The sequence below is a fragment of the Salminus brasiliensis genome, chromosome 7, assembly GCF_030463535.1.
Source record: "Salminus brasiliensis chromosome 7, fSalBra1.hap2, whole genome shotgun sequence".
In the NCBI taxonomy this organism is placed as follows: Eukaryota; Metazoa; Chordata; class Actinopteri; order Characiformes; family Bryconidae; genus Salminus; species Salminus brasiliensis.
This window is the reverse complement of record NC_132884.1, coordinates 18,776,718-18,848,806: the sequence shown is the minus strand read 5'-3', so window position 1 is coordinate 18,848,806 and position 72,089 is coordinate 18,776,718.

Sequence of the window (72,089 nt, the reverse complement as noted above, 5' to 3'; positions counted from 1 at the left end):
GGAAAGACCCTTGGTTCATGCGGACCAAAAGAATTTTAAGACAAAAAAAGAAAGTCAACACATGTATAGAAACTGAATGATCACCTACGTGTTACACACTTGCAGACAGAAATTAGCGAGTCACACACAGTTGCAGATGCACAGACCCTTGGTTCATGCGGTCCGAAAAGCCTGCACGACAAAAAAAGAAAGTCAATACATGTATAGAAACTGAATGATCACCTACCTGTTACACACTTGCAGACAGATAGTAGCGAGTCACACACAGTTGCAGATGCACAGACCCTTGGTTCATGAGGTCCGAAAAACCTGTAAGACAAAAAAATTAAGTCAATACATGTATAGAAACTGAATGATCACCTACCTGTTATACACTTGCAAACAGATAGTAGCGAGTCACACACAGTTGCAGATGCACAGACCCTTGGTTCATGCGGTCCGACAAACCTGTAAGATAAAAAAAGAAAGTCAATACATGTATAGAACCTGAATGATCACCTACCTGTTACACACTTGCAGACAGATTGATAGCGAGCCACACACACAGTGGCAATGGAAAGACCCTTGGTTCATGCGGACCGAAAGAATTTTAAGACAAAAAAAGAAAGTCAATACATGTATAGAAACTGAATGATCACCTACCTGTTATACACTTGCAAACAGATAGTAGCGAGTCACACACAGTTGCAGATGCACAGACCCTTGGTTCATGCGGTCCGACAAACCTGTAAGATAAAAAAAGAAAGTCAATACATGTATAGAACCTGAATGATCAACTACCTGTTACACACTTGCAAACAGTTAGTAGCGAGCCACACACAGTTGCAGATGCACAGACCCTTGGTTCATGTGGTCCGAAAAACCTGTAAGACAAAAAAAGAAAGTCAAAATATGTATAGAAACTGAATGATCACCTACCTGTTACACACTTGCAGACAGATTGATAGCGAGCCACACACACAGTAGCAATGGAAAGACCCTTGGTTCATGCGGACCGAAAGAATTTTAAGACAAAAAAAGAAAGTCAACACATGTATAGAAACTGAATGATCACCTACGTGTTACACACTTGCAGACAGAAATTAGCGAGTCACACACAGTTGCAGATGCACAGACCCTTGGTTCACGCGGTCCGAAAAGCCTGCAAGACAAAAAAAGAAAGTCAATACATGTATAGAAACTGAATGATCACCTACCTGTTACACACTTGCAGACAGATAGTAGCGAGTCACACACAGTTGCAGATGCACAGACCCTTGGTTCATGCGGTCCGACAAACCTGTAAGATAAAAAAAGAAAGTCAATACATGTATAGAACCTGAATGATCACCTACCTGTTACACACTTGCAGACAGATTGATAGCGAGCCACACACACAGTGGCAATGGAAAGACCCTTGGTTCATGCGGACCGAAAGAATTTTAAGACAAAAAAAGAAAGTCAATACATGTATAGAAACTGAATGATCACCTACCTGTTATACACTTGCAAACAGATAGTAGCGAGTCACACACAGTTGCAGATGCACAGACCCTTGGTTCATGCGGTCCGACAAACCTGTAAGATAAAAAAAGAAAGTCAATACATGTATAGAACCTGAATGATCACCTACCTGTTACACACTTGCAAACAGATAGTAGCGAGCCACACACAGTTGCAGATGCACAGACCCTTGGTTCATGTGGTCCGAAAAACCTGTAAGACAAAAAAAGAAAGTCAAAATATGTATAGAAACTGAATGATCACCTACCTGTTACACACTTGCAGACAGATTGATAGCGAGCCACACACACAGTGGCAATGGAAAGACCCTTGGTTCATGCGGACCGAAAGAATTTTAAGACAAAAAAAGAAAGTCAACACATGTATAGAAACTGAATGATCACCTACGTGTTACACACTTGCAGACAGAAATTAGCGAGTCACACACAGTTGCAGATGCACAGACCCTTGGTTCACGCGGTCCGAAAAGCCTGCAAGACAAAAAAAGAAAGTCAATACATGTATAGAAACTGAATGATCACCTACCTGTTATACACTTGCAAACAGATAGTAGCGAGCCACACACAGTTGCAGATGCACAGACCCTTGGTTCATGCGGTCCGACAAACCTGTAAGATAAAAAAAGAAAGTCAATACATGTATAGAACCTGAATGATCACCTACCTGTTACACACTTGCAGACAGATTGATAGCGAGCCACACACACAGTGGCAATGGAAAGACCCTTGGTTCATGCGGACCAAAAGAATTTTAAGACAAAAAAAGAAAGTCAACACATGTATAGAAACTGAATGATCACCTACGTGTTACACACTTGCAGACAGAAATTAGCGAGTCACACACAGTTGCAGATGCACAGACCCTTGGTTCATGCGGTCCGAAAAGCCTGCACGACAAAAAAAGAAAGTCAATACATGTATAGAAACTGAATGATCACCTACCTGTTACACACTTGCAGACAGATAGTAGCGAGTCACACACAGTTGCAGATGCACAGACCCTTGGTTCATGAGGTCCGAAAAACCTGTAAGACAAAAAAATTAAGTCAATACATGTATAGAAACTGAATGATCACCTACCTGTTATACACTTGCAAACAGATAGTAGCGAGTCACACACAGTTGCAGATGCACAGACCCTTGGTTCATGCGGTCCGACAAACCTGTAAGATAAAAAAAGAAAGTCAATACATGTATAGAACCTGAATGATCACCTACCTGTTACACACTTGCAGACAGATTGATAGCGAGCCACACACACAGTGGCAATGGAAAGACCCTTGGTTCATGCGGACCGAAAGAATTTTAAGACAAAAAAAGAAAGTCAATACATGTATAGAAACTGAATGATCACCTACCTGTTATACACTTGCAAACAGATAGTAGCGAGTCACACACAGTTGCAGATGCACAGACCCTTGGTTCATGCGGTCCGACAAACCTGTAAGATAAAAAAAGAAAGTCAATACATGTATAGAACCTGAATGATCAACTACCTGTTACACACTTGCAAACAGTTAGTAGCGAGCCACACACAGTTGCAGATGCACAGACCCTTGGTTCATGTGGTCCGAAAAACCTGTAAGACAAAAAAAGAAAGTCAAAATATGTATAGAAACTGAATGATCACCTACCTGTTACACACTTGCAGACAGATTGATAGCGAGCCACACACACAGTAGCAATGGAAAGACCCTTGGTTCATGCGGACCGAAAGAATTTTAAGACAAAAAAAGAAAGTCAACACATGTATAGAAACTGAATGATCACCTACGTGTTACACACTTGCAGACAGAAATTAGCGAGTCACACACAGTTGCAGATGCACAGACCCTTGGTTCACGCGGTCCGAAAAGCCTGCAAGACAAAAAAAGAAAGTCAATACATGTATAGAAACTGAATGATCACCTACCTGTTACACACTTGCAGACAGATAGTAGCGAGTCACACACAGTTGCAGATGCACAGACCCTTGGTTCATGCGGTCCGACAAACCTGTAAGATAAAAAAAGAAAGTCAATACATGTATAGAACCTGAATGATCACCTACCTGTTACACACTTGCAGACAGATTGATAGCGAGCCACACACACAGTGGCAATGGAAAGACCCTTGGTTCATGCGGACCGAAAGAATTTTAAGACAAAAAAAGAAAGTCAATACATGTATAGAAACTGAATGATCACCTACCTGTTATACACTTGCAAACAGATAGTAGCGAGTCACACACAGTTGCAGATGCACAGACCCTTGGTTCATGCGGTCCGACAAACCTGTAAGATAAAAAAAGAAAGTCAATACATGTATAGAACCTGAATGATCACCTACCTGTTACACACTTGCAAACAGATAGTAGCGAGCCACACACAGTTGCAGATGCACAGACCCTTGGTTCATGTGGTCCGAAAAACCTGTAAGACAAAAAAAGAAAGTCAAAATATGTATAGAAACTGAATGATCACCTACCTGTTACACACTTGCAGACAGATTGATAGCGAGCCACACACACAGTGGCAATGGAAAGACCCTTGGTTCATGCGGACCGAAAGAATTTTAAGACAAAAAAAGAAAGTCAACACATGTATAGAAACTGAATGATCACCTACGTGTTACACACTTGCAGACAGAAATTAGCGAGTCACACACAGTTGCAGATGCACAGACCCTTGGTTCACGCGGTCCGAAAAGCCTGCAAGACAAAAAAAGAAAGTCAATACATGTATAGAAACTGAATGATCACCTACCTGTTACACACTTGCAGACAGATAGTAGCGAGTCACACACAGTTGCAGATGCACAGACCCTTGGTTCATGAGGTCCGAAAAACCTGTAAGACAAAAAAATTAAGTCAATACATGTATAGAAACTGAATGATCACCTACCTGTTATACACTTGCAAACAGATAGTAGCGAGCCACACACAGTTGCAGATGCACAGACCCTTGGTTCATGCGGTCCGACAAACCTGTAAGATAAAAAAAGAAAGTCAATACATGTATAGAACCTGAATGATCACCTACCTGTTACACACTTGCAGACAGATTGATAGCGAGCCACACACACAGTGGCAATGGAAAGACCCTTGGTTCATGCGGACCGAAAGAATTTTAAGACAAAAAAAGAAAGTCAATACATGTATAGAAACTGAATGATCACCTACCTGTTATACACTTGCAAACAGATAGTAGCGAGTCACACACAGTTGCAGATGCACAGACCCTTGGTTCATGCGGTCCGACAAACCTGTAAGATAAAAAAAGAAAGTCAATACATGTATAGAACCTGAATGATCACCTACCTGTTACACACTTGCAAACAGATAGTAGCGAGCCACACACAGTTGCAGATGCACAGACCCTTGGTTCATGTGGTCCGAAAAACCTGTAAGACAAAAAAAGAAAGTCAAAATATGTATAGAAACTGAATGATCACCTACCTGTTACACACTTGCAGACAGATTGATAGCGAGCCACACACACAGTGGCAATGGAAAGACCCTTGGTTCATGCGGACCGAAAGAATTTTAAGACAAAAAAAGAAAGTCAACACATGTATAGAAACTGAATGATCACCTACGTGTTACACACTTGCAGACAGAAATTAGCGAGTCACACACAGTTGCAGATGCACAGACCCTTGGTTCATGCGGTCCAAAAAGCCTGCAAGACAAAAAAAGAAAGTCAATACATGTATAGAAACTGAATGATCACCTACCTGTTACACACTTGCAGACAGATAGTAGCGAGTCACACACAGTTGCAGATGCACAGACCCTTGGTTCATGCGGTCCGACAAACCTGTAAGATAAAAAAAGAAAGTCAATACATGTATAGAACCTGAATGATCACCTACCTGTTACACACTTGCAAACAGATAGTAGCGAGCCACACACAGTTGCAGATGCACAGACCCTTGGTTCATGTGGTCCGAAAAACCTGTAAGACAAAAAAAGAAAGTCAATACATGTATAGAAACTGAATGATCACCTACCTGTTACACACTTGCAGACAGATAGTAGCGAGTCACACACAGTTGCAGATGCACAGACCCTTGGTTCATGAGGTCCGAAAAACCTGTAAGACAAAAAAATTAAGTCAATACATGTATAGAAACTGAATGATCACCTACCTGTTATACACTTGCAAACAGATAGTAGCGAGTCACACACAGTTGCAGATGCACAGACCCTTGGTTCATGCGGTCCGACAAACCTGTAAGATAAAAAAAGAAAGTCAATACATGTATAGAACCTGAATGATCACCTACCTGTTACACACTTGCAGACAGATTGATAGCGAGCCACACACACAGTGGCAATGGAAAGACCCTTGGTTCATGCGGACCGAAAGAATTTTAAGACAAAAAAAGAAAGTCAATACATGTATAGAAACTGAATGATCACCTACCTGTTATACACTTGCAAACAGATAGTAGCGAGTCACACACAGTTGCAGATGCACAGACCCTTGGTTCATGCGGTCCGAAAAACCTGTAAGATAAAAAAAGAAAGTCAATACATGTATAGAACCTGAATGATCACCTACCTGTTACACACTTGCAAACAGATAGTAGCGAGCCACACACAGTTGCAGATGCACAGACCCTTGGTTCATGTGGTCCGAAAAACCTGTAAGACAAAAAAAGAAAGTCAAAATATGTATAGAAACTGAATGATCACCTACCTGTTACACACTTGCAGACAGATTGATAGCGAGCCACACAAAGTGGCAGATGTACAGACTCTTGTTTCATGAGGTCCGAAAAACCTGTAAGACAAAAAAAGAAAGTCAATACATGTATAGAAACTGAATGATCACCTACCTGTTACACACTTGCAGACAGATAGTAGCGAGTCACACACAGTTGCAGATGCACAGACCCTTGGTTCATGAGGTCCGAAAAACCTGTAAGACAAAAAAATTAAGTCAATACATGTATAGAAACTGAATGATCACCTACCTGTTATACACTTGCAAACAGATAGTAGCGAGTCACACACAGTTGCAGATGCACAGACCCTTGGTTCATGCGGTCCGAAAAACCTGTAAGACAAAAAAAGAAAGTCAAAATATGTATAGAAACTGAATGATCACCTACCTGTTACACACTTGCAGACAGATTGATAGCGAGCCACACACACAGTGGCAATGGAAAGACCCTTGGTTCATGCGGACCGAAAGAATTTTAAGACAAAAAAAGAAAGTCAATACATGTATAGAAACTGAATGATCACCTACCTGTTATACACTTGCAAACAGATAGTAGCGAGTCACACACAGTTGCAGATGCACAGACCCTTGGTTCATGCGGTCCGACAAACCTGTAAGATAAAAAAAGAAAGTCAATACATGTATAGAACCTGAATGATCACCTACCTGTTACACACTTGCAAACTGATAGTAGCGAGCCACACACAGTTGCAGATGCACAGACCCTTGGTTCATGTGGTCCGAAAAACCTGTAAGACAAAAAAAGAAAGTCAAAATATGTATAGAAACTGAATGATCACCTACCTGTTACACACTTGCAGACAGATTGATAGCGAGCCACACACACAGTGGAAATGGAAAGACCCTTGGTTCATGCGGACCGAAAGAATTTTAAGACAAAAAAAGAAAGTCAATACATGTATAGAAACTGAATGATCACCTACGTGTTACACACTTGCAGACAGAAAGTAGCGAGTCACACACAGTTGCAGATGCACAGACCCTTGGTTCATGCGGTCCGACAAACCTGTAAGATAAAAAAAGAAAGTCAATACATGTATAGAACCTGAATGATCACCTACCTGTTACACACTTGCAAACAGATAGTAGCGAGCCACACACAGTTGCAGATGCACAGACCCTTGGTTCATGTGGTCCGAAAAACCTGTAAGACAAAAAAAGAAAGTCAAAATATGTATAGAAACTGAATGATCACCTACCTGTTACACACTTGCAGACAGATTGATAGCGAGCCACACACACAGTGGCAATGGAAAGACCCTTGGTTCATGCGGACCGAAAGAATTTTAAGACAAAAAAAGAAAGTCAATACATGTATAGAAACTGAATGATCACCTACCTGTTATACACTTGCAAACAGATAGTAGCGAGTCACACACAGTTGCAGATGCACAGACCCTTGGTTCATGCGGTCCGACAAACCTGTAAGATAAAAAAAGAAAGTCAATACATGTATAGAACCTGAATGATCACCTACCTGTTACACACTTGCAAACAGATAGTAGCGAGCCACACACAGTTGCAGATGCACAGACCCTTGGTTCATGTGGTCCGAAAAACCTGTAAGACAAAAAAAGAAAGTCAAAATATGTATAGAAACTGAATGATCACCTACCTGTTACACACTTGCAGACAGATTGATAGCGAGCCACACACACAGTGGCAATGGAAAGACCCTTGGTTCATGCGGACCGAAAGAATTTTAAGACAAAAAAAGAAAGTCAACACATGTATAGAAACTGAATGATCACCTACGTGTTTCACACTTGCAGACAGAAATTAGCGAGTCACACACAGTTGCAGATGCACAGACCCTTGGTTCATGCGGTCCGAAAAGCCTGCAAGACAAAAAAAGAAAGTCAATACATGTATAGAAACTGAATGATCACCTACCTGTTACACACTTGCAGACAGATAGTAGCGAGTCACACACAGTTGCAGATGCACAGACCCTTGGTTCATGAGGTCCGAAAAACCTGTAAGACAAAAAAAATTAAGTCAATACATGTATAGAAACTGAATGATCACCTACCTGTTATACACTTGCAAACAGATAGTAGCGAGTCACACACAGTTGCAGATGCACAGACCCTTGGTTCATGCGGTCCGACAAACCTGTAAGATAAAAAAAGAAAGTCAATACATGTATAGAACCTGAATGATCACCTACCTGTTACACACTTGCAGACAGATTGATAGCGAGCCACACACACAGTGGCAATGGAAAGACCCTTGGTTCATGCGGACCGAAAGAATTTTAAGACAAAAAAAGAAAGTCAATACATGTATAGAAACTGAATGATCACCTACCTGTTATACACTTGCAAACAGATAGTAGCGAGTCACACACAGTTGCAGATGCACAGACCCTTGGTTCATGCGGTCCGACAAACCTGTAAGATAAAAAAAGAAAGTCAATACATGTATAGAACCTGAATGATCACCTACCTGTTACACACTTGCAAACAGATAGTAGCGAGCCACACACAGTTGCAGATGCACAGACCCTTGGTTCATGTGGTCCGAAAAACCTGTAAGACAAAAAAAGAAAGTCAAAATATGTATAGAAACTGAATGATCACCTACCTGTAACACACTTGCAGACAGATTGATAGCGAGCCACACACACAGTGGCAATGGAAAGACCCTTGGTTCATGCGGACCGAAAGAATTTTAAGACAAAAAAAGAAAGTCAACACATGTATAGAAACTGAATGATCACCTACGTGATACACACTTGCAGACAGAAATTAGCGAGTCACACACAGTTGCAGATGCACAGACCCTTGGTTCATGCGGTCCGAAAAGACTGCAAGACAAAAAAAGAAAGTCAATACATGCATAGAAACTGAAGTATCACCTACCTGTTACACACTTGCAGACAGATAGTAGCGAGTCACACACAGTTGCAGATGCACAGACCCTTGGTTCATGAGGTCCGAAAAACCTGTAAGACAAAAAAATTAAGTTAATACATGTATAGAAACTGAATGATCACCTACCTGTTATACACTTGCAAACAGATAGTAGCGAGTCACACACAGTTGCAGATGCACAGACCCTTGGTTCATGCGGTCCGACAAACCTGTAAGATAAAAAAAGAAAGTCAATACATGTATAGAACCTGAATGATCACCTACCTGTTACACACTTGCAGACAGAAATTAGCGAGTCACACACAGTTGCAGATGCACAGACCCTTGGTTCATGTGGTCCGAAAAACCTGTAAGACAAAAAAAGAAAGTCAAAATATGTATAGAAACTGAATGATCACCTACCTGTTACACACTTGCAGACAGATTGATAGCGAGCCACACAGACAGTGGCAATGGAAAGACCCTTGGTTCATGCGGACCGAAAGAATTTTAAGACAAAAAAAGAAAGTCAATACATGTATAGAACCTGAATGATCACCTACCTATTACACACTTGCAAACAGATAGTAGCGAGCCACACACAGTTGCAGATGCACAGACCCTTGGTTCATGTGGTCCGAAAGACCTTTAAGACAAAAAAGAAAGTCAATACATGTATATAAACTGAATGATCACCTACCTGTTACACACTTGCAGACAGATTGATAGCGAGCCACACACACAGTGGCAATGGAAAGACCCTTGGTTCATTAGGTCCGAAAAACCTGTAAGACAAAAAAAGATAGTCAATACATGTATAGAAACTGAATGATCACCTACCTGTTACAGACTTGCAGACAGATAGTAGCGAGTCACACACAGTTGCAGATGCACAGACCCTTGGTTCATGCAGTCCGAAAAACCTGTAAGAAAAAAAAAGAAAGTCAAAACATGTATAGAAACTGAATGATCACCTACCTGTTACACACTTGCAGACAGATAGTAGCGAGTCACACACAGTTGCAGATGCACAGACCCTTGGTTCATGAGGTCCGAAAAACCTGTAAGATAAAAAAAGAAAGTCAATACATGTATAGAAACTGAATGATCACCTACCTGTTACACACTTGCAAACAGATAGTAGCGAGTCACACACAGTTGCAGATGCACAGACCCTTGGTTCATGCGGTCCGACAAACGTGTAAGATAAAAAAAGAAAGTCAATACATGTATAGAAACTGAATGATCCCCTAGCTGTTACACACTTGCAGACAGATAGTAGCGAGTCAATCACAGTTGGAGATGAACAGACCCTTGGTTCATGTGGTCCGAAAGACCTTTAAGACAAAAAAAGAAAGTCAATACATGTATAGAACCTGAATGATCACCTACCTGTTACACACTTGCAAACATATAGTAGCGAGCCACACACAGGTTTTTCGGACCGCATGAACCAAGGGTCTGTGCATCTGCAACTGTAAGACAAAAAAAGAAAGTCAAAACATGTATAAAAACTGAATGATCACCTACCTGTTACACACTTGCAGACAGATAGTAGCGAGCCACACACAGTTGCAGATGCACAGACCCTTGGTTCATGCGGTCCGAAAGACCTTTAAGACAAAAAAAAGAAATCAATACATGTATAGAAACTGAATGATCCCCTAGCTGTTACACACTTGCAAACAGATAGTAGCGAGTCACACACACAGTGGCAATGGAAAGACGCTTGGTTCATGCGGTCCGAAAAACCTGTAAGACAAAAAAAGAAAGTCAAAACATGTATAGAAACTGAATGAGCACCTACCTGTTACACACTTGCAGACAGATTGATAGCGAGCCACACACACAGTGGAAATAGAAAGACCCTTGTTGGCTGTATGCACTATCAGGAAGGGGGGAGCCATTGGTCCTGAAAGCCTGTAAGACAACGAAAAGGCAATACATGTATAGAAACTGAATGATCACCTACCTGTTACACACTTGCAGACAGAGAGTAGTGAGTCAAACACAGTTGCAGATGTACAGACCCTTGGTTCATGAGGTCCCAAAAACCTGTAAGACAAAAAAAGAAAGTCAATACATGTATAGAAACTGAATGATCACTTACATATTACAGAGTTGCAGAACACACAGTTCAGACAGTGAGCCACACAGTTGCCGATGAAAATACATTTGTTGAGTTGATGGGGTTCCTGAGAACCTGTAACACAAAAAAGAAAGTCAATACATGTATAGAAACTGAATATAGTGAGGCCCATGGGGTAGTCTTGGAAAGGAGATGGTGGGGGCTAATGATGATTCCTTATGGATGAAATGCAGACATCCTGCAAATAAGAACAGTCCAACAACATATGACGTATAGAAGGGTATAAAACATAAGGTATTCCTTTGTCTGGGAGAGAGAGAAGAGGGGACTCCCTCCACACTGTACTTTTGATTGGAATAAAATGTTTCATTGTTACAACTGAAAGACTGTGGTCACGAGTCTCCTTTCAAAAGAAGTCCTCCGAAGAAGAAGTAGAAGAACCATGACAAAGTTTATTGAGGTACCTGCTGGAACAGCCTGACAAAAGTGTGTTGCAATAATCTAACCGTGAGGTTAAGTGTTGTTATGGAAAATTATATTATAACCACATTATAATTTTATGTTGATTCATAATAGACTCATTTAAAATCCACTCATTTATTGTAATCATGCTTAGCCTGGTGATAGTGTGTGCTAACTACAATCATGTGTTGGCCTTGCAACTGCCTGTACGGCATATGTTAAATCGTTCTTCTTTTTCCATGAAACACTATTGTTTTTCCTAGCATAGATTACAGCTACATTGAGAGTGCACCTGACATATTTACAGCCTATCTTGACCTGCTAGTAACCTCTCGACCTGGACAATGTGTCCTCTCAGGCGCCAGCACTCTGATCTATGGGTCACAGCGACCTGAACAATGTATCTCTTCAGACGTCGGTGTGGCACGCACACCCTCTTCTCCTCCCTTTTCTCAACTCCCTAATCTATACTATAAATATGTACGTTAAGTGTTTTTACCTGAGTCTGCACTGTGGTTTCGAACTGCTAACAGACTCAATAAAACTTTGCTACTCAATGCATATTCTTGTCTGCCTTATTGATTCTTGACAGAATTCCACGACAGTGTGTACTAGCTTTTCTGCATCCTGTAGAGAAGGAATTTCTTAGTTTGGCAATGTAGGCTGTCCTAGTTATTTAGCTATATGTTGCTCAAATGATAGATCCGAATTAAATAAGACACCAAGATTTGTAGCTGCTGGACCCGGAATAATGCAAAAAAACAGCCAAAAAGAGAACCTATGTTTTGTTACTGTTAAGGAGAATGAAGTCATGTGGCATCCAGAGTACATCCTTCACACAGTCCTAAATTTTCTTTAATCTAGAGTTACTATCAGGTTTGGCTGATATATAGAGCAGTGTCGTCTGCATCTGTAAGTTAACATCCTGTCTGTGGTAACATCTATAATGTAAATAATAGATGCCCTTAAATAGAGCATTGTGGAACTCCATATCGGACATCTGTGTAATTTAGAAATACGGACTGATAGGGTTCGTTTAGATATGATTTGAACCACAATAGGGCTGTTTCTGTGATTCCAACCATGTTCTCTAATCTTTCAAAGAGAATAGTGTTATCTATAGTGTCAAAGGCTAAACTGAGGGCGAGTAGGGCTACGTAGCCTTGATCAGAGGCAAGAAAGAGATCGTTTGTAATCTTTACTTGGGCTGTCTGAATCCAGATTGGAATTTCTCATACATTTCATTTTTACTCTGGTATAAGCAGAGTTGTTGAGGCACAGCATTTTCTAATATCTTGGACAGAAATGTCAGGCTTGAGATGGGTCTGTAATTGACAGTACACCAGGACCAAGATTTAGTTTCTTAATTAAAGGTTTTATAACTGCAAATTAAAGGGATTTACATGTACATGTAACATGTACATGGCCTTAGGTAAGGGATGAATTTACTATTGTTAAAAGAGGTCTGATTATAATTGGGAGTAATTCTGTCAGTATTTTAAAGGGAATTGGGTCGGAGTGTACAGCCTGTATTGTAAAAAAATTATTATAAAAATATTACTGGTTAAGGTAGTAGGGATCTGGGGTTGAGAATCTGCCTGGCATACCTGACTTAGGTTGTATATTTAACAGTCTAAATTTAAATTTATTTGTGGAAGTTACTGGTACTGGTAAGAATTGATACGTAGGTTTCCTTTTTTCCCCTAAGACTGTTAAAACCAATTTTCTATTCTCAATATATGCTCGATACTGCAGGGTTTGTTTAAATGTGAGCAAGTGATACTAATATTACTTTTTTAATACAAGCAGAGAAAGGGAAGAACAAATGGTTTGAATATAGTAAATCATCACTTACCTGACAGATCTCAGGCAGCACAGGTGTAGCCTTTCTCGGTGGTAGAGGACAGAACGTCAAACCTGCAGTCAGCAGTGGAGCGCGAAGAGTCAGCTGAATGGCTTGCTTCCTCGATCCTGCCGTCTGTTTTCTTCCAAACGGTGTCTGGAATTTAGTGTACTAGAGGTCTTCCAGGCCACAGGTACCGCAGTATTACTCTTTGGGCCCGATATTTAATAGGGTCTTACAATAAAATCTCCAACAATGAGAACACCATCTGGAGTAGTTGCCCTCTCTGCTGGAGCATGCAGAGCCATAGACAAAGTTGATAAAGACCCAGTTGCTTCAGCGTTGAACAATATCTCTCTCAGCAAACCGCTCAAAGAAAAAAATAAATATACATCAGCTCCCACCTTAGGCCTTCCACTTTCTTTTTGTTTTTCTTTTTCCTGGCCCAGGGAGAAAAAGGAAATTGCGCAATATGCAGAGGTGGTCAGAGTTAGGGGACCTGTCAATAATAGGTGCCTTTCCCACACTTTTCTACATCTGTTGAAGAAAAAATTAAGAAAAATCTCATTAACTTGTTTACTGTAAATGCAGTGTCTTGTCTGCTAATGATACTGAACATGTATACATCACTCTGTATTTAAAAGTAAAAATTAATTAGAACATTTTTGTGTACGATGTAAGCTAATTACAAATAATGCTAATGGGTACAATACACACAGTGCAGCATACGGAATGATGAAGCATCTGGTGCTAAGGTAGTGGTATGGGGGCCCCAAATGAAAATCTGCTTAGGGCCCCATAAAGTCTTGGGCTGGCCCTGGTCACGCTGATGCTCCCAGTGCCTCTCCATGGCCACCATATTCCTCGAAAGTAAATACAGAAGTTAGTTAGTGAGATAATGTCTTAAAAGCTGTGAGGGAGAAAGGAGGTGCAGTGTGGAGTGGAAGCAACATTTCCTTGTTTCCATACATGTCGAAGAAGCTGGTTGAGAGGAGGAAAACGTTCTGATTGGCGAAACAGCAGTAGCCAAATGCTTTTGGCAGGAGACTTCAATTAGGTCTTAAATGGGATATTAGATAAAAGTAAATAATCAGGTACCTCAACGCCGAAGGATAGAGCTGCCATTCACATGCTGATGGTGGACAATGACCTGATTCAATCCTAGAAACCAGGAATGCACATTTTACTACCACTGCCATAATTCCTACCCAAGACTTGACCTTGATTTTAATCTCCCAGAGTCTAACCAATAATATCACTGATAGCACTATTAACGCTATTTCCCTGTCGGACCATGCACCTGTTTAGCTTTGTGTGAATATACATTCAGACAGGCCTAGAAGGGGTAGATGGAGAATGAATACATCTCTACTACAGACGTCTGAAAACCTGTATTAGACCTGATCAATATTTAGCACTAAATGAAGCCACCCCCGCAGGTTATATGTACATAGCCCTAGATTATCAGGCAGAGGAGGTGGAGTATGCATAATCTACCAGAAAACGCTTGATATTCAAAAACACTGTATCAAATTCACTTTGTTTGAGATTCTCTACATTAATATATCAAATCCAGCCACAAATAAAAATGCATTCACACTATTATTTGTAGGCCTTCAGCACCACACTCTGAATTTTTAAAAGAATTGAGTGATTTTGCTGCAGACTTGGCAGTGTGCAACAACAAAGTTATAATAGTAGGAGACTTTAATATTCATTTTGAAAAAGCAGACAATCCATTAACAAAGGCCCTTGCATCGATATTAGATAACTGTAACTGGACCCACACATTACTGTAATCATACCCTAGATTTAGTCCTGACCCTGGGTGTTAGCATTAAGCTTAGTAACATCAGACCATTATCTAATCTCCTATGAGCTACATCTTAGGCAAAATGTTAATTTGGCCCCTTGCCACTTTTTAAAGCATGCAAAAACCCAATGACCACTGTACAGTTTACGGAAAACCTCCCAGACCTACCGACCTTAGCTTACACTCCGTTAGATTAAACATAGCTAGATAGATTAACAAACGGTCTATAAAATACCCTTCAATTAACCGTAGACAAGGTGGCTCCACCCGCACAGTGGTACAGTTATCAAACTCGTACCTTAAAACAAACAGCGCAGAAACTAGAGCAAAAATGGCGGACGACCCAAGTGTCCCAAGATTCCAGCTTCTTTAACCAGTAATGTTTTTATGGACTATTTTAATAATAAAATAGAAAGCATTAAACAACAAATCCAACACTCCTTATTAAATCAAACATTTGACCTTAAATCAAAATTGCCTGGTATAGCTGCTTTAGAACATAACTTGGTTGTAGAATAAAGGCTGGAAGCCTTCTACCCACTTCCACAGCCAGAACTAAAAAAATTGCACAACCTGTACACTTGACCCAATTCCCTCTAAAATACTATACTATATGAAATACTCCCAATTATAATCAGACCTCTTTTAACAATAGTAAATTCATCCCTTAGCTTAGGGCATGTACCCAAAACCCTTAAATTAGCAGTCATGAAACCTTTAATTAAGAAACCAAATCTCCTAGTCCATCCATGAATAAGAAATTCCTATCTGGATTCAGACCCCATCATAGCACAGAGACAGCCCTAGTGAAGATTACAAAGATCTCTTTCTTGCCTCTGATCAAGGCTACGTATTCTTTATTAGCCCTACTAGGCCGCAGTGCAGCCTTTGATACAATAGTTCACACTATTCTACTAGAAAGATTAGAGAAAATGGTTGGAATCACAGGAACAGCCCTACCGTGGTTCAAATCATATCTAACTGAACACCATCAGTTTATAAAGATAAAAGATTTATCATCAAATTACACAAGTAAGATATGGAGTTCCACAATACTCTATTTTAGGACTGCTATTATTTACATTATACATGTTACCACTGGGCAGTTATAATTTCCATTGCCATTGCCAATGACACACAGCTCTATATATCAGCCCAACATGTTGATCAATTTAGATTAAAGAAAATGGAGGACTGTGTAAAGGATATAAAACTCTGGATGTCACATAACTTCTTTCTTCTTAACAGTAACAAAACAAAACTTCTCCTTTTAGGTCCAAAAGACACTAGAAATAAACTTTTTATTTAGACTTAATGTTAGATCAGCTGATTTTTCCATTATCCCTGGTCCAGCAACTAAAAATCATTTGACTGAATAAAGATTTGAATAAAGTAAACCATCACTTACCTGACTGGTGTGACTGGGTAAGGTCTTGGTGTAGCACCTTCTCAATGTTTCCGGAGAGCACAACAGATTCCAGGCAGCAGAGGTGAAGCCTTTCTCTGTGATAGAGGACCGGACATCATACCCAATTTCATCACTTTAACTGGTGGTACTATTTCCACATATTTCTCAGACTAGGAGAAGCTGCATTTGCAAACACTAGTAAATGAAACTTCACAGAAATTAATCGGGCTGTCTTACTAATGAGCTAAAAAACACAGTCACTTAAAATCCAAGCACATTTGAGTTTGAGAACCTTGAGTTTGGAAAGCTCAGTCAACTTAGTTTGATATTGGATCATTAGATATTCACTTTGCCCCTCCTCTCACTCACAAACAAATCCCTTAAAACCTCAAACATGACTAAAAAAACAATGGAGAACAGAGAAACTACACTCATTATATTTCCTCAACATTTCCAGTCTTTCCATTTGGACAAGGATATCTAATCAGAATAGCCAGAATTCCTGCAACAGGTGCTGTTGATGGTAAAAGACAAAATGTGCGGAAATCAAAAACTCTCAGAGATAAAGAGCTGCTGGTGTTACTTAAAGACAAACAAACCTACTGAAGAACAGAGAAGAAATTAAAATCAATGACAAACCTTAACTTCTTCAACAAACAGATTTTTTTTTGCACTTCAGAGATTCTAAACATGCTTGTAGCGCATTTTCATAATGAATAAATCACTACTGTGACACTGTTGTACAATATGCCTATTTTAACCATTTTTAATGTAATATAGTTCCAGTTAAACATCCATAAAGCATGTAAATCCAAAATCAGCTGTAGTGTAGAGAGACATCTGAAATATACTACTACCCTTAGAATAGCCAGATCACAATTTACAAAACAAGTACTTAAGAGAGCCTGCAGATTTCTTGTGGACTGCTCACTAGTGCTTGAAGGTAGGTAAAATTTTGTCTGTACTCACCCTCTTATTAACGGTACTTACTTGAAGTCCATAGAACCAACCCAAAACATAGGAGTTGGAAAGCTCTCACAAAGTGGTTTGTATTTCAGACATCCTTCTTTCTGATAACAGTTTATAATCCTGGATGTTTCCTTGTGAAAGGAAAGTCTGAACCATGGAAATCCCTGGTTTGAGTTGCTGAGAGTCAATTCAGGAGTGATACATTTGTCTTCTGTGTGTAAAGTCTATCCCAGTGTCTATAAGAAGAGCAAGTTAGTTGTAAGGACTGCAAATAGAGAAACAAACAAACAGAAAACAAGACAAAAGTGAAGCTTTCTGCAAAAGCACAACAGAACAAAACCTCATGAAGCCACATCTAAACCACCTTGCTGCTTCATAGTTCCCTCCCTTTTGGCTTGTAACCTGGCCTACTTCCAATATACTGCCACATAGTGGATGGAGTAGGAATTACCATGAAAAAAGGTCACAATACTGGAGTCAAACGAGTGTCAGCTATGGCTTCAAGTAGGCCTAAGTTTTAGGATTTTTTTTTTATGCCAATATAGAAAATAGACAATAGGCAAGTGGTTTAAAGATCCAACCACAACAGGCCCAATAAGACCTAAAGAACCAGCACAACAGGCCCAATGATAATGATCATTACAAATCAATACACATAACCAATCATCAAAATTATTGCATTTTCAACAACAAAAAAACATTCTGTTAATAGACATCTCATATGAAGACTTTTGTATCCTTTGAAAAGAACAAAATCTGGCATGTGTGACTGTCGTCTATAAATACTTATAAATAAATGAACACATTGTAAGGTGAATGCTGTGCCAAGCTCTCACAAAGTGGTTTGTATTCAAGACATCCTTCTTTCTGATAACAGTTTATAATCCTGGGTGTTTCCTTGTGAAAGGAAAGTCTAAACCATGGAAATCCCTGGTTTGAGTTGCTGAGAGTCAATTCAGGAGTGATACATTTGTCTTCTGTGTGTAAAGTTTATCCCAATGTCCATAAGAAGAGCAAGTTAGTTGTAAGGACTGCAAATAGAGAACAAGACAAAAGTGAAGCTTTCTGCAAAAACAGAACAGCACAAAACCTCATGAATAAAACATACACAAAGCTTGACTGAATATAGAAATAATTAAATGATAGCAAACTTACAGTGAGTGTTAGAACCTATAGTTCCACCAGTAAGGATCTTCATTACAGTGAGGCCTGAAGGGAGCCACATCTAAACCACCTTGCTGCTTCATAGTTCCCTCCCTTTTGGCTTGTAACCTGGCCTACTTCCAATATACTGCCACATAGTGGATGGAGTAGGAATTACCATGAAAAAAAACAGTCACAACACTGGAGTCACACGAGTGTCAGCTATGGCTTCAAGTAGGCCTAAGTTTTAGAATTTATTTATGCCAATATAGAAAAAAGACAATAGGCAAGTGGCTTAAAGTTCCAACCACAACAGGCCCAATGAGACCTAAAGAACCAGCACAACAGGCCCAATGATAATGATCATTACAAATCAATACACATAACCAATCATCAAAATTATTGCATTTTCAACTAAAAAAACATTCTGTTAATAGTCATATCTCATATGAAGACTTTTGTATCATTTGAAAAGAACTAAATCTGGCATGTGTGACTGTCTCCTATAAATACTTATAAATAAATGAACACATTGTAAGGTGAATGCTGTGCCAAGGTCCTGCACAATTGTTTCTTATTTTAGTGACAAATAAATAGCAATTTAATACATTTATAACTATTTTACAAAGTTAGTGAGATAATGTTTACATCAATCCTGATGCTTTAAATCTCTCCCACATGGTGAGGTATACAGTTGATTTATTTATCAATATTTATCAATAAGTTTATGTATTGGTATCGATTATATATGGTGTATCTGTAAATGTAACATATAGGAAACAGCATATGACAGCATTATTGTAAGGCATTTCTGGCAACTTCACTGGTTAATAGAATATGCCTACATTGATAAATAAATAAAGTTGCACCCTGATTGGTGAATGTTTAGCATGTCAAATGTATGCTTGAATGTGATTGGCTAATACCAACCACAATAATTGACATATCAAGTCCTCTGGTCAGACTATTATAGAACAGGCTAAAGATGCAGCATGTAAAATTGCAGGTTGACTGGATGAATGGTTTCTAAGAGTTATGTACTATTGGCCTCGCTTTCTTGTGACAAATGTCCACCAAACTTGACATACCCCCTCAAAATAATGTGCTGAACAGATTTTGTTAAAATGGGCTTGTTCAAAGTCAAAGTGTTCAAAATGTACAAGTTGACATTATTCATTATAATTATTATTAATTATAAATATTGCAGGTATTTTGCTACCAGATATGTGAGGATTGGTAAAAAAAAAAATCTTGAAGTAGGAAGGATCAAGAAATTACCAAAAAAAAGAAGAATTTTGTGTGTAGGACACAGATGCTACAGACCAGATGCTTTTGAATAAAAACGCTTAATGCTTTCCTGTAACGCCACCATCAAACCAGTGAATGTCATTTTTCTTGAAGCTGCTGTAACTTGTTTGATGTTTCTGGGATTTACGGCTCTTTATGGCAGGAGTAAACAGACCCAAAGTGTCATTCACACTGCTGAGGCAAGACTTTCGTAATATGGTACGTGGCAGTGGATGGCATTTTCAGATGATGCAGTGGCCACTTCCTAGTGCCAGATGTTGATTAGGAACTGAACCCCCTTACAAAATGTGCCTCAGCTCTTTACGTATTGGATAGGCTTGACTCTGGGCTTAAGTTTTCTCGCTAATCGGAGGAATCCTGCTTTGTGAAATGCCCCCCATTAGATGAGCAGAATCATTTGATTCATTTTGTTGCTCTTGATGTGCAGGTATCCCACCAATGCAGAGTATGTCCAAGTTACCAAAGCTTTAATGGCAAAATGCTCTTTTCTGAGGGATGATGAGGAGAACAGTTATGGAAGTTTGTTTAAGAACGATTTTATTATGGTTGATCACAGAAGAGTAGTTGGTGTAATATTGGTATTGGAGAGATTTGAGTAATTCTCTTTTTATGGTTGGGACTGATATTTTGTCTTTGATGAGGAAATCATGCGTTGTTGGAGAGGATACTATGTCTGAGGCCCACAATAAGGTGTTGCCTGAAAAACCTGATTTGATGATCGTGAAGGACCTTATGAAAGCCTTTGCATTGGCAGCATGGAGAACTAGCTGAGGGAATGACTATTGAAAAGCTCTTGGAAGATTCTTGGGGGTAAGTGGAATAATGTAATGGGGAAAAACAGCAGAGCCATCAAATGTGATGTGATGAACCAACTTCATATGAATAGTTGTGTCTTTTATAGTCTATTATAAGATATTTCTGACTGTTCTAGGTTCTTTACTCTCCACTACTGCCTTCATCACTACACTTTTTTGCAACATCATAATGAAGCTTATGTGTATTTTAAGGTTAATGCCATCCATCCTGTGATGGTGTACATTGTCACCGCTTCATCTGAAACAGTGCTTGGAGTTTTCCTCTGAAGGACTCCTAGGTGATCTTCAGGAGATGCTCAGCAAAAGTGTAAGCACACCACTTTCATTTCCACCAGCAGACCTACAGAAGACTCTTAAATTCAGTGCTGCTCTCAGAGGTGTACAGGGTCAAGGGGAGGTGCATCAGTGTGTATCTAATATTACACTAAATTATTAAGTATTCCCTTGATGCTATTGGTGTGTGGCAGATGAAGGTGGTGAGAAATTCCCAGCACCTATTTCTCATTTCTATCCAATAGAAATGAGAAATTTATTTCAGTGGACTTTGTTTACCTTACAATTCATAAAGTAATGTGAAGGAAAGGACACTCTCCCTCTCTATGGAGTTCACTTTTTCTGTACTCAAGAGTCTAATACAATGTCTTTAATATTCAGCCTCTAATTCACTCACTATTAAGGGCACAGAAGCCATTCACTTGAATAGAAAAGTGCACTCCTATATAGAGAGGAATCCGTTTGGAAGAAACAGACATCTTCACCTCTGGTGTGTAAAGGAGTGATCCAGGAGGTCATTCCTGCTGGTACTATTATATTTTTTAGTTCATCTGCTTTTGCCAGGCCTGCTGGCAACTGAACTGTCAGTCAGTGTCCCCACTCATCCATTCATGAGTCTTTCTGCTCATTCATCTCAGCCGCTGTACCTGTTGACATTTGTACATTAATGTATGTGGCTGCTATGATGATTTAAGTATAAATCAGTTTGTGAGTGCGGACCAAGCTAGCTAAGGCAAGAAGGCAACTCGAGAAATTTGGGCTGGAGTTCTGAGGGGCTTCAAGCAGATGGAATTCGAAACCAGACCCCCCTTGCCAGGTAGAGGTTGAGTAAAATTGGATCAGGAGGAGCAGGAGTGGTGGTGGGATGCAAGTTTCGGCACGAGAACGAGAAGGGAGAGGAACGGTTTTATAGCGCGTAGTAATTGAGGGGAAGAGTTTGGGCGTGGTGCTTCTCCCGAATCAGTTATTACATAACTCCATTTTGAGGATAAGGTGTGATTTCACTTCTCTGCAATTCTCTCCATAACAGTACATTTTATGTAAATGTGCCACATTCTAATCGGGGGGAGGAGTGCAGGCAATGGAAAACAGTTGGGGTCTACCTGGGGGGGGGGGGGGGGGGCGGACTGGTCCTAAGCTTGAAAGGCATGAAGGCATATGCCTTCTTCTGCAGACATGGAAGGCCTGTCTGCTCACAACCATTGGAATGCTAATAAACCTGGCATGAGACGATGGGGAGAATACAGAGATAGAAAATGTCATGACATGAATGTAATAATGGAAATAATGCCATGAAACAAATACCACTGAAATCCTTCACTCGGTAGGGGTCATATCAGTGTCTGTAAAAAACATACAAAGCATGACATCCTGCCATTCTATTACACAGAAATGAGGACAAATTTAGTTCAAATGAGAGCTGTCTTATGTTCAAACTGGGGCCAGGTTCTGTGCAGTAACTGCATCCATACGTTTGCATCCATGAATTGACAGTCCTTCGTAGTGCTCATGTCAGTCATTTTTACACAAATAACACGTATGTGACAGAAGAGATTCAAAATAATCTTATTAGTTTAAATTTAAACCTATGTCTAACTTAGACCTCAGCCTAGACAAGCCACTAACCATTGTAATAAATCGAATAAAATAGGACTATAATAAATGTAAAACAGAAGAGGCAGCGAGCTAGATGATGGGGGCTGTTAATGTTTTAATAGAACTAATTACACTAATTTATCCAGACATTACATGCTGCAAAATGCATTTTACATGAGACACCCACACATTGCTGGACCCCCTGACAGATATCTCCATTATGCGCACATGCACTCAGTCTCTAATGTTGTTGAACTGTGCAGGTTTAGTGTGAAGTGGTGTAAGGTGATTGAGTTTGGAAAAAAGTCGAGTCTACTGGCCTCCAAGTGGGTTGTCCTCACAACTGCACAACTATACGCTTTGACTTTGGCTATGTTTTATACTTTAGTTGGAGAAGCGGGCAGGGAAGAGGAGGAGTACTCAGTACAGCTGGTTATTCTAGTGGTCTACAGCTTTGTCTGACGTTACCACACCAAGGACTGGTACAGAGATATTCAGTTTCCCTGAATGGCTTTGTAGCCTATTTCTGTTATAGAGGACCCTAACCCTCATATATAGGTATTGCAGTTACAGTTATTGCCACAGTCATAGCCACAGTTACTGTCACAGTTAATGTTACTGTGTGATAGTAACAGTAATCCACGGATGAGGTTGTTTACAGTTGCAGTATTACTGCATAGTACTAAGTACTTAATGCAGAACTGCTGTAACACACAGTATTGTGCAAAAGATGACCAGAGCAGAACAGGCAGTGATGGAAATGCAGTGCAGGTGATATACAGATATCCAATGATGCTGAGTAACAGATTAATTTGATGGATTGGAGTGTAGATTTGTACAATCCGATGGCTGTAGGAAGAAATTACCTGTCAAAGTGTTTTTCCTGCAGCGAGGTCTGCTGCCCATTGTGTGCTCTCTGTCCCTGTAGTGTTTTGTGGACTGGGTGAGAGTTCTTCATGATCACGGACACCTTTGCCAACATCCCATTACCCTCTCCAGCACCATCTCCACTGTGTCCAGTTTAGCCCCCAGGACTGAGTCGGTCAGTCTAATGATCTTGTTCAGTCTGTTTGGGTCTTTTGTTGTAGTACTGCTGCCCAGCACACAATGGCACAGAAAAATGTTACTTGGCACCACAGATTTGTAGAAAGTTCATAGCAGCTAGGTTGTCACACCAAAGAACCTCAGTCTTCAAAAAGTAGCGCTGGCTTTGGCCCTTCTTGTACAGCTTGTCCATGTTCACTTCCCATTCCAACTTGTCCCACAGATGAACACCCAAATATAATCCAAGACTAAGCTTAATCCCTGAGCAGGAAATCGGCCCCTGTAGTTTTATGGTTCTTTCATAAGAGTCTGGAATTTCATCTTCATACTGGGTTTATAATCACTGTATGCTTTTTATCATCTACATTTGTATAAAACTAATTATAACTATAATGATTCTGATCTGTTTTTTGGGGGGTATTTTCATCTTGGTAAATTTCTTAAGCTTTCTTAGAAGAGTATTAATTGGCACTGTTTTTCTCTTTGCATTTTGTTGTACCGTAGACTAAATGTTTGTGTTAGATTATCTGTCATTCAGTCTTCTGTTGTCACATTTTATATTAAATCATTTACAAAATTCAGGCAAGTGACATGCAGTGATTTGGCACAGTGGCACTCAGATTTATGTGGCCACTTTTGTAAATGTTGTAAAACACCTTTATATTAGATTGCTACATAATGATTACAGATTGTTTATTATTGTTTATATATGTTTTGTGAGAAGACCTGAATTGTGGGTGATTTTGGGTGAAACTAGAGAAAATGGAATCAGATAGAGTGGTCATCCAGAATACAGACGAAGAAGAACAAAGAAGCCACTTATGAGCAGCACTAAGCCTCAGGCTTCACCTTTTGGAAGATCACTCAATGGTGTTGGTTGCTTTACTACGGACGACTCAACTGATGACTTGCCTAACTATGCAGAGGCAAAGGAGGCCGGAGGTATATTAAGTATGTGTAAGCTTTTACCTGAGACACTGAAATGATTTACACTGGGAGACATGAACAGCAAGCAAGCTTTGAGCAGAAACTTAATTAATCCACATTATTTCCTGTTAATGAAGTTTTTCTAGAAAAGTCCAACTGTGTATCTAATACCAACATTTCTTTCTGTGTTATTTTTGGCTGCAGATGTATGTTTTAAAATGGTGGATATTCTACTATAACCAAATTACAGAGGAGTAAAGGAGGTCAGATGTTGAAACTGAGGATGTTCAGTAGTTCTGCATTTATCTGGGGTTGCTGAAATGACTAACACTCGTTTCTGTCTGTGTTTGTGTGTAGGGAAAAGGGAAAAAGGGAAGATGGCACTTCAGTCAGGTTTGGCTGTTTTGATATGTGCTTAATAACAACATTCACTTCCTTTCTCGCTAGTTTATTACCAGGCTCCTGCAAAACACACCCTAATTACTATTATTTTATGATATGATATTATTTTACCTCATTCACATCAAATCCTTTTTTTTTTTTTTTTTTAGAATATGCAATGATATTACAGTCATTTGCATCAATGTTGTTTTTTAAGTAGGAATAGTAGTATTTAAATACCAAGTAGTTAACTTGGTATTTACAGTATCATGCATAAGCATTAGGCACTTGAAAATATAACATAATTTAACAAAACAATCAAGCACCTCACTAAAAACTATCTGATATTCTGGATGCATCATATATAAATCACCCTGTAAAACACAACTAGCACAAATAAATCCTAGTTAAGGGCTTTGAAAAGTAGGATCCAGTATAGAATCAGGTGAATATGTTATTCATTAAGTATGCATTATTATGGCCCTTTTAGGGAGGATCGTCTGTAGATCGGTTCAGGAATTGATCCTATATAAAGTGAAGTGCATTACAATAGAGTCTTAGGTTCTGGTCCCTCAAAGCCCTGCAGGTTCTTGTAAGATGTTTCCACTGTTGTCTCATTTCTTCCACAAGGAACAAGCCTCTTCCTTGATAAGTCTCTCCAGGTGCATCACCTTGTCAAAAACGTTCTTCTTCATGTCTAAGTGTTTCAGAGGATATAGGTAGGACTAGCTCGTATTGGGTTTCACAGTAAACAGGATGGTGCATCGGTAAGGACACAGGAATAAAGACGAGGGAACATAATTTCTTCTTATTAAACTGTATTGTAATCCAATAGTACTTCGCAGTACAACTTGACATTCAGCATTGCTCACAGTCTGAAATAACAAATAAAAAAAAAACATCAAATCATATTCGAACAAATATTCTAAACTGCTGAATCAGACAAGAAATGATCACTTAATAAATAATAAGTATTAACATTCAGTTCTAGCAGGAATAGTATTTAAGGGACATTACGTTCTAGAGAATATGCACACGGTTACATATAGAGCTTCCCTATATGTTTGGCGAACATGAGAAGTGCACTACTATGTCCTCAGGCGGAAGCCATTACCCACACAGAACAAGAACTTTACTGCAGCTCGAACGACTTTCTTTCTCTCTTTATTCTTTAACATGGAGTTCATTCTCACAAGAAACAAACTTGAACAGCCAACTAGCTGGCACTTACTTGTCATCAACTCAGTGCATGGATATCCCCAGCTGAACGGAATTGGTTGGCAGGGGAGTGTAACTGAACTGAAAGGCGATGCACACAGCATCAGAGCTCCTGCTTCTCTCTCTCACTCCACACGTCATTTCCAGTTCTCCTGCAGTGTGAGTGTTAATAATTTGACATCTGATGTTAGTGCTGCAGCTTTCTGTCCTGACTACACAGGCAACGCGTGACTGGTTTTACATTGTGGAGGAAGGAAAGGAGAAGCACTGTGACAGTTAATCAGAGAAGTCGGGCATTCAGTCACTTCTCCTGACTCTGTGGAACATGGTCACTCTGTGAGGTTGAAAGCACAGTTTAGTGCAAGTGGGCAAAAAAGGGGGTAAAAATGTCCGGTCTAATGTTCTTCATGGTCAAAATCTGCACATTTCTATGGTCTGAAACAAATGAAAAGCACATAGACCTCTTTCCTTTGAAAGTCTGAGTTTAATGAGTTCAAATGAAGAGTCACGAAAATGGTCCATGTCAAAATTAACATACCAGAATCCCAAGTCATAACGTCAGCGAATACAAAAGTAATCGTAGCATACATCAGACACAGCAGTGCTGCTAAAGTTTTTAAACATTGTGTCCACTCACTGTCCACTCGTTTAGACACTCCTTGGTTGGTAGGTGTGTACAATTACAAGCAAACGTTTCCAAAGCAGAATGACAAGCTCGGTTTGTCTACAGAGTGAACAGTGAAAACTCCAACAGCATTTCTGTGTCTGATTCAGTCACACCAGTGCAATAAACTGGTACTATCTGGGTGGTGGATTATTCTCAGCACTGCAGTAACACTGACAGGGTGGTGGCATGTTAGTGTGTGTTGCACCAGTGCGAGTGAGTCAGACACACAGCAGTGCTGCTGGAGTTTTTTTTAACAGCTCAGTGTCACTGAAAATAGTCCACCAATCACAAATATCCAGCCAACAGCGTCCTGTGACCAACTATCACTCTTGGCTTACATTACAAATCAGACTTGCTCATGCTAGTTTCTTCAGTACAACTTCTGGAAATTATAGTCTTGTGGAGGTCCTGAATACTAAAGAAAAAGGTAAAGGTGTGCTGGCAAAGTACACAGGGAAAAAGATGAATTACAGTATGTAACTGTACAACAACCAAGACCTATATGGTCAGTGGAACTGATCAAATGGAAAACATGCAGAAACAATGAGGTGGTTTTATTGAACATGCTCACTAGACTATAAACACAGTATAAAAATTTTGTAAGGGTTTAAGTGTACGATGTGGAAGGGGCTTAATGTTATTGTCACAGATTTCACATTAAAAAAAATTAATTCCACAAGTTCATGATGTCTGGGAGGCAACCTGAACATGGCTACTTACCAGTTACTCGATGTAGATTCCCCCCCTTTTCTGTTGCATGCCCAAGAATAGGCCTTCAATCACATGTTGCAACCCCACTGGATCATCTGATCTGGGTTCATGTGGAGCTGTAAAGAATATTTGTCAGGTTAAGGTGGTTGACATTAAAAGTAAATCTAACATATTGAGATAAAGACAAAACAGTAAATGACTAAACAACATGGGATGTAAAATTAAAAAACAACACCCATAAATGTTTTGCCAAGTAAATCTGAGAATCTATCTATAGTTTGCTCTTTTTTAGTTTTATGGTGACTAATAAGTATCCCAACATTTTGACAGAGAAAGTCACATCACTTATGCAATGAGAATGCAATTATACAAATAATTTTAAAAAGTTTGCCATGGTCACTCTATCAGTTAAAAGGGCAGGTATTAAAATATACTAAAAAAACAGCAAGATTGTCCAACCTCCTGACATGCAATGTGATCATATCCACTCGAGCTGTAATGACAAAGGAACTGATAAAGGTGCTGTTTCACCAGGGCTTAGTCAACAAATATGATCAATGAAAAGTAGGGTAAAAAAGCACAATACATGAGCACTGTAAGTAAAGGTACACTTCCCAGCCTTACTCATGTATTTTGTAGTTAGAGCCACTCGTGGCAAAAAGCTGTTAAATATGGTGCTGCCTGCCCCTGTTTGGTTTCTGCCACCCTGCTGCACCTACAGCATTTATATCAGATGTCAAGAATACAAATGTGAAGTTTAAAAACACCACCAATATGGTAAAATACTTAACTGTGTGTTCGACAATACACAATTACCTCACATTTTGTAGAACGCCCCTTTGCATGCAGAAAAGTCTAAGTCATCTAAGTCAAGTTTTGTATTCCTGGGAATGTCTGAGCGGGCTTCTGCAGATAGGGCCAATATCCACACATTACATCAGTGCAGAAGAACTTTCCATTTGTTTTTGTGGCCAGTTCTTCTTGCAAAAATGGAGGATTGGCAAATATCTCCCCAGTACATGTTCAGACCTTTAAGCAAACTGCCACCTCCAGGACCTCTTCATCACATATGATGTTTGTCTTTTTAGAGGTCTCTCTGTGTTCCATGTACCTGCAACACAATGTTACTATCAAATATATACAAAAAGTAAATCCTGCTTCACTATGTACAGTCTAAAGTGTTTTGACAAATATCTTACTGGCTTGGCCTTCTTACGAATGCACTCAACAAATGTTGCTATATCTTTATCACTGGCCAAAAAAAAAATGCCATCAAAAATGTCTGTTCCTCTAAAGAAAACATAAAGATGACAGTTTACAGTTATCAATAATAACATAACTCTTTGTTTTGCTAAAACGATGTAGTTTTCGGTTTCCATCGACAGACACAGCAACTGTATCTAGGGTGCAAACTGGGCAAGAGAAGTGGTCAATGCTACAGAATTTTTCTTTTTCATGATGACAATATGTTTATTCAAGGAAAGCTTTGTGGAAGATACACAAATCGCCACAAATGTTCCCATTCTGGAATTAGGAAAATACTGAATAACAGTGGCATGCTAATTACAGACCTGCACAAATAAGGACAAGTGGCTTTTCAACAGCCTCACCCTTCCAAATTGTTGTGAACAACATTTTAGGTGTGAAAAATACATACCAATAACTTGGTGTGCATTTACATCCGCAAAGCATTGTTCACTAGCTGAAGCTTCAGATGTTCTTGCATTTTCTGGAATTATTATTTTTCTAATACATTTTCATACATACACAGAACATGCAAATCAACATGACATATATTTCCTCATAGAGGATTGGAAGCTGAACAATAACAAAAAATGGTTCACCAACAGACTGAACAAACTGATGCAAAAGGCCAGTGATGATGTGGGTGTGGAGGTAGACTCACTGAGGCAGTGTCAGAGGGGAGGATGCTGTATAAGCTACATGCCATTACAGATAATGGCTCCAACCCACAAGAACACATTCAGTGCAAGACTCGTCACCAAAATGCACCACTGAGCACCACAGGTCATAAAAACTAACCAGAAAACCAGCTAACATAAACTCTACCATTAACTCACCTGTCCACGTGTCTACCTGGTCCCTGCAAGAGGCAGAGAAAGATAATGAGAATCAATGATGAATAGATGTTCAAAGCTGTAAAAAAGAGAAAGATCATAATTACACACAATTAGATCCAGTATGAAATCAGTTAGTACAGCATACGAGATCTCAACCACAGTGAAAACACCAGCTCCTTTATCTAGCAAGCGCTCCTCATTAGCCACCTAGCACTAGCTAGCTAATGTACGAGCTCAGCTGACACCTCACTCTACGCTAATGAATGAGCAGACAGTGTCTCCCGTTCCCTTATCTTCGTATAAGCTTTTGGTAAAAGATATGTTAAAAGAACCTCTGATTTAACCACCAAACTATATGAGAATGTCCACAACTACAGCTCGCTGTGTACCTGATGCTATGTTAGAGGCTGCATTAGCCTAGCCACCTAGCTAGCTGTTACCTACTAGCTAGATAAATCACCCTTAATCAGTAGAAAGGACCCAGTTCCCCTATATCTTAAACCTAAAAAGTGGTCAGAGGTACGTATATCCCATGAGACCAGGCTGATAGACATTTCACTAATCAATTAAAAACAATAAAGATAGATATATACAGGCAGATTGATATATACAGTGCCCTCCATAATGATCTAATAAATTGAGTTTTTTTCTAAATAATATAGGACCACGATGGAAAAAAAGAGTAAAATCCAACCTTTAACTCAAGTGAATTTATTCAGTTGGAAAAAAATCCCACATTAATAATTGTTTAACATCAAATCATGTGTGCCACAATTATTGGCACCCCTGATGTTAATACTTTGTACAACCCCCTTTTGCCAACAAAACAGCACCTAATCTTCTCTTATAATGTTTCACAAGATGGGAGAATACAGATAGAGGGATCTTTGACCATTCCTCTTTGCACAATCTCTCTAAATCATCCAGCGACCTGGGTCCTCTTCTCTGCACTCTCCTCTTCAGCTCACCCCACAGGTTTTCAATGGGGTTGAGGTCTGGGGACTGAGATGGCCATGGGAGGAGCTTGATTCTGTGTGTGGTGAACCATTTCTGTGTAGATTTGGCCATATGTTTTGGGTCATTATCTTGCTGAAAGACCCAGTGACGACCCATCTTCAGCTTTTGGGCAGAAGCCACCAGATTTTGCTTTAAAATGTCCTGGTATTTCAAAGCATTCATGATGCCATGCACCCTAACAAGGTTCCCAGGGCCTTTGGAAGAGAAACAGGCCCACAGCATCACTGATCCTCCCCCATATTTCACAGTGGGCATGAGGTGCTTTTCTGCATACTCAGCTCTTGTGTTACGCCAGACCCACTTAGAGCATTTGTTGCCAAAAAGCTCTATCTTAGTTTCATCTGACCAAAGCACACAGTCTCAGTTGAAGTTCCAGTACTGCTTAGCAAACTCCAAATGTTTGCGTTTATGATTGTGAGTGAGAAAAGTTTTTTTCCGTGCATGCCTTCCAAACAGCTTGTTGGCATGCAGATAGCGCCTGATGGTTGTTTTGGAGACTTTGTGACCCCAAGAAGCTACCATTTGTTACAATTCTGTAACAGTGAGCTTTGGAGACCTTTTTATTTCTCTCATCATCCTCCACACTGTGCGTGGTGGCAAAATAAACTTGCGTCCTCGTCCAGGCTTGTTTACCACTGTTCCAGTTGTTTTAAACTTCTTAATAGTTAATAGACAGTAGATATGGACAGGTGGAGGTGAGTGGCTATTTTCTTGTAGCCATTGCCTGACTTGTGGAGGTCAACACACATCTGCCTTACTTGAATGGTATGTTCCTTTGTCTTTCCCATGTTGAAGAGAAATGGCCTCTGTGTCACATCATATTTATACCCCAGGGAAACTGGAAGTTGTGAATTACTAATTAAATGTTCCTACATACTCTGATCAACTTCGTAAACTACTGTAGAATTGACAGAAATACTTTAATTACATTTATTTCCTAAGAAATGTTAGGGGTGCCAATAATTGTGGAACAGGTGATTTTATAAAGAATAATTATTTCTTAGTCAAAAATAGTTTTTAGTTTCTTAGTTAAAATTCACTTGAGTTAAAGGTTGGATTTTACTCTTTTTTTCTATCGTGGTCCTATATTATTTAGAAAAAAACTCAATTTATTAGAAGCTAAAGAACACATCTTAACCAGTGGTGCCAATAATTATGGAGGGCACTGTAGATAGCGAGCCACACACACAGTTGCAATGGAAAGACCCTTGTTGGCTGTATGCACCATCAGAAAGGGGGGAGCCATTGGTCCTGAAAGCCTGTAAGACAACAAAAAGTCAATATATGTATATATGTATATATGTATATATATGTATATGTATATTACACACTTGCAGACACAAAGATAGCGAGCCCCACACACAGTTGCAATGGACAGACCCTTGGTTCATGCGGTCCGAAAAACCTGTAAGATAAAAAAAGAAAGTCAAAACATGTATAGAAACTGAATGATCACCTACCTGTTACACACTTGCAGACAGATTGATAGCGAGCCACACACACAGTGGCAATGGAAAGACCCTTGGTTCATGCGGTCCGAAAAACCTGTAAGACAAAAAAAGAAAGTCAATACATGTATAGAAACTGAATGATCACTTACCTTTTACACACTTGCAAACAGATAGTAGCGAGTCACACACAGTTGCAGATGCACAGACCCTTGGTTCATGAGGTCCGAAAAACCTGTAAGATAAAAAAAGAAAGTCAATACATGTATAGAAACTGAATGATCACCAACCTATTACACACTTGCAGACAGATAGTAGCGAGTCACACACAGTTGCAGATGCACAGACCCTTGGTTGATGCGGTCCGAAAAACCTGTAAGACAAAAAAAGAAAGTCAATACATGTATAGAAACTGAATGATCTCTTACCTGTTACACACTTGCAGACAGATAGTAGTGAGTCACACACAGTTGCAGATGCACAGACCCTTGGCTCATGTGGTCCGAAAAACCTGTAAGACAAAAAAAGAAAGTCAATACATGTATAGAAACTGAATGATCACCTACCTGTTACACACTTGCAGACAGATAGTAGCGAGTCACACACAGTTGCAGATGCACAGACCCTTGGTTCATGAGGTCCGAAAAACCTGTAAGACAAAAAAAGAAAGGCAATACATGTATAGAAACTGAATGATCACCAACCTGTTACACACTTGCAGACAGATAGTAGCGAGTCACACACAGTTGCAGATGCACAGACCCTTAGTTCATGCGGTCCGAAAAACCTGTAAAACAAAAAAAGAAAGTCAATACATGTATAGAAACTGAATGATCACCTAACTGTTACACACTTGCAGACAGATAGTAGCGAGTCACACAGTTGCAGATGCACAGACCCTTGGTTCATGCGGTCCGAAAAACCTTCAAGACAAAAAAAGAAAGTCAATACATGTATAGAAACTGAATGATCACCTACCTGTTACACACTTGCAGACAGATTGATAGCGAGCCACACACACAGTGGCAATGGAAAGACTCTTGTTGGCTGTATGCACTATCAGGAAGGGGGGAGCCATTGGTCCTGAAAGCCTGTAAGACAACGAAAAGGCAAGACATGTATAAAAACTGAATGATCACCTACCTGTTACACACTTGCAGGCAGATAGTAGCGAGTCACACAGAGTTGCAGATGCACAGACCCTTAGTTCATGCGGTCCGAAAAACCTGTAAAACAAAAAAAGAAAGTCAATACATGTATAGAAACTGAATGATCACCTAACTGTTACACACTTGCAGACAGATTGATAGCGAGCCACACACACAGTGGCAATGGAAAAACGCTTGTTTCATGCAGTCCGAAAAACCTGTAAGACAAAAAAAGAAGGTCATTACATGTATAGAAACTGAATGATCACCTACCTGTTACACACTTGCAAACAGATAGTAGCGAGTCAATCACAGTTGCAGATGAACAGACCCTTAGTTCATGTGGTCCGAAAGACCTTTAAGACAAAAAAAGAAAGTCAATACATGTATAGAAACTGAATGATCATCGACCTGTTACACACTTGCAGACAGATAGTAGCGAGTCACACACAGTTGAAGATGCACAGACCCTTGGTTCATGCGGTCCGAAAAACCTGTAACACAAAAAAGAAAGTCAATACATGTGTAGAAACTGAATGATCACCTACCTGTTACACACTTGCAGACAGATAGTAGCGATTCTAACACAGTTGCAGATGCACGGACCCTTGGTTCATGTGGTCCGAAAGATCTTTAAGACAAAAAAAGAAAGTCAATACATGTATAGAAACTGAATGATCACCTACCTGTTACACACTTGCAGACAGATTGATAGCGAGCCACACACACAGTGGCAATGGAAAAACGCTTGGTTCATGCGGTCCGAAAAACCTGTAAGACAAAAAAAAGAAGGTCATTACATGTATAGAAACTGAATGATCACCTACCTGTTACAAACTTGCAGACAGATTGATAGTGAGCCACACACACAGTGGAAAGAGAAAGACCCTTGTTGGCTGTATACACTATCAGGAAGGGGGGAGCCATTGGTCCTGAAAGCCTGTAAGACAACGAAAAGGCAATGCATGTATAGAAACTGAATGTTCACCTACCTGTTACACACTTGCAGACAGATAGTAGCGAGTCGCACACAGTTGCAGATGCACAGACCCTTGGTTCATGCAATCCGACAAACCTGTAAGACAAAATAAGAAAGTCGATACATGTATAAAAACTGAATGATCACCTACCTATTACACACTTGCAGACAGATAGTAGCGAGTCAATCACAGTTGCAGATGAACAGACCCTTGGTTCATGTGGTCCGAAAGACCTTTAAGACAAAAAAAGAAAGTCAATACATGTATAGAAACTGAATGATCACCTACCTGTTACACACTTGCAGACAGATAGTAGCGAGTCACACACAGTTGCAGATGCACAGACCCTTGGTTCATGTGGTCCGAAAGACGTGTAAGACAAAAAAATAAAGTCAATACATGTATAGAAACTGAATGATCACCTACCTGTTACACACTTGCAGACAGATTGATAGCGAGCCACACACAAAGTGGCAATGGAAAGACTCTTGTTGGCTGTATGCACTATCAGGAAGGGGGGAGCCATTGGTCCTGAAAGCCTGTAAGACAACGAAAAGGCAATACATGTATAGAAACTGAATGATCACCTACCTGTTACACACTTGCAGACAGATAGTAGCGAGTCACACACAGTTGCAGATGCACAGACCCTTGGTTCATGTGGTCCGAAAGATATTTAAGACAAAAAAAGAAAGTCAATACATGTATAGAAACTGAATGATCACCTACCTGTTACTCACTTGCAAACAGATAGTAGCGAGTCACACACACAGTGGCAATGGAAAAACCCTTGGTTCATGCGGTCCGAAAAACCTTTAAGACAAAAAGAGAAAGTCAAAACATGTATAGAAACTGAATGATCACCTACCTGTTACACACTTGCAGACTGATAGTAGCGACTCACACACAGTTGCAGATGCACAAACCCTTGGTTCATGTGGTCCAAAAGACCTTTAAGACAAAAAAAGAAAGTCAATACATGTATAGAAACCGAATGATCAACTACCTGTTACACACTTGCAGACAGATTGATAGCGAGCCACACACACACAGTGGCAATGGAAAGACCCTTGGTTCATGCGGTCCGAAAAACCTGTAAGACAAAAAAGAAAGTCAATACATGTACAGAAACTGAATGATCACCTACCTCTTACACACTTGCAAACAGATAGTAGCGAGTCACACAAAGTTGCAGATGCACAGACCCTTGGTTCATGTGGTCCGAAAAACCTTTAAGACAAAAAAGAAAGTCAATACATGTACAGAAACTGAATGATCACCTACCTGTTACACACTTGCAAACAGATAGTAGCGAGTCACACAAAGTTGCAGATGCACAGACCCTTGGTTCATGTGGTCCGAAAAACCTGTAAGACAAAAAAAGAAAGTCAATACATGTATAGAAACTGAATGATCACCTACCTGTTACACACTTGCAGACAGAGAGTAGCGAGTCAAACACAGTTGCAGATGCACAGACCCTTGGTTCGTGCGGTCCAAAAGACCTGTAAGACAAAAAAAGAAAGTCAATACATGTATAGAAACTGAATGATCACCAACCTGTTACACACTTGCAGACAGATAGTAGCGAGTCACACAAAGTTGCAGATGCACAGACCCTTTGTTCATGTGGTCCGAAAGACCTTTAAGACAAAAAAGAAAGTCAATACATGTACAGAAACTGAATGATCACCTACCTGTTACACACTTGCAAACAGATAGTAGCGAGTCACACAAAGTTGCAGATGCACAGACCCTTGGTTCATGTGGTCCGAAAGACCTTTAAGACAAAAAAGAAAGTCAATACATGTTTAGAAACTGAATGATCACCAACCTGTTACACACTTGCAGACAGATTGATAGCGAGCCACACACACAGTGGCAATGGAAAGACCCTTGGTTCATGCGGTCCAAGAGACCTTTAAGACAAAAAAGAAAGTCAATACATGTATAGAATGTGAATAAACACCAACCTGTTACACACTTGCAGACAGATTGAAAGCGAGCCACACACACAGTGGCAATGGAAAGAGACTTGGTTCATGCGGTCCGAAAAACCTGCAAGACAAAAAAAGAAAGTCAATACATGTATAGAAACTGAATGATCACCTTCTTGTTACACACTTGCAGACAGAGAGTAGCGAGTCACACACAGTTGCAGATGTACAGACCCTTGTTCCATGTGGTCCGAAAAACCTGTAAGACAAAAAAAGAAAGTCAATACATGTATAGAAACTGAATGATCACCTTCTTGTTACACACTTGCAGACAGAGAGTAGCGAGTCACACACAGTTGCAGATGCACAGACCCTTGGTTCCTGCGGTCCGAAAAACCTGAAAGAAACAAAAAGAAAGCCAATACATGTATAGAAACTGAATGATCACCACCTATTACACACTTGCAGAGAGATAGTAGCGAGTCACACACAGTTGCAGATGCACAAACCCTTGGTTCATGTGGTCCGAAAGACCTTTAAGACAAAAAAGAAAGTCAATACATGTATAGAAACTGAATGATCACCTACCTGTTACACACTTGCAGACAGATTGATAGCGAGCCACACACACAGTGGCAATAGAAAGACCCTTGGTTCATGTGGTCCGAAAGACCTTTAAGACAAAAAAAGAAAGTCAATACATGTATAGAAACTGAATGATCACTTTCCTGTTACACACTTGCAGACAGATAGTAGCGAATCAAACACAGTTGCAGATGCACAGACCCTTGGTTCATGTGGTCCGAAAGACCTTTAAGAAAAAAAAAAGAAAGTCAATACATGTATAGAAACTGAATTATCACCTACCTGTTACACACTTGCAGACAGATAGTAGCGAGTCGCACACAGTTGCAGATGCACAGACACTTGGTTCGTGCAATCCGACAAACCTGTAAGACAAAATAAGAAAGTCGATACATGTATAAAAACTGAATGATCACCTACCTATTACACACTTGCAGACAGATAGTAGCGAGTCAATCACAGTTGCAGATGAACAGACCCTTGGTTCATGTGGTCCGAAAGACCTTTAAGACAAAAAAAGAAAGTCAATACATGTATAGAAACTGAATGATCACCTACCTGTTACACACTTGCAGACAGATAGTAGCGAGTCACACACAGTTGCAGATGCACAGACCCTTGGTTCATGTGGTCCGAAAGACGTGTAAGACAAAAAAATAAAGTCAATACATGTATAGAAACTGAATGATCACCTACCTGTTACACACTTGCAGACAGATTGATAGCGAGCCACACACAAAGTGGCAATGGAAAGACTCTTGTTGGCTGTATGCACTATCAGGAAGGGGGGAGCCATTGGTCCTGAAAGCCTGTAAGACAACGAAAAGGCAATACATGTATAGAAACTGAATGATCACCTACCTGTTACACACTTGCAGACAGATAGTAGCGAGTCACACACAGTTGCAGATGCACAGACCCTTGGTTCATGTGGTCCGAAAGATATTTAAGACAAAAAAAGAAAGTCAATACATGTATAGAAACTGAATGATCACCTACCTGTTACTCACTTGCAAACAGATAGTAGCGAGTCACACACACAGTGGCAATGGAAAAACCCTTGGTTCATGCGGTCCGAAAAACCTTTAAGACAAAAAGAGAAAGTCAAAACATGTATAGAAACTGAATGATCACCTACCTGTTACACACTTGCAGACTGATAGTAGCGACTCACACACAGTTGCAGATGCACAAACCCTTGGTTCATGTGGTCCAAAAGACCTTTAAGACAAAAAAAGAAAGTCAATACATGTATAGAAACCGAATGATCAACTACCTGTTACACACTTGCAGACAGATTGATAGCGAGCCACACACACACAGTGGCAATGGAAAGACCCTTGGTTCATGCGGTCCGAAAAACCTGTAAGACAAAAAAGAAAGTCAATACATGTACAGAAACTGAATGATCACCTACCTCTTACACACTTGCAAACAGATAGTAGCGAGTCACACAAAGTTGCAGATGCACAGACCCTTGGTTCATGTGGTCCGAAAAACCTTTAAGACAAAAAAGAAAGTCAATACATGTACAGAAACTGAATGATCACCTACCTGTTACACACTTGCAAACAGATAGTAGCGAGTCACACAAAGTTGCAGATGCACAGACCCTTGGTTCATGTGGTCCGAAAAACCTGTAAGACAAAAAAAGAAAGTCAATACATGTATAGAAACTGAATGATCACCTACCTGTTACACACTTGCAGACAGAGAGTAGCGAGTCAAACACAGTTGCAGATGCACAGACCCTTGGTTCGTGCGGTCCAAAAGACCTGTAAGACAAAAAAAGAAAGTCAATACATGTATAGAAACTGAATGATCACCAACCTGTTACACACTTGCAGACAGATAGTAGCGAGTCACACACAGTTGCAGATGTACAGACCCTTGTTCCATGTGGTCCGAAAAACCTGTAAGACAAAAAAAGAAAGTCAATACATGTATAGAAACTGAATGATCACCTTCTTGTTACACACTTGCAGACAGAGAGTAGCGAGTCACACACAGTTGCAGATGCACAGACCCTTGGTTCCTGCGGTCCGAAAAACCTGAAAGAAACAAAAAGAAAGCCAATACATGTATAGAAACTGAATGATCACCACCTATTACACACTTGCAGAGAGATAGTAGCGAGTCACACACAGTTGCAGATGCACAAACCCTTGGTTCATGTGGTCCGAAAGACCTTTAAGACAAAAAAGAAAGTCAATACATGTATAGAAACTGAATGATCACCTACCTGTTACACACTTGCAGACAGATTGATAGCGAGCCACACACACAGTGGCAATAGAAAGACCCTTGGTTCATGTGGTCCGAAAGACCTTTAAGACAAAAAAAGAAAGTCAATACATGTATAGAAACTGAATGATCACTTTCCTGTTACACACTTGCAGACAGATAGTAGCGAATCAAACACAGTTGCAGATGCACAGACCCTTGGTTCATGTGGTCCGAAAGACCTTTAAGAAAAAAAAAGAAAGTCAATACATGTATAGAAACTGAATTATCACCTACCTGTTACACACTTGCAGACAGATAGTAGCGAGTCACACACAGTTGCAGATGCACAGACCCATGGTTCATGCGGTCCGAAAGATCTTTAAGACAAAAAAAGAAAGTCAATACATGTATAGAAACTGAATGATCACCTACCTGTTACACACTTGCAGACAGATTGATAGCGAGCCACACACACAGTGGCAATGGAAAGTCCCTTGGTTCATGCGGTCCTAAAAACCTTTAAGACAAAAAAAGAAAGTCAATACATGTATAGAAACTGAATGATCACCTACCTGTTACACACTTGCAGACAGATTGATAGCGAACCACACACACACAGTGGCAATGGAAAGACCCTTGGTTCATGTGGTCCGAAAAACCTGTAAGACAAAAAAAAGAAAGTCAATACATGTATAGAAACTGAATGATCACTTACCTTTTACACACTTGCAGACAGATAGTAGCGAGTCACACACAGTTGCAGATGCACAGACCCTTTGTTCATGTGGTCCGAAAAACCTGTAAGACAAAAAAAGAAAGTCAATACATGTATAGAAACTGAATGATCACCAATCTGTTACACACTTACAGACAGATAGTAGCGAGTCACACACAGTTTCAGATGCACAGACTCTTGGTTCATGCGGTCCGAAAAACCATTAAGACAAAAAAAGAAAGTCAATACATGTATAGAAACTGAATGATCACCTACCTGTTACACACTTGCAGACAAATAGTAGCGAGTCACACACAGTTGCAGATGTCCAGACCCTTGGTTCATGAGGTCCGAAAGACCTTTAAGAAAAAAAAAGAAAGTCAATACATGTATAGAAACTGAATTATCACCTACCTGTTACACACTTGCAGACAGATAGTAGCGAGTCACACACAGTTGCAGATGCACAGACCCTTGGTTCATGTGGTCCGAAAGATCTTTAAGACAAAAAAAGAAAGTCAATACATGTATAGAAACTGAATGATCACCTACCTGTTACACACTTGCAAACAGATAGTAGCGAGTCACACACAGTTGCAGATGCACAGACCCTTGGTTCATGCGGTCCGAAAAACCTGTAAGACAAAAAAAGAAAGTCAATACATGTATAGAAACTGAATGATCACCTTCTTGTTACACACTTGCAGACAGATAGTAGCGAGTCACACACAGTTGCAGATGCACAGACCCTTGGTTCATGCGGTCCGAAAGATCTTTAAGACAAAAAAAGAAAGTCAATACATGTATAGAAACTGAATGATCACCTACCTGTTACACACTTGCAGACAGATTGATAGCGAGCCACACACACAGTGGCAATGGAAAGACCCTTGGTTCATGCGGTCCTAAAAACCTTTAAGACAAAAAAAGAAAGTCAATACATGTATAGAAACTGAATGATCACCTTCTTGTTACACACTTGCAGACAGATAGTAGCGAGTCACACAGTTGCAGATGCACAGACCCTTGGTTCATGCGGACCGAAAGACCTTCAAAACAAAAAAAGAAAGTCAATACATGTATAGAAACTGAATTATCACCAACCTGTTACACACTTGCAGACAGATTGAAAGCGAGTCACACACACAGTGGCAATGGAAAGACCCTTGGTTCATGTGGTCCGAAAAACCTGTGAGACAAAAAAAGAAAGTCAATACATGTATAGAAACTGAATGATCACCTTCTTGTTACACACTTGCAGACAGAGAGTAGCGAGTCACACACAGTTGCAGATGTACAGAACCTTGTTTCATGTGGTCAGGAAAACCTGTAAGACAAAAAAAGAAAGTCAATACATGTATAGAAACTGAATGATCACCTTCTTGTTACACACTTGCAGACAGAGAGTAGCGAGTCACACACAGTTGCAGATGCACAGACCCTTGGTTCATGAGGTCTGAAAAACCTGAAAGACAAAAAAAGAAAGCCAATACATGTATAGAAACTGAATGATCACCTACCTGTTACACACTTGCAGACAGATAGTAGCGACTCACACACAGTTGCAGATGCACAGACCCTTTGTTCCTGCGGTCCGAAAAACCTGTAAGACAAAAAGAAGAAAGTCAATACATGTATAGAAACTGAATGATCACCTACCTGTTACACACTTGCAGACAGATTGATAGCGAACCACACACACACAGTGGCAATGGAAAGACCCTTGGTTCATGTGGTCCGAAAAACCTGAAAGACAAAAAAAAGAAAGTCAATACATGTATAGAAACTGAATGATCACTTACCTTTTACACACTTGCAGACAGATAGTAGCGAGTCACACACAGTTGCAGATGCACAGACCCTTGGTTCATGTGGTCCGAAAAACCTGTAAGACAAAAAAAGAAAGTCAATACATGTATAGAAACTGAATGATCACCAATCTGTTACACACTTACAGACAGATAGTAGCGAGTCACACACAGTTTCAGATGCACAGACTCTTGGTTCATGCGGTCCGAAAAACCATTAAGACAAAAAAAGAAAGTCAATACATGTATAGAAACTGAATGATCACCTACCTGTTACACACTTGCAGACAAATAGTAGCGAGTCACACACAGTTGCAGATGTCCAGACCCTTGGTTCATGAGGTCCGAAAGACCTTTAATACAAAAAAAGAAAGTCAATACATGTATAGAAACTGAATGATCACCTACCTGTTACACACTTGCAAACAGATAGTAGCGAGTCACACACAGTTGCAGATGCACAGACCCTTGGTTCATGCGGTCCGAAAAACCTGTAAGACAAAAAAAGAAAGTCAATACATGTATAGAAACTGAATGATCACCTACCTGTTACACACGTGCAGACAGATAGTAGCGAGTCACACAGTTGCAGATGCACAGACCCTTGGTTCATGCGGACCGAAAGACCTTCAAAACAAAAAAAGAAAGTCAATACATGTATAGAAACTGAATGATCACCAACCTGTTACACACTTGCAGACAGATTGATAGCGAGCCACACACACAGTGGCAATGGAAAGACCCTTGGTTCATGCGGTCCAAGAGACCTTTAAGACAAAAAAGAAAGTCAATACATGTATAGAAACTGAATTATCACCAACCTGTTACACACTTGCAGACAGATTGAAAGCGAGTCACACACACAGTGGCAATGGAAAGACCCTTGGTTCATGTGGTCCGAAAAACCTGTAAGACAAAAAAAGAAAGTCAATACATGTATAGAAACTGAATGATCACCTTCTTGTTACACACTTGCAGACAGAGAGTAGCGAGTCACACACAGTTGCAGATGTACAGACCCTTGTTCCATGTGGTCCGAAAAACCTGTAAGACAAAAAAAGAAAGTCAATACATGTATAGAAACTGAATGATCACCTTCTTGTTACACACTTGCAGACAGAGAGTAGCGAGTCACACACAGTTGCAGATGCACAGACCCTTGGTTCCTGCGGTCCGAAAAACCTGAAAGAAACAAAAAGAAAGCCAATACATGTATAGAAACTGAATGATCACCACCTATTACACACTTGCAGAGAGATAGTAGCGAGTCACACACAGTTGCAGATGCACAAACCCTTGGTTCATGTGGTCCGAAAGACCTTTAAGACAAAAAAGAAAGTCAATACATGTATAGAAACTGAATGATCACCTACCTGTTACACACTTGCAGACAGATTGATAGCGAGCCACACACACAGTGGCAATAGAAAGACCCTTGGTTCATGTGGTCCGAAAGACCTTTAAGACAAAAAAAGAAAGTCAATACATGTATAGAAACTGAATGATCACTTTCCTGTTACACACTTGCAGACAGATAGTAGCGAATCAAACACAGTTGCAGATGCACAGACCCTTGGTTCATGTGGTCCGAAAGACCTTTAAGAAAAAAAAAGAAAGTCAATACATGTATAGAAACTGAATTATCACCTACCTGTTACACACTTGCAGACAGATAGTAGCGAGTCACACACAGTTGCAGATGCACAGACCCTTGGTTCATGTGGTCCGAAAGATCTTTAAGACAAAAAAAGAAAGTCAATACATGTATAGAAACTGAATGATCACCTACCTGTTACACACTTGCAAACAGATAGTAGCGAGTCACACACAGTTGCAGATGCACAGACCCTTGGTTCATGCGGTCCGAAAAACCTGTAAGACAAAAAAAGAAAGTCAATACATGTATAGAAACTGAATGATCACCTTCTTGTTACACACTTGCAGACAGATAGTAGCGAGTCACACACAGTTGCAGATGCACAGACCCTTGGTTCATGCGGTCCGAAAGATCTTTAAGACAAAAAAAGAAAGTCAATACATGTATAGAAACTGAATGATCACCTACCTGTTACACACTTGCAGACAGATTGATAGCGAGCCACACACACAGTGGCAATGGAAAGACCCTTGGTTCATGCGGTCCTAAAAACCTTTAAGACAAAAAAAGAAAGTCAATACATGTATAGAAACTGAATGATCACCTACCTGTTACACACTTGCAGACAGATTGATAGCGAACCACACACACACAGTGGCAATGGAAAGACCCTTGGTTCATGTGGTCCGAAAAACCTGTAAGACAAAAAAAAGAAAGTCAATACATGTATAGAAACTGAATGATCACTTACCTTTTACACACTTGCAGACAGATAGTAGCGAGTCACACACAGTTGCAGATGCACAGACCCTTTGTTCATGTGGTCCGAAAAACCTGTAAGACAAAAAAAGAAAGTCAATACATGTAAAGAAACTGAATGATCACCAATCTGTTACACACTTACAGACAGATAGTAGCGAGTCACACACAGTTTCAGATGCACAGACTCTTGGTTCATGCGGTCCGAAAAACCATTAAGACAAAAAAAGAAAGTCAATACATGTATAGAAACTGAATGATCACCTACCTGTTACACACTTGCAGACAAATAGTAGCGAGTCACACACAGTTGCAGATGTCCAGACCCTTGGTTCATGAGGTCCGAAAGACCTTTAAGAAAAAAAAAGAAAGTCAATACATGTATAGAAACTGAATTATCACCTACCTGTTACACACTTGCAGACAGATAGTAGCGAGTCACACACAGTTGCAGATGCACAGACCCTTGGTTCATGTGGTCCGAAAGATCTTTAAGACAAAAAAAGAAAGTCAATACATGTATAGAAACTGAATGATCACCTACCTGTTACACACTTGCAAACAGATAGTAGCGAGTCACACACAGTTGCAGATGCACAGACCCTTGGTTCATGCGGTCCGAAAAACCTGTAAGACAAAAAAAGAAAGTCAATACATGTATAGAAACTGAATGATCACCTTCTTGTTACACACTTGCAGACAGATAGTAGCGAGTCACACACAGTTGCAGATGCACAGACCCTTGGTTCATGCGGTCCGAAAGATCTTTAAGACAAAAAAAGAAAGTCAATACATGTATAGAAACTGAATGATCACCTACCTGTTACACACTTGCAGACAGATTGATAGCGAGCCACACACACAGTGGCAATGGAAAGACCCTTGGTTCATGCGGTCCTAAAAACCTTTAAGACAAAAAAAGAAAGTCAATACATGTATAGAAACTGAATGATCACCTTCTTGTTACACACTTGCAGACAGATAGTAGCGAGTCACACAGTTGCAGATGCACAGACCCTTGGTTCATGCGGACCGAAAGACCTTCAAAACAAAAAAAGAAAGTCAATACATGTATAGAAACTGAATTATCACCAACCTGTTACACACTTGCAGACAGATTGAAAGCGAGTCACACACACAGTGGCAATGGAAAGACCCTTGGTTCATGTGGTCCGAAAAACCTGTGAGACAAAAAAAGAAAGTCAATACATGTATAGAAACTGAATGATCACCTTCTTGTTACACACTTGCAGACAGAGAGTAGCGAGTCACACACAGTTGCAGATGTACAGAACCTTGTTTCATGTGGTCAGGAAAACCTGTAAGACAAAAAAAGAAAGGCAATACATGTATAGAAACTGAATGATCACCTTCTTGTTACACACTTGCAGACAGAGAGTAGCGAGTCACACACAGTTGCAGATGCACAGACCCTTGGTTCATGAGGTCTGAAAAACCTGAAAGACAAAAAAAGAAAGCCAATACATGTATAGAAACTGAATGATCACCTACCTGTTACACACTTGCAGACAGATAGTAGCGAATCACACACAGTTGCAGATGCACAGACCCTTGGTTCATGCGGTCCGAAAAACCTGTAAGACAAAAAGAAGAAAGTCAATACATGTATAGAAACTGAATGATCACCTACCTGTTACACACTTGCAGACAGATTGATAGCGAACCACACACACACAGTGGCAATGGAAAGACCCTTGGTTCATGTGGTCCGAAAAACCTGTAAGACAAAAAAAAGAAAGTCAATACATGTATAGAAACTGAATGATCACTTACCTTTTACACACTTGCAGACAGATAGTAGCGAGTCACACACAGTTGCAGATGCACAGACCCTTGGTTCATGTGGTCCGAAAAACCTGTAAGACAAAAAAAGAAAGTCAATACATGTATAGAAACTGAATGATCACCAATCTGTTACACACTTACAGACAGATAGTAGCGAGTCACACACAGTTTCAGATGCACAGACTCTTGGTTCATGCGGTCCGAAAAACCATTAAGACAAAAAAGAAAGTCAATACATGTATAGAAACTGAATGATCACCTACCTGTTACACACTTGCAGACAAATAGTAGCGAGTCACACACAGTTGCAGATGTCCAGACCCTTGGTTCATGAGGTCCGAAAGACCTTTAATACAAAAAAAGAAAGTCAATACATGTATAGAAACTGAATGATCACCTACCTGTTACACACTTGCAAACAGATAGTAGCGAGTCACACACAGTTGCAGATGCACAGACCCTTGGTTCATGCGGTCCGAAAAACCTTTAAGACAAAAAAAGAAAGTCAATACATGTATAGAAACTGAATGATCACCTACCTGTTACACACTTGCAGACAGATAGTAGCGAGTCACACAGTTGCAGATGCACAGACCCTTGGTTCATGCGGACCGAAAGACCTTCAAAACAAAAAAAGAAAGTCAATACATGTATAGAAACTGAATGATCACCAACCTGTTACACACTTGCAGACAGATTGATAGCGAGCCACACACACAGTGGCAATGGAAAGACCCTTGGTTCATGCGGTCCAAGAGACCTTTAAGACAAAAAAGAAAGTCAATACATGTATAGAAACTGAATTATCACCAACCTGTTACACACTTGCAGACAGATTGAAAGCGAGTCACACACACAGTGGCAATGGAAAGACCCTTGGTTCATGTGGTCCGAAAAACCTGTAAGACAAAAAAAGAAAGTCAATACATGTATAGAAACTGAATGATCACCTTCTTGTTACACACTTGCAGACAGAGAGTAGCGAGTCACACACAGTTGCAGATGTACAGACCCTTGTTTCATGTGGTCAGGAAAACCTGTAAGACAAAAAAAGAAAGTCAATACATGTATAGAAACTGAATGATCACCTTCTTGTTACACACTTGCAGACAGAGAGTAGCGAGTCACACACAGTTGCAGATGCACAGACCCTTGGTTCATGAGGTCTGAAAAACCTGAAAGACAAAAAAAGAAAGCCAATACATGTATAGAAACTGAATGATCACCTACCTGTTACACACTTGCAGACAGATAGTAGCGAATCACACACAGTTGCAGATGCACAGACCCTTGGTTCCTGCGGTCCGAAAAACCTGTAAGACAAAAAGAAGAAAGTCAATACATGTATAGAAACTGAATGATCACCTTCTTGTTACACACTTGCAGACAGAGAGTAGCGAGTCACACACAGGGACAGATGCACAGACCCTTGGTTCATGAGGTCTGAAAAACTTGAAAGACAAGAAAAGAAAGCCAATACATGTATAGAAACTGAATGATCACCACCTATTACACACTTGCAGACAGATAGTAGCGAATCACACAAAGTTGCAGATGCACAGACCCTTGGTTCATGTGGTCCGAAAGACCTTCAAGACAAAAAAGAAAGTCAATACATGTATTGAAACTGAATGATCACCAACCTGTTACACACTTGCAGACAGATTGATAGCGAGCCAAACACACAGTGGCAATGGAAAGACCTTTGGTTCATGCGGTCCGAAAAACCTGTAAGACAAAAAAGAAAGTCAATACATGTATAGAAACTGAATGATCAACTACCTGTTACACACTTGCAGACAGATTGATAGCGAACCACACACACACAGTGGCAATGGAAAGACCCTTGGTTCATGCGGTCCGAAAAACCTTTAAAACAAAAAAAGAAAGTCAAAACATGTATAGAAACTGAATGATCACCTACCTGTTACACACTTGCAGACTGATAGTAGCGACTCACACACAGTTGCAGATGCAAAAACCCTTGGTTCATGTGGTCCGAAAGACCTTTAAGACAAAAAAAGAAAGTCAATACATGTATAGAAACCGAATGATCAACTACCTGTTACACACTTGCAGACAGATTGATAGCGAGCCACACATACACAGTGGCAATGCAAAGACCCTTGGTTCATGCGGTCCGAAAAACCTGTAAGACAAAAAAAGAAAGTCAATACATATATAGAAACTGAATGATCACTTACCTTTTACACACTTGCAGACAGATAGTAGCGAGTCACACACAGTTGCAGATGCACAGACCCTTGGTTCATGTGGTCCGAAAAACCTGTAAGACAAAAAAAGAAAGTCAATACATGTATAGAAACTGAATGATCACCTACCTGTTACACACTTGCAGACAGATTGATAGCGAGCAACACACAGTGGCAAATGAAAAGAGCCTTGGTTCATGCGGTCCGAAAAACCTGTAAGACAAAAAAGAAAGTCAATACATGTATAGAAACTGAATGATCACCAACTTGTTACACACTTGCAGACAGATAGTAGCGAATCACACAAAGTTGCAGATGCACAGACCCTTGGTTCATGTGGTCCGAAAGACCTTCAAGACAAAAAAGAAAGTCAATACATGTATTGAAACTGAATGATCACCAACCTGTTACACACTTGCAGACAGATTGATAGCGAGCCAAACACACCGTGGCAATGGAAAGACCTTTGGTTCATGCGGTCTGAAAAACCTGTAAGACAAAAAAAGAAAGTCAATACATGTATTGAAACTGAATGATCACCTACCTGTTACACACTTGAAAACAGATAGTAGCGAGCCACACACACACAGTGGCAATGGAAAGACCCTTGGTTCATGCGGTCCGAAAAACCTGTAAGACAAAAAAAAGAAAGTCAATACATGTATAGAAACTGATCACTTACCTTTTACACACTTGCAGACAGATAGTAGCGAGTCACACACAGTTGCAGATGCACAGACCCTTGGTTCATGTGGTCCGAAAGATCTTTTAGACAAAAAAAGAAAGTCAATACATGTATAGAAACTGAATGATCACCAACCTGTTACACACTTGCAGACAGATAGTAGCGAGTCACACACAGTTGCAGATGCACAGACCCTTGGTTCATGCGGTCCGAAAAACCTGTAAGACAAAAAAAGAAAGTCAAAACATGAATAGAAACTGAATGATCACCTACCTCTTACACACTTGCAGACAGATAGTAGCGAGTCACACACAGTGGCAATGGAAAGACCCTTGGTTCATGCGGTCCAAGAGACCTTTAAGACAAAAAAGAAAGTCAATACATGTATAGAAACTGAATTATCACCAACCTGTTACACACTTGCAGACAGATTGAAAGCGAGTCACACACACAGTGGCAATGGAAAGACCCTTGGTTCATGCGGTCCGAAAAATCTGTAAGACAAAAAAAGAAAATCAATACATGTATAGAAACTGAATGATCAGCTTCTTGTTACACACTTGCAGACAGAGAGTAGCGAGTCACACACAGTTGCAGATGTACAGACCCTTGTTTCATGTGGTCAGAAAAACCTGTAAGACAAAAAAAGAAAGTCAATACATGTATAGAAACTGAATGATCACCTACCTGTTACACACTTGCAGACAGATAGTAGCGAATCACACACAGTTGCAGATGCACAGACCCTTGGTTCCTGCGGTCCGAAAAACCTGTAAGACAAAAAGAAGAAAGTCAATACATGTATAGAAACTGAATGATCACCTTCTTGTTACACACTTGCAGACAGAGAGTAGCGAGTCACACACAGGGACAGATGCACAGACCCTAGGTTCATGAGGTCTGAAAAACTTGAAAGACAAGAAAAGAAAGCCAATACATGTATAGAAACTGAATGATCACCACCTATTACACACTTGCAGACTGATAGTAGCGAATCACACAAAGTTGCAGATGCACAGACCCTTGGTTCATGTGGTCCGAAAGACCTTCAAGACAAAAAAGAAAGTCAATACATGTATTGAAACTGAATGATCACCAACCTGTTACACACTTGCAGACAGATTGATAGCGAGCCAAACACACAGTGGCAATGGAAAGACCTTTGGTTCATGCGGTCCGAAAAACCTGTAAGACAAAAAAGAAAGTCAATACATGTATAGAAACTGAATGATCACCAACCTGTTACACACTTGCAGACAGATTGATAGCGAGCCAAACACACAGTGGCAATGGAAAGACCTTTGGTTCATGCGGTCCGAAAAACCTGTAAGACAAAAAAGAAAGTCAATACATGTATAGAAACTGAATGATCAACTACCTGTTACACACTTGCAGACAGATTGATAGCGAACCACACACACACAGTGGCAATGGAAAGACCCTTGGTTCATGCGGTCCGAAAAACCTTTAAAACAAAAAAAGAAAGTCAAAACATGTATAGAAACTGAATGATCACCTACCTGTTACACACTTGCAGACTGATAGTAGCGACTCACACACAGTTGCAGATGCAAAAACCCTTGGTTCATGTGGTCCGAAAGACCTTTAAGACAAAAAAAGAAAGTCAATACATGTATAGAAACCGAATGATCAACTACCTGTTACACAGTTGCAGACAGATTGATAGCGAGCCACACATACACAGTGGCAATGCAAAGACCCTTGGTTCATGCGGTCCGAAAAACCTGTAAGACAAAAAAAGAAAGTCAATACATATATAGAAACTGAATGATCACTTACCTTTTACACACTTGCAGACAGATAGTAGCGAGTCACACACAGTTGCAGATGCACAGACCCTTGGTTCATGTGGTCCGAAAAACCTGTAAGACAAAAAAAGAAAGTCAATACATGTATAGAAACTGAATGATCACCTACCTGTTACACACTTGCAGACAGATTGATAGCGAGCAACACACAGTGGCAAATGAAAAGAGCCTTGGTTCATGCGGTCCGAAAAACCTGTAAGACAAAAAAGAAAGTCAATACATGTATAGAAACTGAATGATCACCAACTTGTTACACACTTGCAGACAGATAGTAGCGAATCACACAAAGTTGCAGATGCACAGACCCTTGGTTCATGTGGTCCGAAAGACCTTCAAGACAAAAAAGAAAGTCAATACATGTATTGAAACTGAATGATCACCTACCTGTTACACACTTGCAGACAGATTGATAGCGAGCCAAACACACCGTGGCAATGGAAAGACCTTTGGTTCATGCGGTCCGAAAAACCTGTAAGACAAAAAAAGAAAGTCAATACATGTATTGAAACTGAATGATCACCTACCTGTTACACACTTGAAAACAGATAGTAGCGAGCCACACACACACAGTGGCAATGGAAAGACCCTTGGTTCATGCGGTCCGAAAAACCTGTAAGACAAAAAAAAGAAAGTCAATACATGTATAGAAACTGATCACTTACCTTTTACACACTTGCAGACAGATAGTAGCGAGTCACACACAGTTGCAGATGCACAGACCCTTGGTTCATGTGGTCCGAAAGATCTTTTAGACAAAAAAAGAAAGTCAATACATGTATAGAAACTGAATGATCACCAACCTGTTACACACTTGCAGACAGATAGTAGCGAGTCACACACAGTTGCAGATGCACAGACCCTTGGTTCATGCGGTCCGAAAAACCTGTAAGACAAAAAAAGAAAGTCAAAACATGAATAGAAACTGAATGATCACCTACCTCTTACACACTTGCAGACAGATAGTAGCGAGTCACACACAGTGGCAATGGAAAGACCCTTGGTTCATGCGGTCCAAGAGACCTTTAAGACAAAAAAGAAAGTCAATACATGTATAGAAACTGAATTATCACCAACCTGTTACACACTTGCAGACAGATTGAAAGCGAGTCACACACACAGTGGCAATGGAAAGACCCTTGGTTCATGCGGTCCGAAAAACCTGTAAGACAAAAAAAGAAAAATCAATACATGTATAGAAACTGAATGATCAGCTTCTTGTTACACACTTGCAGACAGAGAGTAGCGAGTCACACACAGTTGCAGATGTACAGACCCTTGTTTCATGTGGTCAGAAAAACCTGTAAGACAAAAAAAGAAAGTCAATACATGTATAGAAACTGAATGATCACCTACCTGTTACACACTTGCAGACAGATAGTAGCAAATCACACACAGTTGCAGATGCACAGACCCTTGGTTCCTGCGGTCCGAAAAACCTGCAAGACAAAAAGAAGAAAGTCAATACATGTATAGAAACTGAATGATCACCACCTATTACACACTTGCAGACAGATATTAGCGAATCACACAAAGTTGCAGATGCACAGACCCTTGGTTCATGTGGTCCGAAAGACCTTCAAGACAAAAAAGAAAGTCAATACATGTATAGAAACCGAATGATCAACTACCTGTTACACACTTGCAGACAGATTGATAGCGAGCCACACATACACAGTGGCAATGCAAAGACCCTTGGTTCATGCGGTCCGAAAAACCTGTAAGACAAAAAAAGAAAGTCAATACATATATAGAAACTGAATGATCACTTACCTTTTACACACTTGCAGACAGATAGTAGCGAGTCACACACAGTTGCAGATGCACAGACCCTTGGTTCATGTGGTCCGAAAAACCTGTAAGACAAAAAAAGAAAGTCAATACATGTATAGAAACTGAATGATCACCTACCTGTTACACACTTGCAGACAGATTGATAGCGAGCAACACACAGTGGCAAATGAAAAGAGCCTTGGTTCATGCGGTCCGAAAAACCTGTAAGACAAAAAAGAAAGTCAATACATGTATAGAAACTGAATGATCACCAACTTGTTACACACTTGCAGACAGATAGTAGCGAATCACACAAAGTTGCAGATGCACAGACCCTTGGTTCATGTGGTCCGAAAGACCTTCAAGACAAAAAAGAAAGTCAATACATGTATTGAAACTGAATGATCACCAACCTGTTACACACTTGCAGACAGATTGATAGCGAGCCAAACACACCGTGGCAATGGAAAGACCTTTGGTTCATGCGGTCCGAAAAACCTGTAAGACAAAAAAAGAAAGTCAATACATGTATTGAAACTGAATGATCACCTACCTGTTACACACTTGAAAACAGATAGTAGCGAGCCACACACACACAGTGGCAATGGAAAGACCCTTGGTTCATGCGGTCCGAAAAACCTGTAAGACAAAAAAAAGAAAGTCAATACATGTATAGAAACTGATCACTTACCTTTTACACACTTGCAGACAGATAGTAGCGAGTCACACACAGTTGCAGATGCACAGACCCTTGGTTCATGTGGTCCGAAAGATCTTTTAGACAAAAAAAGAAAGTCAATACATGTATAGAAACTGAATGATCACCAACCTGTTACACACTTGCAGACAGATAGTAGCGAGTCACACACAGTTGCAGATGCACAGACCCTTGGTTCATGCGGTCCGAAAAACCTGTAAGACAAAAAAAGAAAGTCAAAACATGAATAGAAACTGAATGATCACCTACCTCTTACACACTTGCAGACAGATAGTAGCGAGTCACACACAGTGGCAATGGAAAGACCCTTGGTTCATGCGGTCCAAGAGACCTTTAAGACAAAAAAGAAAGTCAATACATGTATAGAAACTGAATTATCACCAACCTGTTACACACTTGCAGACAGATTGAAAGCGAGTCACACACACAGTGGCAATGGAAAGACCCTTGGTTCATGCGGTCCGAAAAACCTGTAAGACAAAAAAAGAAAATCAATACATGTATAGAAACTGAATGATCAGCTTCTTGTTACACACTTGCAGACAGAGAGTAGCGAGTCACACACAGTTGCAGATGTACAGACCCTTGTTTCATGTGGTCAGAAAAACCTGTAAGACAAAAAAAGAAAGTCAATACATGTATAGAAACTGAATGATCACCTACCTGTTACACACTTGCAGACAGATAGTAGCGAATCACACACAGTTGCAGATGCACAGACCCTTGGTTCCTGCGGTCCGAAAAACCTGTAAGACAAAAAGAAGAAAGTCAATACATGTATAGAAACTGAATGATCACCTTCTTGTTACACACTTGCAGACAGAGAGTAGCGAGTCACACACAGGGACAGATGCACAGACCCTTGGTTCATGAGGTCTGAAAAACTTGAAAGACAAGAAAAGAAAGCCAATACATGTATAGAAACTGAATGATCACCACCTATTACACACTTGCAGACAGATAGTAGCGAATCACACAAAGTTGCAGATGCACAGACCCTTGGTTCATGTGGTCCGAAAGACCTTCAAGACAAAAAAGAAAGTCAATACATGTATTGAAACTGAATGATCACCAACCTGTTACACACTTGCAGACAGATTGATAGCGAGCCAAACACACAGTGGCAATGGAAAGACCTTTGGTTCATGCGGTCCGAAAAACCTGTAAGACAAAAAAGAAAGTCAATACATGTATAGAAACTGAATGATCAACTACCTGTTACACACTTGCAGACAGATTGATAGCGAACCACACACACACAGTGGCAATGGAAAGACCCTTGGTTCATGCGGTCCGAAAAACCTTTAAAACAAAAAAAGAAAGTCAAAACATGTATAGAAACTGAATGATCACCTACCTGTTACACACTTGCAGACTGATAGTAGCGACTCACACACAGTTGCAGATGCAAAAACCCTTGGTTCATGTGGTCCGAAAGACCTTTAAGACAAAAAAAGAAAGTCAATACATGTATAGAAACCGAATGATCAACTACCTGTTACACACTTGCAGACAGATTGATAGCGAGCCACACATACACAGTGGCAATGCAAAGACCCTTGGTTCATGCGGTCCGAAAAACCTGTAAGACAAAAAAAGAAAGTCAATACATATATAGAAACTGAATGATCACTTACCTTTTACACACTTGCAGACAGATAGTAGCGAGTCACACACAGTTGCAGATGCACAGACCCTTGGTTCATGTGGTCCGAAAAACCTGTAAGACAAAAAAAGAAAGTCAATACATGTATAGAAACTGAATGATCACCAACTTGTTACACACTTGCAGACAGATAGTAGCGAATCACACAAAGTTGCAGATGCACAGACCCTTGGTTCATGTGGTCCGAAAGACCTTCAAGACAAAAAAGAAAGTCAATACATGTATTGAAACTGAATGATCACCAACCTGTTACACACTTGCAGACAGATTGATAGCGAGCCAAACACACCGTGGCAATGGAAAGACCTTTGGTTCATGCGGTCCGAAAAACCTGTAAGACAAAAAAAGAAAGTCAATACATGTATTGAAACTGAATGATCACCTACCTGTTACACACTTGAAAACAGATAGTAGCGAGCCACACACACACAGTGGCAATGGAAAGACCCTTGGTTCATGCGGTCCGAAAAACCTGTAAGACAAAAAAAAGAAAGTCAATACATGTATAGAAACTGATCACTTACCTTTTACACACTTGCAGACAGATAGTAGCGAGTCACACACAGTTGCAGATGCACAGACCCTTGGTTCATGTGGTCCGAAAGATCTTTTAGACAAAAAAAGAAAGTCAATACATGTATAGAAACTGAATGATCACCAACCTGTTACACACTTGCAGACAGATAGTAGCGAGTCACACACAGTTGCAGATGCACAGACCCTTGGTTCATGCGGTCCGAAAAACCTGTAAGACAAAAAAAGAAAGTCAAAACATGAATAGAAACTGAATGATCACCTACCTCTTACACACTTGCAGACAGATAGTAGCGAGTCACACACAGTGGCAATGGAAAGACCCTTGGTTCATGCGGTCCAAGAGACCTTTAAGACAAAAAAGAAAGTCAATACATGTATAGAAACTGAATTATCACCAACCTGTTACACACTTGCAGACAGATTGAAAGCGAGTCACACACACAGTGGCAATGGAAAGACCCTTGGTTCATGCGGTCCGAAAAACCTGTAAGACAAAAAAAGAAAATCAATACATGTATAGAAACTGAATGATCAGCTTCTTGTTACACACTTGCAGACAGAGAGTAGCGAGTCACACACAGTTGCAGATGTACAGACCCTTGTTTCATGTGGTCAGAAAAACCTGTAAGACAAAAAAAGAAAGTCAATACATGTATAGAAACTGAATGATCACCTACCTGTTACACACTTGCAGACAGATAGTAGCGAATCACACACAGTTGCAGATGCACAGACCCTTGGTTCCTGCGGTCCGAAAAACCTGTAAGACAAAAAGAAGAAAGTCAATACATGTATAGAAACTGATCACTTACCTTTTACACACTTGCAGACAGATAGTAGCGAGTCACACACAGTTGCAGATGCACAGACCCTTGGTTCATGTGGTCCGAAAGATCTTTTAGACAAAAAAAGAAAGTCAATACATGTATAGAAACTGAATGATCACCAACCTGTTACACACTTGCAGACAGATAGTAGCGAGTCACACACAGTTGCAGATGCACAGACCCTTGGTTCATGCGGTCCGAAAAACCTGTAAGACAAAAAAAGAAAGTCAAAACATGAATAGAAACTGAATGATCACCTACCTCTTACACACTTGCAGACAGATAGTAGCGAGTCACACACAGTGGCAATGGAAAGACCCTTGGTTCATGCGGTCCAAGAGACCTTTAAGACAAAAAAGAAAGTCAATACATGTATAGAAACTGAATTATCACCAACCAGTTACACACTTGCAGACAGATTGAAAGCGAGTCACACACACAGTGGCAATGGAAAGACCCTTGGTTCATGCGGTCCGAAAAACCTGTAAGACAAAAAAAGAAAATCAATACATGTATAGAAACTGAATGATCAGCTTCTTGTTACACACTTGCAGACAGAGAGTAGCGAGTCACACACAGTTGCAGATGTACAGACCCTTGTTTCATGTGGTCAGAAAAACCTGTAAGACAAAAAAAGAAAGTCAATACATGTATAGAAATTGAATGATCACCTACCTGTTACACACTTGCAGACAGATAGTAGCGAATCACACACAGTTGCAGATGCACAGACCCTTGGTTCCTGCGGTCCGAAAAACCTGTAAGACAAAAAGAAGAAAGTCAATACATGTATAGAAACTGAATGATCACCTTCTTGTTACACACTTGCAGACAGAGAGTAGCGAGTCACACACAGGGACAGATGCACAGACCCTTGGTTCATGAGGTCTGAAAAACTTGAAAGACAAGAAAAGAAAGCCAATACATGTATAGAAACTGAATGATCACCACCTATTACACACTTGCAGACAGATAGTAGCGAATCACACAAAGTTGCAGATGCACAGACCCTTGGTTCATGTGGTCCGAAAGACCTTCAAGACAAAAAAGAAAGTCAATACATGTATTGAAACTGAATGATCACCAACCTGTTACACACTTGCAGACAGATTGATAGCGAGCCAAACACACAGTGGCAATGGAAAGACCTTTGGTTCATGCGGTCCGAAAAACCTGTAAGACAAAAAAGAAAGTCAATACATGTATAGAAACTGAATGATCAACTACCTGTTACACACTTGCAGACAGATTGATAGCGAACCACACACACACAGTGGCAATGGAAAGACCCTTGGTTCATGCGGTCCAAGAGACCTTTAAGACAAAAAAGAAAGTCAATACATGTATAGAAACTGAATTATCACCAACCTGTTACACACTTGCAGACAGATTGAAAGCGAGTCACACACACAGTGGCAATGGAAAGACCCTTGGTTCATGCGGTCCGAAAAACCTGTAAGACAAAAAAAGAAAATCAATACATGTATAGAAACTGAATGATCAGCTTCTTGTTACACACTTGCAGACAGAGAGTAGCGAGTCACACACAGTTGCAGATGTACAGACCCTTGTTTCATGTGGTCAGAAAAACCTGTAAGACAAAAAGAAGAAAGTCAATACATGTATAGAAACTGAATGATCACCTTCTTGTTACACACTTGCAGACAGAGAGTAGCGAGTCACACACAGTTGCAGATGCACAGACCCTTGGTTCATGCGGTCCGAAAAACCTGTAAGACAAAAAAAGAAAGTCAAAACATGAATAGAAACTGAATGATCACCTACCTCTTACACACTTGCAGACAGATAGTAGCGAGTCACACACAGTGGCAATGGAAAGACCCTTGGTTCATGCGGTCCAAGAGACCTTTAAGACAAAAAAGAAAGTCAATACATGTATAGAAACTGAATTATCACCAACCTGTTACACACTTGCAGACAGATTGAAAGCGAGTCACACACACAGTGGCAATGGAAAGACCCTTGGTTCATGCGGTCCAAAAAACCTGTAAGACAAAAAAAGAAAATCAATACATGTATAGAAACTGAATGATCAGCTTCTTGTTACACACTTGCAGACAGAGAGTAGCGAGTCACACACAGTTGCAGATGTACAGACCCTTGTTTCATGTGGTCAGAAAAACCTGTAAGACAAAAAAAGAAAGTCAATACATGTATAGAAACTGAATGATCACCTACCTGTTACACACTTGCAGACAGATAGTAGCGAATCACACACAGTTGCAGATGCACAGACCCTTGGTTCCTGCGGTCCGAAAAACCTGTAAGACAAAAAGAAGAAAGTCAATACATGTATAGAAACTGAATGATCACCTTCTTGTTACACACTTGCAGACAGAGAGTAGCGAGTCACACACAGGGACAGATGCACAGACCCTTGGTTCATGAGGTCTGAAAAACTTGAAAGACAAGAAAAGAAAGCCAATACATGTATAGAAACTGAATGATCACCACCTATTACACACTTGCAGACAGATAGTAGCGAATCACACAAAGTTGCAGATGCACAGACCCTTGGTTCATGTGGTCCGAAAGACCTTCAAGACAAAAAAGAAAGTCAATACATGTATTGAAACTGAATGATCACCAACCTGTTACACACTTGCAGACAGATTGATAGCGAGCCAAACACACAGTGGCAATGGAAAGACCTTTGGTTCATGCGGTCCGAAAAACCTGTAAGACAAAAAAGAAAGTCAATACATGTATAGAAACTGAATGATCAACTACCTGTTACACACTTGCAGACAGATTGATAGCGAACCACACACACACAGTGGCAATGGAAAGACCCTTGGTTCATGCGGTCCGAAAAACCTTTAAAACAAAAAAAGAAAGTCAAAACATGTATAGAAACTGAATGATCACCTACCTGTTACACACTTGCAGACTGATAGTAGCGACTCACACACAGTTGCAGATGCAAAAACCCTTGGTTCATGTGGTCCGAAAGACCTTTAAGACAAAAAAAGAAAGTCAATACATGTATAGAAACCGAATGATCAACTACCTGTTACACACTTGCAGACAGATTGATAGCGAGCCACACATACACAGTGGCAATGCAAAGACCCTTGGTTCATGCGGTCCGAAAAACCTGTAAGACAAAAAAAGAAAGTCAATACATATATAGAAACTGAATGATCACTTACCTTTTACACACTTGCAGACAGATAGTAGCGAGTCACACACAGTTGCAGATGCACAGACCCTTGGTTCATGTGGTCCGAAAAACCTGTAAGACAAAAAAAGAAAGTCAATACATGTATAGAAACTGAATGATCACCTTCTTGTTACACACTTGCAGACAGAGAGTAGCGAGTCACACACAGTTGCAGATGCACAGACCCTTGGTTCATGCGGTCCAAAAAACCTGTAAGACAAAAAAAGAAAGTCAATACATGTATAGAAACTGAATGATCACCAACTTGTTACACACTTGCAGACAGATAGTAGCGAATCACACAAAGTTGCAGATGCACAGACCCTTGGTTCATGTGGTCCGAAAGACCTTCAAGACAAAAAAGAAAGTCAATACATGTATTGAAACTGAATGATCACCAACCTGTTACACACTTGCAGACAGATTGATAGCGAGCCAAACACACCGTGGCAATGGAAAGACCTTTGGTTCATGCGGTCCGAAAAACCTGTAAGACAAAAAAAGAAAGTCAATACATGTATTGAAACTGAATGATCACCTACCTGTTACACACTTGAAAACAGATAGTAGCGAACCACACACACACAGTGGCAATGGAAAGACCCTTGGTTCATGCGGTCCGAAAAACCTGTAAGACAAAAAAAAGAAAGTCAATACATGTATAGAAACTGATCACTTACCTTTTACACACTTGCAGACAGATAGTAGCGAGTCACACACAGTTGCAGATGCACAGACCCTTGGTTCATGTGGTCCGAAAGATCTTTTAGACAAAAAAAGAAAGTCAATACATGTATAGAAACTGAATGATCACCAACCTGTTACACACTTGCAGACAGATAGTAGCGAGTCACACACAGTTGCAGATGCACAGACCCTTGGTTCATGCGGTCCGAAAAACCTGTAAGACAAAAAAAGAAAGTCAAAACATGAATAGAAACTGAATGATCACCTACCTCTTACACACTTGCAGACAGATAGTAGCGAGTCACACACAGTGGCAATGGAAAGACCCTTGGTTCATGCGGTCCAAGAGACCTTTAAGACAAAAAAGAAAGTCAATACATGTATAGAAACTGAATTATCACCAACCTGTTACACACTTGCAGACAGATTGAAAGCGAGTCACACACACAGTGGCAATGGAAAGACCCTTGGTTCATGCGGTCCGAAAAACCTGTAAGACAAAAAAAGAAAATCAATACATGTATAGAAACTGAATGATCAGCTTCTTGTTACACACTTGCAGACAGAGAGTAGCGAGTCACACACAGTTGCAGATGTACAGACCCTTGTTTCATGTGGTCAGAAAAACCTGTAAGACAAAAAAAGAAAGTCAATACATGTATAGAAACTGAATGATCACCTACCTGTTACACACTTGCAGACAGATAGTAGCGAATCACACACAGTTGCAGATGCACAGACCCTTGGTTCCTGCGGTCCGAAAAACCTGTAAGACAAAAAGAAGAAAGTCAATACATGTATAGAAACTGAATGATCACCTTCTTGTTACACACTTGCAGACAGAGAGTAGCGAGTCACACACAGGGACAGATGCACAGACCCTTGGTTCATGAGGTCTGAAAAACTTGAAAGACAAGAAAAGAAAGTCAATACATGTATAGAAACTGAATGATCACCTACCTGTTACACACTTGCAGACTGATAGTAGCGACTCACACACAGTTGCAGATGCACAGACCCTTGGTTCATGTGGTCCGAAAGACCTTCAAGACAAAAAAGAAAGTCAATACATGTATTGAAACTGAATGATCACCAACCTGTTACACACTTGCAGACAGATTGATAGCGAGCCAAACACACAGTGGCAATGGAAAGACCTTTGGTTCATGCGGTCCGAAAAACCTGTAAGACAAAAAAGAAAGTCAATACATGTATAGAAACTGAATGATCAACTACCTGTTACACACTTGCAGACAGATTGATAGCGAACCACACACACACAGTGGCAATGGAAAGACCCTTGGTTCATGCGGTCCGAAAAACCTTTAAAACAAAAAAAGAAAGTCAAAACATGTATAGAAACTGAATGATCACCTACCTGTTACACACTTGCAGACTGATAGTAGCGACTCAAACACAGTTGCAGATGTACAGACCCTTGTTTCATGTGGTCAGAAAAACCTGTAAGACAAAAAAAGAAAGTCAATACATGTATAGAAACTGAATGATCACCTACCTGTTACACACTTGCAGACAGATTGATAGCGAGCAACACACAGTGGCAAATGAAAAGAGCCTTGGTTCATGCGGTCCGAAAAACCTGTAAGACAAAAAAGAAAGTCAATACATGTATAGAAACTGAATGATCACCAACTTGTTACACACTTGCAGACAGATAGTAGCGAATCACACAAAGTTGCAGATGCACAGACCCTTGGTTCATGTGGTCCGAAAGACCTTCAAGACAAAAAAGAAAGTCAATACATGTATTGAAACTGAATGATCACCAACCTGTTACACACTTGCAGACAGATAGTAGCGAGTCACACACAGTGGCAATGGAAAGACCCTTGGTTCATGCGGTCCGAAAAACCTTTAAAACAAAAAAAGAAAGTCAAAACATGTATAGAAACTGAATGATCACCTACCTGTTACACACTTGCAGACTGATAGTAGCGACTCACACACAGTTGCAGATGCAAAAACCCTTGGTTCATGTGGTCCGAAAGACCTTTAAGACAAAAAAAGAAAGTCAATACATGTATAGAAACCGAATGATCAACTACCTGTTACACACTTGCAGACAGATTGATAGCGAGCCACACATACACAGTGGCAATGCAAAGACCTTTGGTTCATGCGGTCCGAAAAACCTGTAAGACAAAAAAAGAAAGTCAATACATGTATTGAAACTGAATGATCACCTACCTGTTACACACTTGAAAACAGATAGTAGCGAGCCACACACACACAGTGGCAATGGAAAGACCCTTGGTTCATGCGGTCCGAAAAACCTGTAAGACAAAAAAAAGAAAGTCAATACATGTATAGAAACTGATCACTTACCTTTTACACACTTGCAGACAGATAGTAGCGAGTCACACACAGTTGCAGATGCACAGACCCTTGGTTCATGTGGTCCGAAAGATCTTTTAGACAAAAAAAGAAAGTCAATACATGTATAGAAACTGAATGATCACCAACCTGTTACACACTTGCAGACAGATAGTAGCGAGTCACACACAGTTGCAGATGCACAGACCCTTGGTTCATGCGGTCCGAAAAACCTGTAAGACAAAAAAAGAAAGTCAAAACATGAATAGAAACTGAATGATCACCTACCTCTTACACACTTGCAGACAGATAGTAGCGAGTCACACACAGTGGCAATGGAAAGACCCTTGGTTCATGCGGTCCAAGAGACCTTTAAGACAAAAAAGAAAGTCAATACATGTATAGAAACTGAATTATCACCAACCTGTTACACACTTGCAGACAGATTGAAAGCGAGTCACACACACAGTGGCAATGGAAAGACCCTTGGTTCATGCGGTCCGAAAAACCTGTAAGACAAAAAAAGAAAATCAATACATGTATAGAAACTGAATGATCAGCTTCTTGTTACACACTTGCAGACAGAGAGTAGCGAGTCACACACAGTTGCAGATGTACAGACCCTTGTTTCATGTGGTCAGAAAAACCTGTAAGACAAAAAAAGAAAGTCAATACATGTATAGAAACTGAATGATCACCTACCTGTTACACACTTGCAGACAGATAGTAGCGAATCACACACAGTTGCAGATGCACAGACCCTTGGTTCCTGCGGTCCGAAAAACCTGTAAGACAAAAAGAAGAAAGTCAATACATGTATAGAAACTGAATGATCACCTTCTTGTTACACACTTGCAGACAGAGAGTAGCGAGTCACACACAGGGACAGATGCACAGACCCTTGGTTCATGAGGTCTGAAAAACTTGAAAGACAAGAAAAGAAAGCCAATACATGTATAGAAACTGAATGATCACCACCTATTACACACTTGCAGACAGATAGTAGCGAATCACACAAAGTTGCAGATGCACAGACCCTTGGTTCATGTGGTCCGAAAGACCTTCAAGACAAAAAAGAAAGTCAATACATGTATTGAAACTGAATGATCACCAACCTGTTACACACTTGCAGACAGATTGATAGCGAGCCAAACACACAGTGGCAATGGAAAGACCTTTGGTTCATGCGGTCCGAAAAACCTGTAAGACAAAAAAGAAAGTCAATACATGTATAGAAACTGAATGATCAACTACCTGTTACACACTTGCAGACAGATTGATAGCGAACCACACACACACAGTGGCAATGGAAAGACCCTTGGTTCATGCGGTCCGAAAAACCTTTAAAACAAAAAAAGAAAGTCAAAACATGTATAGAAACTGAATGATCACCTACCTGTTACACACTTGCAGACTGATAGTAGCGACTCACACACAGTTGCAGATGCAAAAACCCTTGGTTCATGTGGTCCGAAAGACCTTTAAGACAAAAAAAGAAAGTCAATACATGTATAGAAACCGAATGATCAACTACCTGTTACACACTTGCAGACAGATTGATAGCGAGCCACACATACACAGTGGCAATGCAAAGACCCTTGGTTCATGTGGTCCGAAAAACCTGTAAGACAAAAAAAGAAAGTCAATACATGTATAGAAACTGAATGATCACCTACCTGTTACACACTTGCAGACAGATTGATAGCGAGCAACACACAGTGGCAAATGAAAAGAGCCTTGGTTCATGCGGTCCGAAAAACCTGTAAGACAAAAAAGAAAGTCAATACATGTATAGAAACTGAATGATCACCAACTTGTTACACACTTGCAGACAGATAGTAGCGAATCACACAAAGTTGCAGATGCACAGACCCTTGGTTCATGTGGTCCGAAAGACCTTCAAGACAAAAAAGAAAGTCAATACATGTATTGAAACTGAATGATCACCAACCTGTTACACACTTGCAGACAGATTGATAGCGAGCCAAACACACCGTGGCAATGGAAAGACCTTTGGTTCATGCGGTCCGAAAAACCTGTAAGACAAAAAAAGAAAGTCAATACATGTATTGAAACTGAATGATCACCTACCTGTTACACACTTGAAAACAGATAGTAGCGAGCCACACACACACAGTGGCAATGGAAAGACCCTTGGTTCATGCGGTCCGAAAAACCTGTAAGACAAAAAAAAGAAAGTCAATACATGTATAGAAACTGATCACTTACCTTTTACACACTTGCAGACAGATAGTAGCGAGTCACACACAGTTGCAGATGCACAGACCCTTGGTTCATGTGGTCCGAAAGATCTTTTAGACAAAAAAAGAAAGTCAATACATGTATAGAAACTGAATGATCACCAACCTGTTACACACTTGCAGACAGATAGTAGCGAGTCACACACAGTTGCAGATGCACAGACCCTTGGTTCATGCGGTCCGAAAAACCTGTAAGACAAAAAAAGAAAGTCAAAACATGAATAGAAACTGAATGATCACCTACCTCTTACACACTTGCAGACAGATAGTAGCGAGTCACACACAGTGGCAATGGAAAGACCCTTGGTTCATGCGGTCCAAGAGACCTTTAAGACAAAAAAGAAAGTCAATACATGTATAGAAACTGAATTATCACCAACCTGTTACACACTTGCAGACAGATTGAAAGCGAGTCACACACACAGTGGCAATGGAAAGACCCTTGGTTCATGCGGTCCGAAAAACCTGTAAGACAAAAAAAGAAAATCAATACATGTATAGAAACTGAATGATCAGCTTCTTGTTACACACTTGCAGACAGAGAGTAGCGAGTCACACACAGTTGCAGATGTACAGACCCTTGTTTCATGTGGTCAGAAAAACCTGTAAGACAAAAAAAGAAAGTCAATACATGTATAGAAACTGAATGATCACCTACCTGTTACACACTTGCAGACAGACAGTAGCGAGTCACACACACAGTGGCAATAGAAAGACCCTTGGTTCATGCGGTCCGAAAAACCTGTAAGACAAAAAAGAAAGTCAATACATGTATAGAAACTGAATGATCACCTTCTTGTTACACACTTGCAGACAGAAAGTAGCGAGTCACACACAGTTGCAGATGCACAGACCCTTGGTTCATGCGGTCCGAAAGATCTTTCAGACAAAAAAAGAAAGTCAATACATGTATAGAAACTGAATGATCACCTACCTATTACACACTAGCAGACAGATTGGTAGCGAGCCACACACACAGTGGCAATGGAAAGACCCTTGGTTCATGCGGTCCGAAAAACCTGTAAGACAAAAAAAGAAAGTCAATACATGTATTGAAACTGAATGATCACCTACCTGTTACACACTTGAAAACAGATAGTAGCGAGCCACACACACAGTGGCAATGGAAAGACCCTTGGTTCATGCGGTCCGAAAAACCTGTAAGACAAAAAAAGAAAGTCAATACATGTATAGAAACTGAATGATTACCTACCTGTTACACACTTGCAGACAGATTGATAGCGAGCCACACACACAGTTGCAATGGACAGACCCTTGTTGGCTGTATGCAACATCAGGAAGGGGGGAGCAATTGGTCCTGAAAGCCTGTAAGACAACGAAAAGGCAATACATGTATACAAACTGAATGATCACTTACCTGTTACAGAGTTGCAGAATGATGGACAGCGAACCACACACAGTTGCAGATGAAAATATATTTCTTAAAAGGATAGACCTTCAGGGAGAAGAAGAGGTTGATGGACTTCTTGAGAACCTGTAACACAAAAAAGAAAGTCAATACATGTATAGAAACTGAATGATCACCTACCTGTTACACACTTGCAGAAAGATAGTAGCGAGTCACACACAGTTGCAGATGCACAGACCCTTGGGTTATGCGGTCAGAAAAACCTGTAAGACAAAAAAAAGAAAGTCAGTACATGTATAGAAACTGAATGATCACCTACCTGTTACACACATGCAGAAAGATAGTAGCGAGTCACACACAGTTGCAGATGCACAGACCCTTGGTTCATGCAATCTGAAAAACCTGTAAGACAAAAAAAAGTACATGTATAGAAACTGAATGATCACCTACCTGTTACACACTTGCAGAATGATGGACAGAGAAGCACACACAGTTGCAGATGAAAAAATATTTGTTAGAAGGATACACCTTCAGGGAGAAGAAGAGGTTAATGGACTTCTTGAGAACCTGTAACACAAAAAAGAAAGTCAATACATGTATAGAAACTGAATGATCACCTACCACACACAGTTGCAGATGCACAGACCCTTCTTGGCTGGATCCACCATTAGGATGGAGGAGGGGGGTGGGGTCATGGGGTCCAGAAAGCCTGTAAGACAATAAATAAAGTCAATACATCAATAGAAACTGAATGATCACTTACATGTTACAGAGTTGCAGAACACACAGTTCAGACAGCGAGCCACACAGTTGCTGATGAAAATACATTTGTTGGGTTGATGGGGTTCCTGAGAACCTGTAACAAACAAAAAAAGTCAACACATGTATGGAAACTGAATATAGTGAGGCCGATGGGGTATACTTGGAAAGGAGAGTGGGTTCCGTTCCCAGACCTTATGTGAGAAACTGTACATGAACTGAACAAACATAACGTAAAAGAGATGTTAAGGGGTCCAGCTGTGTCTGCAGCACGTAGACCATGTAAGTAATGGTGGGGGCTAATGATGATTCCTTATGGATGAAATGCAGACATCCTGCATATGAGAACAGTCCAACAACATATGACGTATAGTAGGGTATAAAACATAAGGTATTCCTTTGTCTGGGAGAGAGAGAAGGGCACCCAGAATTGGCAGACTCCCTCCACACTGTAATTTTGATTGGAATAAAATGTTTCATTGTTACAATTGAAAGACGGTGGTCACGAGTCTCCTTTCAAAAGAAGTCCTCCGAAGAAGAAGTAAAAGAACCACGACAAAGTTTATTGAGGTACCTGCTGGAACAGCCTGATAAAAGTGTGTTGCAATAATCTAACCGTGAGGTTAAGTGTGTACTAGTTTTTCTGCATCCTGTAGAAAAGGAATTTCTTAGTTTGGCAATGTAGGCTGTCTTAGTTATTTAGCTATATGTTGCAGAAATTATAGATCTGAATGAAATAAGACACCAAGATTTTTAGCTGCTGGACCCAGAATAATGCAAAAAAACAGCCAAGTCTAACATTTAGAGTTTACTTCTAGTGTTTTTCGGACCTAAAAAGAGAACCTATGTTTTGTTACTGTTAAGGAGAACAAAGTCATGTGGCATCCAGAGTACATCCTTCACACAGTCCTCAATTTTCTTTAATCTAGAGTTACTATCAGGTTTGGCTGATATATAGAGCAGTGTCATCTGCATCTGTAAGTTAATATCCTTTCTGCTTATAACTGCCCTGTGGTAACATCTATAATGTAAATAATAGATGCCCTTAAATAGAGCATTGTGGAACTCCATATCGGACATCTGTGTAATTTAGAAATACGGACTGATAGGGTTCGTTTAGATATGATTTGAACCACAATAGGGCTGTTTCTGTGATTTCAACCATGTTCTCTAATCTTTCAAAGAGTGTTATCTATAGTGTCAAAGGCTATGAATTTACTATTGTTAAAAGAGGTCTGATTATAATTGGGAGTAATTTGGTCAGTATTTTAAAGGGAATCGGGTCGAGTGTACAGGTTGTAAAATTTACTGAGGTTTTTTGTTAGTTCTGGCTGTGGGAGTAGAAGACTTCCAGCCTTTGTTCTACAACTAACATTTTAACTCATGTTGTAAATCAGCTACACCAGGTGACAGCCATGTTTGCTTTAATAAGGAGTGTTGGATTTGTTGTCAAATGTTTTCTATATTATTATTAAAATTTTATTATAAAAATATTACTGGTTAAGGTAGTAGGGATCTGGGGTTGAGAATCTGTCCGGCATACCTGACTTACGTTCTATATTTAACAGTCTAAATTAAAATTTATTTGTGGAAGTTACTGGTTCTGGTAAGAATTGATACGTAGGTTTCCTTTTTTTCCCCTAAGATTGTTAAAACCAATTTTCTGTTCTCAATATATGCTCGATACTGCAGGGTTTGTTTGAAATGTGAGCAAGTGATACTAATATTACGTTTTTAATACAAGCAGAGAAAGGGAAGAACAAATGGTTTGAATATAGTAAATCATCACTTACCTGACAGATCTCAGGCAGCACAGGTGTAGCCTTTCTCGGTGGTAGAGGACAGAATGTCAAACCTGCAGTCAGCAGTGGAGCGTGAAGAGTCAGCTGAATGGCTTGCTTCCTCGATCCTGGCGTCTGTTTTCTTCCAAACGGTGTCTGGAATTTAGTGTACTAGAGGTCTTCCAGGCCACAGGTACCGCAGTATTACTCTTTGGGCCCCGATATTTAATAGGGTCTTACAATAAAATCTCCGACAATGAGAACACTGTCTGGAGTAGTTGCCCTCTCTGCTGGAGCATGCAGAGCCATAGACAAAGTTGATAAAGACCCAGTTGCTTCAGCGTTGAACAATATCTCTCTCAGCAAATCGCTCAAAGAAAAAAATAAATAAACATCAGCTCCCACCTTAGGCCTTCCACTTCCTTTTTGTTTTTCTTTTTTCTGGCCCAGGGAAAAAGGGAATTGCGCAATATGCAGAGGTGGTCAGAGTTAGGGGACCTGCCAATAATAGGTGCCTTTCTCACACTTTTCTTCATCTGTTGAAGAAAAAATTAAGAAAAATCTCATTAACTTGTTTACTGTAAATGCAGTGTATTGTCTGCTAATGATACTGAACATGTATACATCACTCTGTATTTAAAAGTGAAAATTAATTAGAACATTTTTGTGTACGATGTAAGCTAATTACAAATAATGCTAATGGGTACGATACACACACAGTGCAGCATACGGAACGATGAAGCATCTGGTGCTAAGGTAGTGGTATGGGGGCCCCAAATGAAAATCTGCTTAGGGCCCCATAAAGTCTTGGGCTGGCCCTGGTCACGCAGATGCTCCCAGTGCCTCTCCATGGCCACCATATTCCTTGAAAGTAAACACAGTATTTCATTATCAAACTTTCTACTGTTCGAAACCATTCATCCATAAGAACATGTCTTCATCTTCAAAATATTTTAAGCCTTCATGAGGGAAGGGGCAGCTGCTACCGAACCAGGTGATGCTAGCCTGAAACGGGACAGAATGCTAATTTGGAACACATCCTTGCCGAAGTGAGTAGAATGAGCTTGATGCTGCAAACAGTTGCTTATGATGCGTCAATGATTAAGGAGACTACAGAAGAAATGAAAAACGGCATGCAGGGGCGACTAGCAAAGGAGGAAGGGCAATCTCCAACTTGGAAGACGCCAATCAACAACTGGTGAATGGCCATGAGCTGCATGGCAAGCGCATAGATACTCTGGAGAGCCATGTGGAAGATCTGGAAAATAGGAGCTGCCACAATAATGTCAGATTGTTGGGCTTAAAAGAGGGCATTGAAGGGGAGAACTTGATTGTATGCATTGAAAAGATACTCCCAGAGGGCCTGCACATGCACATTAACAACAAATTCAAATTGAAAGAGCACACTGCTCTCCCAGATCTCGTCCGCATGAAGACCAGCCTCAGAGATTGATCCTCTCTGCGTTCAACCACGAGAGATAATGTCTTAAAAGCTGCGAGGGAGAAAGGAGGTGTAGTGTGGAGTGGAAGCAACATTTCCTTGTTTCCATACATGTCGAAGAAGCTGGTTGAGAGGAGGAAAACGTTCTGATTGGCGAAACAGCTGCTGCGTGACAAGAAAGTGAGGTTTCCTTTAGTCTTTCCTGCAGTGCTCCAGTTTGCGTGGAAGAGGAGAAACAAAGTTTGACGTCACAACAGAAGCTGTCAAATACATAGAGAAGCAAGTTACTGATGGAGAATAAACTATAAAACATCCACTAGCACAAGGAGACTGAGAGGTATGATTGGTCTGGATAGCTTTGTGTAGCTGTTTAGGCTATAACCTAGTAGACGTCTCAGACATTCCACTGACCTAAGTTAAGTTCTCTTCTTTTTTTTCTTCCTTTTTTCTCTTTGTTGTTAGTTTTGTGGACATGAATTTAACAAGAAGAGAATCCTCAGCTGGCTACTGGAGACATTTTTCTGTTCATGTTCTCTCCTCTGCTGTGGAGAAAAGATTTTTGTTGGCCTGTTTGGCTATGCTGGTTCTATTTAGAATTACAGGTATCCTAATAATGTTCACTGGTACAAAAGCAGTAGCCTATATTTTGAAATTAGGAAGGTCAGATGGCATGGAACAATTGCTATGCCAATCTTTTATTTCAGTTTTGTTATCTTATCATATGAATGGCAAATAGTGCTAATGTTAATGTTCCTGGAATATTAATGGTTCTTATGGAGTTCTTATTTTGGTCCATAGGAGGTTGAACTTTGCTGAGAGAGTATAAGGATATTAATGGTAGAGTTATTTAAATAGAAGCCAATATAAATGGGGGGGGGGGGGTAAATAACACTGTGTAATATCTATGCTCCTAACATGGAGGATCCATCTTTCTTTCATGGAGTTAATAAATTGGGAAATGCCCAAGGACAAATGCTTTTGGCAGGAGACTTCAATTAGGTCTTAAATGGGATATTAGATAAAAGTAAATAATCAGGTACCTCAACGCCGAAGGATAGAGCTGCCATTCACATGCTGATGGTGGACAATGACCTGATTCAATCCTAGAAACCAGGAATGCACATTTTACTACCACTGCCATAATTTCTACCCAAGACTTGACCTTGATTTTGATCTCCCAGAGTCTAACCAATAATATCATTGATAGCACTATCAATGCTTTTTCCCTGTCGGACCATGCACCTGTTTAGCTTTGTGTGAATATACATTCAGACAGGCTTAGAAGAGGTAGATGGAGAATGAATACATCTCTACTACAGATGTCTGAAAACCTGTATTAGACCTGATCAATACTTAGCACTAAATGAAGCCACCCCCGCAGGTTATAAATATGTACATAGCCCTAGATTATCAGGCAGAGGAGGTGGAGTATGCATAATCTACCAGAAAACGCTTGATATTCAAAAACACTATCAAATTCACTTTGTTTGAGATTCTCTACGTTAATATATCAAATCCAGCCACAAATAAAAATGCATTCACACTATTATTTGTAGGCCTTCAGCACCACACTCTGAATTTTTAAAAGAATTGAGTGATTTTGCTGCAGACTTGGCAGTGTGCAACAACAAAGTTATAATAGTAGGAGACTTTAATATTCATTTTGAAAAAGCAGATGATCCATTAACAAAGGCCCTTGCATCAATCTTAGATAACTGTAACTGGACCCACACATTACTGTAATCATACCCTAGATTTAGTCCTGACCCTGGGTGTTAGCATTGAAAATCTAAATATTCTACCTCAAAGCTTAGTAACATCAGACCATTATCTAATCTCCTATGAGCTACATCTTAGACAAAATGTTAATTTGGCCCCTTGCCACTTTCTGAAGCATGCAATAACCCAATGACCGCTGTACAGTTTACTAAAAACCTCCCAGACCTACCGACCTTAGCTTACACTCAGTTAGATTAAACATAGCTAGATAGATTAACAAACGGTCTATAAAATACCCTTCAATTAACCTTAGACAAAGTGGCTCTGCTCGCACAGTGGTACAGTGATCAAACTCGTACCTTAAAACAAACAGCGCAGAAACTAGAGCGAAAATGGCGGACGACCCAAGTGTCCCAAGATTCCAGCTTATTTAATCAGTAACGTTTTT